The sequence below is a fragment of the Cetorhinus maximus genome, unplaced genomic scaffold, assembly GCF_964194155.1.
Source record: "Cetorhinus maximus unplaced genomic scaffold, sCetMax3.hap1.1 HAP1_SCAFFOLD_698, whole genome shotgun sequence".
NCBI classification, from domain to species: Eukaryota; Metazoa; Chordata; class Chondrichthyes; order Lamniformes; family Cetorhinidae; genus Cetorhinus; species Cetorhinus maximus.
This window is the reverse complement of record NW_027596640.1, coordinates 80,557-151,752: the sequence shown is the minus strand read 5'-3', so window position 1 is coordinate 151,752 and position 71,196 is coordinate 80,557. Positions and strand designations below refer to the sequence as shown.

At 51.0% G+C, this 71,196-nt stretch overlaps 1 non-coding gene and 8 pseudogenes across 1 annotated transcript; 1 reads left to right on the top strand and 8 right to left on the bottom strand.

Annotated features, from left to right (window-relative positions):
* Positions 1–14,875: 14,875 nt before the first annotated feature.
* On the bottom strand, positions 14,876–15,027 carry LOC144674550 (U1 spliceosomal RNA; annotated as a pseudogene).
* A 14,687-nt stretch (positions 15,028–29,714) lies between these two features.
* LOC144674560 (U2 spliceosomal RNA) lies at positions 29,715–29,894 on the bottom strand (annotated as a pseudogene).
* A 3,350-nt stretch (positions 29,895–33,244) lies between these two features.
* On the bottom strand, positions 33,245–33,421 carry LOC144674561 (U2 spliceosomal RNA; annotated as a pseudogene).
* A 3,324-nt stretch (positions 33,422–36,745) lies between these two features.
* Positions 36,746–36,926, bottom strand: LOC144674556 (U2 spliceosomal RNA; annotated as a pseudogene).
* Positions 36,927–40,278: 3,352 nt separating this feature from the next.
* Positions 40,279–40,460, bottom strand: LOC144674553 (U2 spliceosomal RNA). The gene has a single exon (XR_013574576.1). It is a non-coding gene; the product is annotated as a U2 spliceosomal RNA (small nuclear RNA).
* Positions 40,461–43,784: 3,324 nt separating this feature from the next.
* Positions 43,785–43,965, bottom strand: LOC144674555 (U2 spliceosomal RNA; annotated as a pseudogene).
* A 3,352-nt stretch (positions 43,966–47,317) lies between these two features.
* On the bottom strand, positions 47,318–47,498 carry LOC144674551 (U2 spliceosomal RNA; annotated as a pseudogene).
* An 8,168-nt stretch (positions 47,499–55,666) lies between these two features.
* Positions 55,667–55,810, bottom strand: LOC144674558 (U1 spliceosomal RNA; annotated as a pseudogene).
* Positions 55,811–62,396: 6,586 nt separating this feature from the next.
* LOC144674554 (U2 spliceosomal RNA) lies at positions 62,397–62,573 on the top strand (annotated as a pseudogene).
* The last annotated feature ends 8,623 nt before the right edge of the window (positions 62,574–71,196 follow it).

Here is a 71,196-nt window from a genome sequence, read left to right as displayed (position 1 = left end):
GACCAGAGTGATGCCCCTTGGGACCACCATCGTGCCCATTGCCTGTAGGAGCTGAGGTGCAGTATTGCACACTCCTGCAGAAACAACAGGTCAGCTTTGACCTTGGCAAGGTAATCCAAGGTTGCAACACATCGCGTAGCAGATTTAACGCTACACACGTTGATGGACTCAATCTTGATCCCCATTTTAATGCATTTTCTCACTTACCAGTCCTGTTGTTTTTGTCAGTTCCAGTCCTTTGGTTTGCTCCTACAAACCCATAGTGTTTGCAAATTGTCTCGCTTTTGACGGGCTGAGGAAACAGCCCAGAACCGCCCCGTTGGAAATGTTCCGCTCAGGTGACAACGGGGGGTTCGTGCAAGGAGCGAGGTTTGGATTGTTCTCTGCTGGAGAAATCTCTCTGATCCATTCCCCCTCAGGGGCGTTGCTGCTTCCCAGAGATGGGGTGCACTGACAGAACACTGACATCGGGAACACGGTAAATGATTTGCTGCAGGACCGATTAGTTTGTGGAGTTCAAGACGATGCCACAGAGCGCCTTTCACTCACCGAGGTAAACATCGTCTTTAAGCGTACCCAAGGAATCTCCCTCGCCATGGAAAGTGCAGTGAGAGACTGGCAGGCTTTGTACACATACAACATGGCGCTGTTCTTCATGTGGGGCAGGAACCTGCTGCTGAGTGTGGCGTGGAAACCAGACCCACAGCATCGAGGGGAGATGCAATGTCTGCTGTTAAAACCATGAAAAGTCCTTTATCAAAAGAAAGAATTCATCAGCGGCTCCAAGATTAAGTTGTTATAGATGTGGAGGTGACCATGTGCCAGACAGCTGTAAATTCAAGGAGGCAGAATGTCATTATTGCCATAAGAAGGGTCGAAACAGCCCACAAAGCATCAAACCAAGAAGATTGAATTAAAGAATACAGCAGAACCTGAAGCTGCTGACACCGACATCTATTCACTGTGTAATGTAACAGCTGTAAAAACCGAGCCTGTGTAATGTAACAGCTGTAAAAACCGAGCCTGTGTAATGTAACAGCTGTAAAAACCGAGCCTGTATAATGTAACAGCTGTAAAAACCGAGCCTGTGTAGTGTAACAGCTGTAAAAACCGAGCCTGTATAATGTAACAGCTGTAAAAACCGAGCCTGTGTAATGTAACAGCTGTAAAAACCAAGCCTGTGTAATGTAACAGCTGTAAAAACCGAGCCTGTGTAATGTAACAGCTGTAAAAACCAAGCCTGTATAATGTAACAGCTGTAAAAACCGAGCCTGTGTAATGTAACAGCTGTAAAAACCGAGCCTGTGTAATGTAACAGCTGTAAAAACCGAGCCTGTGTAATGTAACAGCTGTAAAAACCGAGCCTGTGTAATGTAACAGCTGTAAAAACCGAGCCTGTATAATGTAACAGCTGTAAAAACCAAGCCTGTGTAATGTAACAGCTGTAAAAACCGAGCCTGTATAATGTAACAGCTGTAAAAACCAAGCCTGTATAATGTAACAGCTGTAAAAACCAAGCCTGTGTAATGTAACAGCTGTAAAAACCGAGCCTGTGTAATGTAACAGCTGTAAAAACCGAGCCTGTGTAATGTAACAGCTGTAAAAACCGAGCCTGTATAATGTAACAGCTGTAAAAACCGAGCCTGTGTAATGTAACAGCTGTAAAAACCGAGCCTGTGTAATGTAACAGCTGTAAAAACCGAGCCTGTGTAATGTAACAGCTGTAAAAACCGAGCCTGTGTAATGTAACAGCTGTAAAAACCGAGCCTGTGTAATGTAACAGCTGTAAAAACCGAGCCTGTGTAATGTAACAGCTGTAAAAACCGAGCCTGTGTAATGTAACAGCTGTAAAAACCGAGCCTGTGTAATGTAACAGCTGTAAAAACCGAGCCTGTGTAATGTAACAGCTGTAAAAACCGAGCCTGTGTAATGTAACAGCTGTAAAAACCGAGCCTGTGTAATGTAACAGCTGTAAAAACCGAGCCTGTGTAATGTAACAGCTGTAAAAACCGAGCCTGTGTAATGTAACAGCTGTAAAAACCGAGCCTGTGTAATGTAACAGCTGTAAAAACCGAGCCTGTGTAATGTAACAGCTGTAAAAACCGAGCCTGTGTAATGTAACAGCTGTAAAAACCGAGCCTGTGTAATGTAACAGCTGTAAAAACCGAACCTGTGTAATGTAACAGCTGTAAAAACCAAGCCTGTGTAATTTAACAGCTGTAAAAACCGAGCCTGTGTAATGTAACAGCTGTAAAAACCGAACCTGTGTAATGTAACAGCTGTAAAAACCGAACCTGTGTAATGTAACAGCTGTAAAAACCGAGCCTGTGTAATGTAACAGCTGTAAAAACCGAGCCTGTGTAATGTAACAGCTGTAAAAACCGAGCCTGTGTAATGTAACAGCTGTAAAAACCGAGCCTGTGTAATGTAACAGCTGTAAAAACCGAGCCTGTGTAATGTAACAGCTGTAAAAACCGAACCTGTGTAATGTAACAGCTGTAAAAACCGAACCTGTGTAATGTAACAGCTGTAAAAACCGAGCCTGTGTAATGTAACAGCTGTAAAAACCGAGCCTGTGTAATGTAACAGCTGTAAAAACCGAGCCTGTGTAATGTAACAGCTGTAAAAACCGAGCCTGTGTAATGTAACAGCTGTAAAAACCGAGCCTGTGTAATGTAACAGCTGTAAAAACCGAGCCTGTGTAATGTAACAGCTGTAAAAACCGAGCCTGTGTAATGTAACAGCTGTAAAAACCGAATCCATCACTGTCACAATCCAAGTTAATGAGAAGCCATTAATAATGGAGGTGGATATGGAGGCCTCAACTACAGTGGTGGGAGAGCACACTTTCAGATCCCTGACTAAAGGTAGAAAGTTAGTAAACCTGGAGCAGAGAACCGCTAAATTAAAGATATTGCACTGGAGAATCTATTCAGGTAAAGGGGATCGCCACAGCACCAGTGTCTTACAGGCAACAGACAGCCCAGCTGCCTGTGATAATAGTGACTGGAGAAGGACCCAGTCTGTTAGGCCGAGACTGGTTACAGAAGATCAAGCTTGACTGGTCTGAGATATTTCACCTGAAAACAGGAGTTCCTGAACTGCTAAGGAAATACGCCATGGTATTTTGGGATTAATCAGGGAAGTTAAAAGCCCACGATATATGTGGATCCACAGGTGACACCACGTTTCTTTAAGACCGGACCTGTGCCTTATGCATTGAAGGAGAAGGCGGATGCAGAACTGTGCCAGTTAGAAAAACTGGGCATCGCCCAAGCTGTCCAATTCTCAGAGTGGGCAGCACTCATAGTTCCAGTGGTTAAGCCTGACCAAACCATAGGAATTGGTGGGAAGTATAAGTTGACAGTGAATAAGGCAGCAAAACCAGACAACTGCCCCATTCCAAGGATAGACCAATTGTATGCAAAGCTGGCTGGAGGCAAGTCCTATACAATAGTGGATATGAGCCAACCATCCAACAATTAGAACTGGATAAATCATCGAGAGAATACATGAGTATTAACACACACACAGGTCTTTATCAAAGAACAAAGAAAAGTACAGCACAGGAACAGGCCCTTCGGCCCTCCAAGCCTGTGCCAATCATATTGCCCGTCAGCTAAAACATTTTGCACTTCCGGGGTCCGTATCCCTCTATTCCCATCCTATTCATGTATTTGTCAAGCTGCCTCTTAAACACCACTATCGTACCTGCTTCCACCACCTCCTCTGGCAGCGAATTCCAGACACTCACTACCCTTTGCGTAGAAAACTTGCCCCACACATCTCCTCTATAGTTTCCTCCTCTCACCTTAAATCTATGTCCCCTAGTAATTGACTCTTTCACCCAGGGAAAAAGCTTCTGACTATCTCCTCTGTCCATGCCACTCATAATTTTGTAAACTTCGATCAAGTCGCCCCTCAATCTCCGTCGCTCTAGTGAGAACAATCCGAGTTTCTCCAACCTCTCCTCATAGCTAATAACCTCCAGACCAGGCAGCATCCTGGTAAACCTCCTCTGCACCCTCTCCAACGCCTCCATATCCTTCTGGTAATGTGGTGACCAGAATTGCACGCAATATTCCAAGTGTGGCCTAACCAAGGTTCTATACAGCTGCAGCATGACTTTCCAGCTTTTATACTCAATACCCCTGCCGATGAAGGCAAGCATGCCATATGCCTTCCTGACTACCTTATCCACCTGCGTTGCCACTTTCAGTGACCTGTACACCCAGATCCCTCTGCCCGTTGATGCACTAATGGTTCTGCCATTTACTGTGTAATTCCTGCCTGTATTAGACCTTCCAAAATGCATTACCTCGCATTTGTCCGGATTAAACTCCATCTGCCATTTCTCCGCCCAAGTCTCCAACCGATCTATGTCCCGTTGTATCCTTTGACAATCCTCTTCACTATCTGCAACTCCTCCAACCTTGGTCTCGTCTGCAAACTTACTAATTAGTCCAGTTACATTTTCCTCCAAATCATTTATGTATACTACAAACAGCAATGGTCCCAGCACTGATCCCTGTGGAACTCCACTAGTCACAGCTCTCCATTCAGAAAAGCACCCTTCCACTGCTACCCTCTGTCTTCTATGTATATCAGTACAGGTCTTTATCAGCCCTGACAATATTCCGGCAATGCTACTGAAGACTTGTGCTTTAGTAATTGCCACGCCCCTAGCCAAGCTGTTCCAGTACAGCTACAACACTGACATCTACCCGGCTATGTGGAAAATTGCCCGGATTTGTCCTGTACACAAAAAGCAGGAAAAATCCCATCTGGCCAATTACCGCCCCATCAGCCTACTCTTGGTCATCAGTAAAGTGATGGAAGGGGTCATCAACAGTGTTGCCAAGCAGCACTTGCTTAGCAATAACCTGCTCACTGATGCCCAGTTTGGACTCCGCCAGGGTCACTCAGCTCCTGACCTCATTACAGCCTTGGTTCAAACACGGATAAAAGAGCTGAACTCCAGAGGTGAGGTGAGATTGACTGCCCTTGACATCAAGGCTGTTTTTGACTGAGTGTGGCATCAAGGAGCCCTAGCAAAACTGGAGTTAATGGGAATCGGGAGAAAACCTTCCACTGGTTGGAGGCGTACCTAGCACAAAGGAAAATGGTTGTGGTTGTTGGAGGTCAGTCATCTTGGTTCAGGACATCAGTGCAGGAGTTCCTCAGCGTCGTGTCCTCGGCACAACCATCTTCAGCTGCTTCATCAATGACCTTCCTTCCATCATAAGGTCAGAAGTGGGGATGTTTGCTGATGGTTGAAGATACTGAAGCAGTCCATGTCCAAATGCAGCAAGACCTGGACAATATCCAGGCTTGGGCTGACAAGTGGCAAGTAACATTGGTGCCAGACAAGTGTCAGGCAATGACCATCTCCAACAAGAGAGAATCCAACCATCGCCCCTTGACATTCAATGGCATTGCCATCACTGAATCCCCCACTATTAACATCCTGAGGGTGCCATTGACCAGAAACTGAACTGGACTAGCTGTATAAATACTGTGGCTACAAGAGCTGACCACAGGCTAGGAATCCTGTGGAGAGTAACTCACCACCTGACTCCCCGAAGCCTGTCCACCACCTACAAGGCACAAGTCAGGAATGTGATGGAATACTCCCCACTTGCCTGGATGAGTGCAGCTGCCACAACACTCAAAAAGCTCAACACCATCCAGGACAGAGCAGCGCGCTGATTGGCACCCCATCCACAAACATTCGCTCCCTCCACCACCAACGCTCAGTAACAGCAGTGTGTATCATTTACAAGATACACTGCGGGAACTCACCAAGGCTCCTTAGACAGCACCTTCCAAACCCATGACCACTACCATCTAGAAGGACAAGGGCAGCAGATACATGGGAACACCAGCGCCTGGAAGTCCCCCTCCAAATCACGCACCATCCTGATTTGGAAACATATCACCTTTCCTTCGCTGTCGCTGGGTCAAAATCCTGAAACTCCCACTCTAAAAACACTGTGGGTGTACCTACACTACATGGACTGCAGTGGTTCAAGAAGACCAGAGGCTTGGCCGAGGGGCATGGAAGCTGAACCTGCAACTGCTGACCCCAGAGAACATTGAGGAGCTCAAGAGGGATTACAAAGGTTGGAGAACCGTGAAACCCCTCTTTGAGTCCCTGATACACTGGTGGGAAGCGATCAAGGGAAACATCAAGAGGTTTTTCATCCTCAAAGGCACCCAGAAAGCTAGAAAGGAACAGAGGGAAATGTCCCGACTCCAGAAAAACATGCAGGATCTGCTCCGGCTGCAGTCGATGGGGGTCGATGTCAAGGAGGAACTCCAAGAGGTGAAGAGCCAGCAAGCCTCGCCCTTTGCCTCGGAGGCCTCCAAGATCATCTTCCGGTCCAGAGTCCGTTACATGGAGCAGGATGAGACGTGCTCACGTTTCTTCTTCCAAAAGGTACACTCTGTGATCAGCAGCCCGAAGGAAGAAGACGGCTCAGTAAAGTCATCGCCCTCCGACATTTTGAGGATCAGCAAATCCTTTTATTCCGGATTGTATGACGTGAAGCCCACGGACAGCACGGCCTCCCAGTCCTTCCTGTCCTCTATCACGGAGGTCTTAGACCACAGTACACGGGAGAGCCTGGACAAACCGCTAATTCCTGATGAACTGACTAAGGCCCTTGAGTCCTTGGAGAAGAGTAAAACTCCCGGAAGCGACGGCTAGCCGGCGGAGTAGTATTCGGCTCTGTGGGACTTGATCGGCCCAGACCTGCTAGGAGTGTACGAGAGTATGCTCCTGGCCGGTAGTATGTCAGAATCCATGAGGAAAGGCATCATCACCCTCATCTACAAGCACAAGGGGGGAAGGGGAGGAAATTAGAAATTGGCGACCCATTTCACTGTTGAATGTGGACTATAAGATTCTGTCCAAGGTCATCGCCAATCGGGTCAAATCCGCTCTGGAATTGGTGATCCACCCTGACCAGACCTGCACTGTGCCGGGCAGGAAGATCTCTGACTGCCTCGCGCTGCTCAGGGATACGATTGCCTATGTGCAGGACAGGGGTGTGGACACCTGCCTCATCAGCTTGGATCAGGAGAAGGCCTTTGACAGATTATCGCACACCTACATGGTGGATGTGCTCTCCAAAATGGGGTTTGGGGAGGGAATTTGCAATTGGATCCAACTGCTCTACACTAACATTACTAGCGCACTCTCAATCAATGGGTGGGAATCTGATAGCTTTCCGATTAAATCTGGAGTCAGGCAGGGCTGTCCTCTCTCCCCTGTCCTGTTCGTGTGTTGCATAGTACCCTTTTCTGAGTCCATCAGGAAGGATCCGGGCATAAGAGGAGTGACGATCCCAGGCAGTGGAGGCACTCAGGTCAAAGCCTCCCTGTACATGGACGACGCCGCCGTCTTCTGCTCGGATCCGCTGTCGGTGCGCAGACTGATCCACATCTGCGACCAGTTCGAACTGGCCTCGGGTACCAAGGTAAATCGTGGCAAGAGTGAGGCCATGTTCTTTGGGAACTGGGCTGACCGATCCTTTGTCCCCTTCACTGTCAGGGCTGACGGCCTGAAGGTGCTGGGGATATGGTTTGGAGGGACCAGGGCATGCGTTAGAAACTGGAAGGAGCGAGTGTCTATGGTGAAAAGGAAACTGGGCATGTGGGAGCGAAGCTCCCTCTCCAGTGCGGGTAAGAACCTGGTCATCAGGTGTGAGGCACTCTCGCTGTTGCTGTACGTGGCGCAGGTCTAGCCCATTCCACTCTCCTGCGTGGTGGCGATCACTCGAGCCATCTTCCGCTTTATCTGGAGGTCAAAAATGGATCGTGTCCGCATGGACGCGATGTACAAGCCTCTAGATAAAGGGGGAAAAAACGTGCCCAACATCGCCCTCATACCGATGGCCACCTTTGTGTGGCTGCATCAAGCGGTGTGTAGTCCCTCAGTATACAAACACCAAGTGTCACTATGTGCTGAGGTTCTACCTGTCCCCGGTGTTGCGAAGGATGGGTCTGGCCACGCTGCCGCTGAACGCTCCAAGTAGTTGGACCGTGCCCTACCACCTGTCCCTGGTGGAAAAATTTATGCAGAAAAACACCTTTGACCACAAGTCCATCAGGCAGTGGTCAGCACGTAACGTCTTAGAGGCCCTGAGGGAAAAGGAGAGGGTGGATCCTGTGGGATGGTTCCCCGAGCAGACTGTCAAAGTCATTTGGCAGAATGCCTCATCGCCAGAACTTTCCAACAAGCACCAAGACGTAGCTTGGCTGGTGGTGAGAAAGGCCCTCCCCGTCAGATCCTTCCTACACGTCAGGAAGCTCACCCCCTCTGCACGTTGCCCTCGAGGTGGCTGTGGTGGGGAAGAGACCGTTGTTCACCTCCTTGTGGATTGTGCCTTTGCAAAGAAGGTCTAGAGAGAGATGCAGTGGTTTCTGTCGAGGTTCATCCCGAGCAGTTCTGTGACACAGGACTCTGTGCTCTACGGGCTGTTCCCAGGGACACACACCGAGACAAACATCAACTGCAGCTGGAGGATCATCAACTCGGTGAAAGACGCGCTTTGGTCTGCCCGAAACTTGTTGGTCTTCCAGCGCAAAGAGTTGTCCCCGACCGAGTGTTGCGGACTGGCACAATCCAAAGTCCAGGACTACGTGCTGAGGGACGCACTAAAGCTTGGGGCAGTTGCCGCAAAGGCGCAATGGGGAAGGGCCGCTGTCTAAGACCTTTCTACCACAGCGCACCGAGGGGCTGGGAACTGTTTAAATCCCCTCGGGCTGTACAGCTCAAAATGAAAGGCTGTAAATGATTGTAATATTGTTTGTACTGATGCACCTGGTGATACATTTTGTAAAAGTTGAACCGGATTGTACCCTTGTAATGGTGTTTTTGAAATGGTTTGGAATGTGGTTGAAGATATTTTATGAATAAAGTTTATTTTTGCAAAAAAAAAAGTGTAGTAAAGGAACCACTTGAATATTGTATCTGGACTCCGAGTGTTGAAATTTTGTCCCAGAGTATTCCTCGGACCTTTCAATTGGTGCTGCGAGCAGGGCCCGAAGGATGCAGGACACCGACGGGGAAATGGGATGAGTCACAGTGTGAATTCATTTTTATTCATACTAAATCTGACTCCGTCCCGATCCAGGAAGTGTCAGGCACCCCGCGTATCAGAAACCTGGGCTCCAGGCAATAGTTCAAGGGGTGGTAAGGGTGGGGTAGTTTGCTTGTCTTATAGATTGTTATAATTACATCCGGTATTAGCCGCAAGTAACGAGTTCGGTCAGAAAGGATCCAGGGTAAGAACCGTACCGCTGACAACAACTATACCCCGACCGTCTTACCCAGAGATGGCCAGTGGTGACAAACTCGAGTGGGGACCAGAGGGATCCTTGACACAGCATTGAGCTGACAAAAATAAGAAATCGATAGGCAAAATGAGAAAGAACAATTGGAACCCATTTGACTCACCCGCTGATCAGAGAAAATGGTGGGATAATCAGAAAAAAGACAAAGATGATGAAGCCTGGATCCTAATGTCAAGACAACACATAGAGTTAAGTAAGAAAGTAAATCGAATGTTGGCCAACAAATCCCAAAATGAAGAGCTGGTCCAGGCAAAAAATCTCATGTCAGTTTCGGCAGCTTTACCACAGCCACCAGTAGCTGCACAATACGCAGATAATATAGATTGGAACGGGCTGGTGGAACAGGCGGCAGGATATGAGGAACAACGGGAAGCGGGTTGGGAATCACCACCACCATAACCCGTGGCCCCAATTAAGATAGAGCTTGTGCCCCCGGTGCCCGGACAACCAGGCAGACCAGGCACAGCAGCAAGCTGATTTCCGAGCCTTTAGAGCAGAAATGGCACAAGACTTAGGGCAAGCCCCATAAAACAAGAAAAGGGCGAGAGTGCCCATGAATATGGCAATCGGAAGTTTGAGGCATATTGTAACTACGGGGGTGTAGGTGCTGCGCTGAACCGAGACGATGTACAGTTTATGCAATTGTACAAGGATGGCCTTAGCCTGGCCCACCAGGCAATCCTAGACACCGGGCCCGGGCCCACCAGGCAATCCTAGACACCGGGCCCGGGCCCACCAGGCGATCCTAGACACCGGGCCCGGGCCCACCAGGCCATCCTAGACACTGGGCCCACCAGGCCATCCTAGACACCGGGCCCGGGCCCACCAGGCCATCCTAGACACCAGGCCCGGGCCCACCAGGCCATCCTAGACACCGGGCCCGGGCCCACCAGTCAATCCTAGACACCGGGCTAGTAGACAAGAACACATATGATCGAGGAAGATGGGCCACCGGGGTAGATAACCACATAGGGAAAACTAAGATAAAGGTGTCGGCAGTGAGGTTACAGACCCCACTGAAATGGTGGCCACTGCAGCAGCCGTTCCTAAACCCGAGGTGTGCTTTAATTGTAAAAACCCGAACATAAAATATTTACAGTGTTAGATGTAGCCAATGGATTTTGGTCGATACCACTGGACCAGGAATCCCAAGATAAATTCGCTTTCACAGTGGGAGGGAGACGGTGAACATGGGCGAGGCTCCCACAGGGATTCCACAACAGCCCCAACATCCTCCATCGGGTCACGAGTGAGAAGCTGAGTCCGTGCGACGTAGAGTCTAACAACAGTACAATCTTATAATATGCAGATGATATCCTAATAGCGTCAGAATCGGAAAGGGGCCACATCGGAGCTCTCCTGATAGTCATAAGGACACTGAAAAATGCTGGATTTAAGATAAACCCCTTTATGAGTTGCTGACCGGGAGGGCGATGCGCTTGCCAGAGGGCAGAGCCACCGGAAGTGAGGATATGGGACCCATCAGAGATAAAATTAAAAATGATATTAAGCAATTGGATGGACAGCTAAAGGAATTACAACAGGAAGTGAAGGACCAACAGGCTATCAGGGATTTAGAAGAGAGGACAAAAGGGGGACCCCCGTCACCACCGGCTGAGGTCGGAGACATGGTGTTTGTTCAAATCACCCCTAGCCAACCAGGTTTTGCCCCAAAATGGACTGGACCGTACGGAATTATTCACGTGCCTGCGCCGATATGAAGGGAAAAGCTAGGTGGAAACACTGGTCACAACTGAAAAGGTATGATGTAAGTAAGAAAGACTAAATTACCAGGCAGTGGGAGGAAAACGGGCAACGAGCAGTCCGTACTGTGTAGGCCAAGTGGTTTAGGATTCATTCCCGATCTGGAGGACTGGCCATCTGAAAGAGAAAAGGGGGAATCCTCAACTACGGGGAGGGTCACCGTGGGCTGTGCACAAGGAGGGACGTAAAGGAGAAAGCTACAGTGTGTGAGAGATACAGTGTGTGAGAGATTTTTCGCAATTTACCTTCACACCCCAGGAGAACAACAACTGGGGTCACTGTCCCGGGGAGGAAGACTTGGGAATGACAGATACCTGGCATTGGATCTTGAGGGCCAAACACGGAGAGTTGACTGCAACGGCGGACCCCCGGACCGACACCACCCTGCTATCACAGGACACGACGACACCACAGAGACTATCTTGCCCAGACATGACCCCTGGGCCACAGAATGGACTGGTACTGTATACGGACGATGAACTCTTGTATGATAATGTTAAACATGAAATTGTACAGGTAATTGTGAACCTGGCAGGTATGCAACTGCCTGAGTATTGCAGTAACCAAGCGCCCCTACGAAAACTGTACAAATTACTGAGTAAGGCTGTGATTAATCAGCCGGCCGACGCCACGGGTGCCACTAGATTCAGGGGACATCCTGCTTTCCACCGCCAGAAGAGAGAGTTAGTTAACAATGTACTGACAGGGGTGAACACAGGGACTTCCCTGGTAAACTCTCTCGACATTCAAGGAATCAACTCCGAGGTCACGAATCTTAAAGGGATCATGAGGCAGCTTGCTCATAAGAGTAGCGAGGGGTGGTGAAACGGCAGCGGCCCTAGGGGGCAAGAGTGTGGCATCTGTATTGGAAAGCGTACACGTTATAGAGACCCATGCTAAAGCCACCAGCCAATTAATAGAAAGGGAGGAACGACAAGAGGGCAGCACCTAAAAAAGCCAGCTTACGGCCAGTGGCTGATCGGGCAATTAAGACAAAATCTGGGCCAGATCCAAAGTGGGGAGGTACCGGGCTGGATCAACAGTGCCCGGTTGTGGGGGATGGCCAAGAACCCAGGCGTCATCGACGCATGTACATTGAAAGGAGTGACCAGGGTGTATGCGGTGATTCAGAAGTGCACCTCAAACCAAATGAACGTGTTAGGTATGGGCAATCCCCTCAGTCACAGCAGACACGGGCCCACACCCTCAGTACCGAGTGGAGAACATTGGGTTAATCCGAGACAATGACTCCCTCCGGTACTACCCCATAGATATGCATGCCATACGCAAGAATGAGGGCATACACAGGGTATCACTGAGCGGCTGCAGATGGAAAGGTAGCCTCACAATTTGCTCCCATCCAGTTGGAACGGGGGGGGGGTGCTGGACAAATGCGGGTACAACCGAACGGAGGGTTGTATATTAGAAATTACCCACAGAGAAAACCATCACACCCGCTCAGGATACAAGGGAACCCCGGCTCCCAGTTACTATCAGACACAGCGTGAATAATGTACGTCCAACAAAGGGGTCAGGTCTCAGTCAACGCCTCCGACACACTCCACCATGCCCTGGAACACTATGAGGAACCTAAGCAGGCCCCAATTCCCCACCTTCCCGAAAGTCTGACAAAGTTTAAAGGTGACTTACGAAAGGTGAGGAATCAGCATTACGTGTTACAGGCGGTGTTTAAAAGGCTAATCAATGATACGGAAGAGCACTTGAGAGATCCGACGGTGGGAGCAAGTGTGGGAATGGGGGCTGAATGTGGACATACACCCCTGGATAAGAATAAGCTCTCATATACTCGTCGCAGTGCAGCTAGTGTTAGCATTGTTTAACTCTAATTCTTTCAATGTCTTCTCCAGACAATCCAAAAAGTACCAGGGGACCATGAGTGGCGTACTGAGAGGCTGCAAGGAGACATTTGCGTTACATTATGGGACCAGCAACACTCACACACACACAGATTACACAATCCACACTGACATCACTAAAAATCACAGACGGAATCTCAGTAACAATCCACATGCTTTGCACAGTCTTGTGTTGGGGGTTTAGTGTTTGATATTTCAAACTGCAGTGACATTCCCGACAAGATGAGTTAAAGTTTTAACATTAACCAGAAAATGGCTGAAACATTGTTTTCCTGGGGTGAACACATCAAAGGACAGGAAGAATCAGAAAGTTGTCCTGCCCTGGGATTAACATATCAATGGACAGGCCTCCTGGGGAGCAGATTGAGAGACATCCCAACATGCCAGGGGTGGAGTCTGCAAACTGCTCATTCAGGATATACCTGGCTAGGAACCCAATCCGAAAACCGCCTCCAGAGTGCGGAGCTAGTCCCCACTCTGGCTTAATGTGCGTGTGTGTTCCCTCTGTCTCAATCTGCTTTATAACTCTTTGACTTGTTTGTATTTGGATGTTGCTGAGTTGTAACTGAGAGTGATTCATTGGCTCTTGCGTTATTTTGTTTGAAAATGTTCTTTGCTCTCTGTTTTAATGGAATTAATTTTCTCCCCCACCCCTCAAAGAATTTTTATTTTGAAACCTGCAATCTGAAGATCCAGACTGGGACAAGGACTCTTCTTCTTCAGGAGTTTCCTGAGACCTTCTCCAAGGCCGTGCTCCATGGGCCCACGTGAGTTTGTGTCCGTTTCTTACCCCGAGATTTCAATTCCTCTCCGGGACCCTGGTTTTCGGTGGCTCCGGTTAACCAGTTCCTGTTGGACTGTGGGCCTGGAGTTTCAAAAAGAAAATCTTGGGGTTAAAGTAGCCTAGCCTTGCAATCTAAAACTTACATGTTAGCCTCCAGTGTGTGAGGAACAGGAGCCCCACAAGAGGAAATGAAAAGTCCTAAAGTGAAGCTGCCTAAAATCTTGTTATAATTCAGGGATAATGCGTGTAATTTGGGCTGCGCGATCATTCTGACGGTTAAACGGGATTCCCGGTGGTCATTTTACTGAGGGTTTAGGTTTCTATCTGCCTTTCTCCAGTTTTCTTTCTGTTTATTTCTTCGCTTTGCGCTATTTAAGCCTTCAAGGAATAATCACAGGTGAATTGATGGACCCACAGCAGGGGAAGTGAGCTGCAGAAGGGGCAGGGAAAGACTTTACACATGGGGAGAGGAGGCAGGAGTTTCAGAAGGTAGGAGTCACACCGGGGGCTGATTAAGGGGGAGATTATACAGAGGAGGTGGGAGGCTGCTGTTCGTTTAGGAGGGGGGTAATTTGAATGAACATGGGGACAGGGTGCTTGTTCATGTTTGAAATAGTGAGGGGTCGCTGCTACATGTTTAAAATGGTGAATGCATATGAGTTAATAGCTGACTGATATGAGTTTGTATTTATACAGACGTCCAGAGAGATAGGGGGTGGGGCGGTGCTGGGAGTGTGGGGACTGTTGTGATGGTGGGTTGGGTGTTAGATGGGGGTTGTTTGAGAGAGATTTTTGAGTGGGCAAACGCGGGGTTAAAAATGGCGCGAGTAATTTGGCGGCCACAAAACAAACGGTCTGGCGAAAATGATGCAGAGATGGAATAATTGCCGGCTGATAATGACAGGGAGGAAAAGAATGGGGGTTGGATAATATTTGCGAGGAGGAAAGAAAAAACTAAATAACCAGTCCAGTATAGATTTTGAAGAGCACACATTGGGGGTTATATATTTCTTTTTTCAGAAAAGGTTGCTGACAGGAAATAGAAGAGAAAATGAAAGATATGATGAAATCTATTTTTTGAATTGTGAATCAGGGGAGAGCGCGAACGCAGTCCCCCACTACCACAAATTTTGCAGTCGAGTATCCCGCATTTGGGGACATCGCAGGCGTTAGCACACCCGAAGTGCAATGGGCTAGCCTCGTCCTGGGAGAACCTTTTTTTTCTTTTTTTTGCAAAAATATACTTTATTCATAAAATATCTTCAATCACATTCCAAACCATTTCAATAACAACATTACAAGGGTACAATCCAGGTTAAACTTTTACAAAATGTATCACCAGGTGCATCAGTACAAACAATATTACAATCATTTACAGCCTTTCATTTTGAGCTGTACAGCCCGAGGGGATTTAAACAGTTCCCAGTCCCTCGGTGCGCTGTGGTAGAAAGGTCTTAGACAGCGACCCTTCCCCATTGCGCCTTTGCGGCAGCTGCTCCAAGATTTAGTGCATCCCACAACACGTAGTCCTGGACTTTGGATTGTGCCAGTCCGCAACAATCGGTTGGGGACAACTCTTTGTGCTGGAAGACCAACAAGTTTCGGGCAGACCAAAGCGCCTCTTTCACCGAGTTGATGATCCTCCAGCTGCAGTTGATGTTTGTCTCGGTGTGTGTCCCTGGGAACAGCCCGTAGAGCACAGAGTCCCGTGTCACAGAACTGCTCGGGATGAACCTCAACAGCAACCACTGCATCTCTCTCCAGACTTTCTTTGCAAAGGCACAATCCACAAGGAGGTGAACAACGGTCTCTTCCCCACCACAGCCACCTCGAGGGCAACGTGCAGAGGGGGTGAGACTCCTGACGTGTAGGAAGGATCTGACGGGGAGGGCCTTTCTCACCACCAGCCAAGCTACGTCTTGGTGCTTGTTGGAAAGTTCTGGCGATGAGGCATTCTGCCAAATGACTTTGACAGTCTGCTCGGGGAACCATCCCACAGGGTCCACCCTCTCCTTTTCCCTCAGGGCCTCTAGGACGTTACGTGCTGACCACTGCCTGATGGACTTGTGGTCAAAGGTGTTTCTCTGCATAAATTTTTCCACCAGGGACAGGTGGTACGGCACGGTCCAACTACTTGGAGCGTTCAGCGGCAGCGTGGCCAGACCCATCCTTCGCAACACCGGGGACAGGTAGAACCTCAGCACGTAGTGACACTTGGTGTTTGCGTACTGAGGGTCTATGCACCGCTTGATGCAGCCGCACACAAAGGTGGCCATCAGTATGAGGGCGATGTTGGGCACGGTTTTTCCCCCTTTATCTAGAGGCTTGTACATCGCGTCTCTGCGGACACGATCCATTTTTGACCTCCAGATAAAGCGGAAGATGGCTCGTGTGATCACCACCACGCAGGAGTGTGGAATGGGCCAGACCTGCGCCACGTACAGCAACAGCGAGAGTGCCTCACACCTGATGACCAGGTTCTTACCCGCAATGGAGAGGGAGCGTCGCTCCCACATGCCCAGTTTCCTTTTCACCATAGACACTCGCTCCTTCCAGTTTCTAACGCATGCCCCGGTCCCTCCGAACCATATCCCCAGCACCTTCAGGCCGTCAGCCCTGACAGTGAAGGGGACAAATGATCGGTCAGCCCACTTCCCAAAGAACATGGCCTCGCTCTTCCCACGATTTACCTTGGCTCCCGAGGCCAGTTCGAACTGGTCGCGGATGTGGATCAGTCTGCGCACCGACAGCGGATCCGAGCAGAAGACGGCGACATCATCCATGTGCAGGGAGGCTTTGAACTGAGTGCCTCCACTGCCTGGGATCGTCACTCCTCTTATGCCCGGATCCTTCCTGATGGACTCGGCAAAGGGTTCTATGCAACACACGAAAAGAACAGGCGAGAGAAGACAGCCCTGCCTGACTCCAGATTTAATCGGAAAGCTATCTGTTTCCCACCCATTGATCGAGACTGCGTTACTGATGTTAGTGTAGAGCAGTTGGATCCAATTTCGAATTCCCTCCCCAAACCCCAATTTGGAGAGCACATCCACCATGTAGGTGTGCGATATTCTGTCAAAGGCCTTCTCCTGATCCAAGCTGATGAGGCAGGTATCCACACACCTGTCCTGTACATAGGCAATCGTATCCCTGAGCAGCGCGAGGCTGTCCGAGATCTTCCTGCCCGGCACAGTGCAGGTCTGGTCATGGTGGATCACCAATTCCAGAGCGGATTTGACACGGTTGGCGATGACCTTGGACAGAATCTTATAGTCCACATTCAACAGCGAAATGGGTCGCCAATTTCTAATTTCCTCCCTTCCCCCCTTGTGCTTGTAGATGAGGGTGATGATGCCTTTCCTCATGGATTCTGACATGCTGCCGGCCAGGAGCATACTCTCGTACACTTCTAGCAGGTCCGGGCCCATCCAGTCCCACAGAGCCGAATACAACTCCGCTGGCAAGCCGTCGCTTCCGGGAGTTTTACTCTTCTCGAAGGACTCAAGGGCCTTAGTCTGTTCGTCAGGAGTTAGCGGTTTGTCCAGGCTCTCCCATGTACTGTCGTCTAAGACCTCCGTGATGGAGGACAGGAAGGACTGGGAGGCCGTGCTGTCTGTGGGCTTCACGTCATACAATCGGGCATAAAAGGATTTGCTGATCCTCAAAATGTCGGACTGCGATGACTTTAGTGAGCCGTCTTCTTCCTTCAGGCTGCTGATCACAGAGCTCTCTCTGTTACTTTTGGAAGAAGAAATGTGAGCACGTCTCATCCTGCTCCACGGAGCGGACTCTGGAACGGAAGATGATCTTGGAGGCCTCCGAGGCAAAGAGCGAGGCTTGCTGGCCCTTCACCTCTTGGAGTTCCTCCTTGACATCGACCCCCATCGACTGCAGCAGGAGCAGATTCTGCAGGTTTTTCTGGAGTCGGGACATTTCCCTCTGTTCCTTTCTAGCTTTCTGGGTGCCTTTGAGGATGAAAAACGTCTTGATGTTTCCCTTGATCGCTTCCCACAACTGTGTCAGGGACTCAAAGAGGGGTTTCACGGTTCTCCAGCCTTTGTAAGACCTCTTGAGCTCCTCGCTGTGCTCTGGGGTCAGCAGTTGCACGTTTAGCTTCCATGCCCCCCTGCCCACCCTCTGGTCTTCCTCCAAGTGACAGTCAACCAGTAGGAGGCAGTGGTCGGAGAACACCGGCTTGACGTCGGTGGATCTGACTGCGAACGCGCGGGACACAAACAGGAAGTCTATCCTGAAACGGATGGACCCGTCTGGCCGCGACCAGGTGTATCTACGCTGTGCTCAAGCGGCCGTACCGGCATAAAATGGGCAGCCGGCCCAGGCGCCAATACACGGACAGAGAGCTATAACGGGGGCTTCCCGGCGCAACTGAGAACCACGTATGTGTCCCTGTCACCTAGCGCAACCATGAAGCTATTGGAAACAAATTACCCCAACTAAAACCTAGACATGGAAATGAGTCGTTTTGGCAAAAATTGAGGGAAATACGGCAATGCCACGATCTCCATAACAGGGACGTTCGCGGGTTAGTCCGGATAAAACTACCTGAGGCGTTTTGGGGACGGCTGCAGCAAGCGTATCAGGACGGAACCTGGTGTAATGATATCGCTGCAGACCAGGGACAGCAGCAAGCTGATTTCCGAGCCTTTAGAGCAGAAATGGCACAAGTCTTAGGGCAAGCCCCAGTTAATTGGAATACAGTGACTGGAGTAAAACAAGAAAAGGGCGAGAGTGCCCATGAATATGGCAATTGGAAGTTTGAGGCATATTGTAACTATGGGGGTGTAGGTGCACTGGAGGTTCACTAGAGCTTTCCCCACCAGGGACTGCAACGCCACCACGGCCACAAAGATCCTCGCTTTTGAAGTAGTACCAAGGTGGGGAATCCCTTTACAGATAGATTCGGATCAAGGAGCGCATTTTACGGACAGTATTATGAAAAGGACGTGTGAGCTGCTCGGAGTAAAACAGAAATTTCACGTACCTGACCGTCCACAAAGCTCAGGAATGGAAGAATGTATGAACCGCACGTTAAAAAATGCTATTGCAATGGCAAACACAACAACTGGTGGGGGATGGGTGGATGTGCTCCCCTGCATATTGATGCGACTGAGGGCTACCCCCAACAGGACAACTGGTTTAACCCCTTATGAGTTGCTGACCGGGAGGGCTATGCGCTTGCCAGAGGGCAGAGCCACCGGAAGTGAGGATATGGGACCCATCAGAGATAAAATTAAAAACGATATTAAGCAATTGGATGGACAGCTAAAGGAATTACAACAGGAAGTGAAGGACCAACAGGCTATCAGGGATTTAGAAGAGAGGACAAAAGGGGGACTCCCGTCACCACCGGCTGAGGTCGGAGACATGGTGTTTGTTCATATCACCCCTAGCCAACCAGTTTTTGCCCCAAAATGGACTGGACCGTACGGAATTATTCACGTGCCTGCGTCGGTATGAAGGGAAAAGCTAGGTGGAAACACTGGTCGCAACTGAAAAGGTATGATGTAAGTAAGAGAGACTAAATTACCAGGCAGCGGGGGGAAAACGGGCAACGAGCAGTCCGTACTGTGTAGGCCAAGTGGTTTAGGATTCATTCCCGATCTGGAGGACTGGCCATCTGAAAGACAAAAGGGGGAATCCTCAACTACGGGGAGGGTCACCGTGGGCTGTGCACAAGGAGGGACGTAAAGGAGAAAGCTGCCTCTTATATCCAACCTAAACCCTGGTGATCACCAGCAGTGTGCTTCATTACAGAAATAACAATAACCGGGTAACCTCCACGCCAAGATGGAAAAAAGCTGGGTGTCCATGATCATTACCAGGGCCCTGGCTATCGCAGCCACCGGCATACAGAATGTAAACCGTGAAGCAGTGGCCGGTATGGGCTTATACTACAAGAATGTCAGCGACGGATATTGCGTGAAAGGAGGTGTGAATGTCACAACGGAAAGGTCAATGCTCTTCAAGTGTGGCACCGGGCTTACGCAACTATCCATTGGAATGAGCGATGGTGAGAGCCTAGGGCAGAGCTCGCATTCGGGAACGGAACTCCGATGGAAAAATGAGGGCCCACTATGCTTCCAGATCAGCGATGGTTCGGACGGACCCTGGACATGTGCGAAGGGGGCACAGGTCCAGATACAGTGTGTGAGAGATTTTTCGCAATTTACCTTCACACCCCAGGACAACAACAACTGGGGTCACTGTCCCGGGGAGGAGGACTTGGGAATGACAGATACCTGGCATTGGATCTTGAGGGCCAAACACGGAGAGTTGACTGCAACGGCGGACCCCCGGACCGACACCACCCCGCTATCACAGGACACGACAAGAGACGATCTTGCCCAGACATGACCCCTGGGCCACAGAATGAACTGGTACTGTATATGGACGGTGAACTCTTGTATGATAATGTTAAACATGAAATTGTACAGGTAATTGTGAACCTGGCAGGTATGCAACTGCCTGAGTATTGCAGTAACCAAGCGCCCCTACGAAAACTGTACAAATTACTGAGTAAGGCTGTGATTAATCAGCCGGCCGACGCCACGGGTGCCACTAGATTCAGGGGACATCCTGCTTTCCACCGCCAGGAGAGAGAGTTAGTTAACAATGTACTGACAGGGGTGAACACAGGGACTTCCCTGGTAAACTCTCTCGACATTCAAGGAATCAACTCCGAGGTCACGAATCTTAAAGGGATCATGAGGCAGCTTGCTCATGAGAGTAGCGAGGGGTGGTGAAACGGCAGCGGCCCTAGGGGGCAAGAGTGTGGCATCTGTATTGGAAAGCGTACACGTTATAGAGACCCATGCTAAAGCCACCAGCCAATTAACAGAAAGGGAGGAACGACAAGAGGGCAGCACCCAAAAAAGCCAGCTTACGGCCAGTGGATGATCGGGCAATTAAGACACAATCTGGGCCAGATCCAAAGGGGGGAGGTACCGGGCTGGATCAACAGTGCCCGGTAGTGGGGGATGGCCAAGAACCCAGGCGTCATCGACGCATGTACATTGAAAGGAGTGACCAGGGTGTATGCGGTGATTCAGAAGTGCACCTCAAACCAAATGAACGTGATAGGTATGGGCAATCCCCTCAGTCACAGCAGACACGGGCCCACACCCTCAGTATCAAGTGGAGAACATTGGGTTAATCCGAGACAATGACTCCCTCCGGTACTACCCCATAGATATGCATGCCATACGCAAGAATGAGGGCATACACGGGGTATCACTGAGTGGGTGCAGGAGGAAAGGTAGCCTCACAATTTGCTCCCAACCAGTTGGAACGGGGGTGGTGCTGGACAAATGTGGGTACAACCGAACGGAGGGTTGTATATTAGAAATTACCCACAGAGGAAACCATCACACCCGCTCAGGATACAAGGGAACCCCGGCTCCCAGTTAGTATCGGACACGCGTGAATAATGTACGTCCAACAAAGGGATCAGGTCTCAGTCAACCAGGGGGTCATTGTGCTGTGGCCTTTGTCTAATTAATACTATTAAGTTACTGATAATAAAAGATATATAAACTGTGCTCATTTGAACCTCGGTGGAGAAGTGCCTGGATTGCCCAGTGTTTGCTCCCCGCATGCGTAATAAAGGAACCACTTGAATATTGCATCTGGACTCCGAGTGTTGAACTTTTGTACCAGAGTATTCCTCGGTTCTTTCAACGTGTTGGTGGATTGAGCAGACAAGTGGCAGATGAAGTTCAATGTACAGAAGTGTGAGGTGATCCATTTTGGCAGGAAGAATATGGTGAGACAGCATAAAATAAAGGAAGAGCCTCTAAAAGAGGTGCACAAACAGAGGGAACTCAGACGTACATAGGCCATTGAAGATGGCAGGACGTGTTGAGAGCAGTTAATAAAGCAGATAGTATCTTAGGCTTTATTAATAGGGGCATTGAGTACAAGAGTAAGGAGGTCATGTTGAACTCGTATAAGACACTAATTAGGCCTCATCTGGAATACTGCGTCCAGTTCTGGGCGCCATACTTGAGGAAGGATGTGAAGACATTGGAGAGGGTACAGAGGAGATTCACAAGAATGATTCCCGGGATGAAGAACTGTAGCTATGAGGATAGATTGGAGAGGATGGGACTGTTTTCCTTGGAGAAAAGAAGGCTGTGAGGAGAGTTGGTGGAGGTATTCAAGATCCTGAGAGATATGGACAAGGTAAATCGTGAGAAACTGTTTCCACTCAAGTGAACATCAAGGACTAGAGGGCACAGATTCAAAATAATTGGCAAAAGGAGTAAATGTGATGTGAGGAAAGATTAATTCACCCAGAGGGTGGTTGGAGTCTGGAACAAAATTCCTGAGAGGGTGCTGGAGGCATATTCGATCGAGGTATTCAGAAGGGAATTGGATCGTTACCTGAAAAGACAGAATGTGCAAGGTTACGGGGATGAGGCAGGGGAGTAGGACTAGGTGGAAGGCTCTTTCAGAGACCCAGTGCAGACTTGATAGGCCGAATGGCCTCCTTCCACACTGTAAAAAATTCTGTGACATCACAAAGCAGTATCAAGATTTTGTGATTTAGAGATAGATCATGAAATCGGAAATGATCAAAACAAAGGGCGTACATTTATTGTGAGCTGTACAGCCCGAGGGGCTCTAAACAGTTCCCAGTCCCTCGGTACACTGTGGCAGAAGGGTCTTAGACAGCGACCCTTCCCCATTGCGCCTTTGCGGCAGCTGCCCCAAGCTTTAGTGCGTCCCTCAGCACGTAGTCCTCGGCCTTGGAATGTGCCAGTCCGCAACACTCGGTCGGGGACAACTCTTTGTGCTGGAAGACCAACAAGTTTCGGGCAGACCAAAGAGCGTCTTTCACCGAGTTGATGATCCTCCAGCTGCAGTCGATGTTTGTCTCGGTGTGTGTCCCTGGGAACAGCCCGTAGAGCATAGAGTCCTGTGTCACAGAACTGCTCGGGATGAACCTCGACAGAAACCACTGCATCTCTCTCCAGACTTTCTTTGCAAAGGCACAATCCACAAGGAGGTGGACAACGGTCTCTTCCCCACCACAGCCACCTCGAGGGCAACGTGCAGAGGGGGTGAGCTTCCTGGCGTGTAGGAAGGATCTGACGGGGAGGGCCTTTCTCACCACCAGCCAAGCTACGTCTTGGTGCTTGTTGGAAAGTTCTGGCGATGAGGCATTCTGCCAAATGACTTTGACAGTCTGCTCGGGGAACCATCCCACAGGGTCCACCCTCTCCTTATCCCTCAGGGCCTCTAGGACGTTACGTGCTGACCACTGCCTGATGGACTTGTGGTCAAAGGTGTTTTTCTGCATCAATTTTTCCACCAGGGACAGGTGGTACGGCACGGTCCAACTACTTGGAGCGTTCCGCGGCAGCGTGGCCAGACCCATCCTTCGCAACACCGGGGACAGGTAGAACCTCAGCACGTAGTGACACTTGGTGTTTGCGTACTGAGGGTCTACGCACCGCTTGATGCAGCCGCACACAAAGGTGGCCATCAGTATGAGGGCGATGTTGGGCACGTTTATTCCCCCTTTATCTAGAGGCTTATACAGCGCGTCCCTGCGGACACGATCCATTTTCGACCTCCAGATAAAGGGGAAGATGGCTCGGGTGATCGCCATCGCGCAGCAGTCTGGAATGGGCCAGACCTGCGCCATGTACAGCAACAGCGAGAGTGCCTCACACCTGATGACCAGGTTCTTACCCGCAACGGAGAGGAAGCGTCGCTCCCAGATTCCCAGTTTCCTTTTCACCATAGACACTGGATCCTTCCAGTTTCTAACGCATACCCCGGTCCCTCTGAACCATATCCCCAGCACCTTCAGGCCGTCAGCACTGACGGTGAAGGGGACAAAGGATCGGTCAGCCCAGTTCCCAAAGAACATGGCCTCGCTCTTCCCACGATTTACCTTGGCTCCCGAGTCCAGTTCGAACTGGTCGCAGATGTGGATCAGTCTGCACACCGACAGCGGATCAGAACAGAAGACGGCGACATCGTCCATGTACAGGGAGGCTTTGATCTGAGTGCCTCCACTGCCTGGGATCGTAACTCCTCTAATGCCCGGATCCTTCCTGATGGACTCGGCAAAGAACAGGCGAGAGAGGACAGCCCTGCCTGACTCCAGATATAATTGGAAAGCTATCTGATTCCCACCCATTGATTGAGACTGCGCTACTGATGTTAGTGTAGAGTAGGATCCAACTGGATCCAATTGCGAATTCCCTCCCCAAACCCCATTTTGAGAGCACATCCACCATGTAGGTGTGCGATATTCTGTCAAAGGCTTTCTCCTAATCCAGGCTGATGAGGCAGGTATCCACACCCCTGTCCTGTACATAGGCAATCGTATCACTGAGCAGCGCCAGGCTGTCAGAGATCTTCCTGCCCGGCACAGTGCAGGTCTGGTCAGGGTGTATCACCAATTCCAGAGCGGATTTGACCCGCTTGGCGATGACCTTGGACAGAATCTTATAGTCCACATTCAACAGTGAAATGGGTCGCCAATTTCTAATTTCCTCCCTTTCTTCCTTGTGCTTGTACATGAGGGTGATGATGCCTTTCCTCATGGATTCTGACATACTGCCGGCCAGGAGCATACTCTCGTACACTCCTAGCAGGTCTGGGCCGATCAAGTCCCACAGAGCCGAATATAACTCCACCGGCAAGCCGTCGCTTCTGGGGAGATTTACTCTTCTCGAAGGACTCGAGGGCCTTAGTCAGTTCGTCAGGAGTTAGCGGTTTGTCCAGGCTCTCCCGCGTACTGTGGTCTAAGACCTCCGTGATAGAGGACAGGAAGGACTGGGAAGCCGTGCTGTCCGTGGGCTTCACGTCATACAGTCCGGCATAAGAGGATTTGCTGATCCTCAGAATGTCGGACCGTGATGACTTTACTGAGCCGTCTTCTTCCTTCAGGCTGCTGATCACAGAGCGCTCTCTGTGTACCTTTTGGAAGAAGAAACGTGAGCACGTCTCATCCTGCTCCACGGAGCGGACTCTGGAACGGAAGATGATCTTGGAGGCCTCCGAGGCAAAGTGCGAGGCTTGCTGGCCCTTCACCTCTTGGAGCTCCTCCTTGACATCGACCCCCATCGACTGCAGCCGCAGCAGATTCTGCATCTTTTTCTGGAGTCGGGACATTTCCCTCTGTTCCTTTCTAGCTTTCTGGGTGCCTTTGAGGATGAAGAACCTCTTGATGCTTCCCTTGATCACTTCCCACCAGTGTGTCAGGGACTCAAAGAGGGGTTTCACGGTTCTCCAACCTTTGTAATCCCTCTTGAGCTCCTCAATGTTCTCTGGGGTCAGCAGTTGCACATTTAGCTTCCATGCCCCCCTGCCCACCCTCAGGTCTTCCTCCAAGTGGCAGTCCGCCAGTAGGAGGCAGTGGTCAGAGAAGAACACCGGCTTGACCTCGGTGGAGCTGACTGTGAATGCACGGGACACAAAGAGGAAGTCTATCCTGGAACGAATGGACCCGTCTGGCCGCGACCAGGTGTATCTACGCTGCGCTCCGTCTGCAGGGTTGCTGAAGACGTCGTGCAGCTTGGCATCCTTAACTGTTTCCATCAGGGATCTGGACGTAGCGTCCAATCTGCTTCCGGCCCTGCCGGATCGTCCAGCCGCATCGATGATGCAGTTGAAGTCCCCGCCCAGAATGACCGGCCTGGAGGTCGCCAGCAGCAGTGGGAGCTGCTGAAAAACCTCCAGCCGCTCAGCCCCTTGTGCCGGGCCATACACGTTAATTAACCGGAGTGGAGCGTTCTTGTACATTACGTCTGCTACCAGGAGTCGCCCGCCCACCACCTCCTTGACCTCGGAGACGGTGAAGTTGCCTCCCTGCAGCAGAATACCCAGGCCGGAGGAACGAGAGTCGTTTCCGCCCGACCAGATCGATGGCCCGTGGGACCACCATCGTGATCATTGCCTGTAGGAGCTGAGGTGCGGTATCGCACACTCCTGCAGAAACAACAGGTCAGCTTTGACCTTGGCTAGGTAGTCCAAGGTCGCAACACATCGCGTAGTAGATTTAATGCTACGCACATTTATGGATACAATCTTTAAACCCATTTTAAAGCATTTATTCTCCTACCAAACCCACTGTCTCTGAGAGTCCCAGACCTTTAGTCTGCTCCTTCATACCCGTAGTGAGCTCAAATTCCTTCACTTTGGATGGGCTGAGGTAGATCTCCTTGGCCGTGTTCTGCTCCGGTGGCATCTGGAGGTTCACGTAGAGAGCGGGTTTTGAGATGACCTTTGCTGGAGAAGCTTCTCCAAAACTCACCCCCTCTGGGGTGTTGCTGTTCCCGGCTTCCTGGAGCTGGGGTGCGATGATTGCCTCACTGCTCCCAGATTCCAGGGGCTGTGGTGCACTGGCCTCCTCAGGTTGCAGGCAAAGTTGGGGTGCGCTGGTCTCCTTGTTGTCTCCAATTTTCTGGAGCTCGGGTGTCTCGTCCTCCAACGCCCTGGAGCTTTGCCGCCTCTTCTGTCGGTGCCGCTCTGGCACTTCATCATCCGAAGAGCTGCTGCCCTTGTCATCCGTGTCGGATGGGAGACGCCTCTTGCCGCTTCTCTGGGAAACGCCTTTGCTTCTTCTTCGCTCCCTCTTACTTTCCTTCTTCTTCACCGTCCGCCACTCCCCCTGTTGCTTTTCCACTGCTGCCTCCTCCTCCATTGATTCGCTGTCCTGAGGACTGGGAGGTTCAGGGGGTAGTGCTGTTGATTGGCTCTCTGTTGCCTCAATCTCTTTCTCCACCTTGTCTCTCTCTGTGTCCTCCTTTGTCCCGTTGAGCTCCCTGGGGGCCTTGGTGGTTGGAGTGACACGGAACATTTCTTCTGCTTCCCCCTGGTCGGCTTTGGCTGCCTGTGCGTAAGTACGGCAGCGTTTGGGGCAGGTCCTGTAGAGGTGACTTGCCTCGCCACACAGGTTGCAGCACTTGGCCTGTTTGCAGTCTTTTGTCTGGTGCCCTTCCTGTTTGCAGATCTTGCAGAGGGAGGCGCTGCAGTTGGCCGCCACATGACCAGCCTTGCCGCATGAGCGACAATGCTTGGGTTGCCCAGCGTAGACCAGGTAGCCCCGGTTTCCCCCGATAGCGAAACTGGAAGGAGGGTGGAAAATGGCTCCCTTACCATCGGTCTTTAGCGTGACCTTAAACAGGCGTTTGCCTGTCCAGATCCCCAAGTCGTCTCGAATCTCGGTGCCGCTCCCCACCTTATCGAAGTACCTGGTGAGGAAGGTGACCACGTCGGCGACAGGGACGAAGGGGTTGTACACATGCACCATCACCTCACGTTCCCGTTGCAACGGCAGAGAGAAGTGCGGCTCCGCCGTCAGGATCTTCATCTCCGGCAGGTCTCTCTTCTCCTCGAACACCCTCAGGAGCCGGAAGCAGTCTGCCACCCGCTTGAACGTCACGTCAAAATAACCGCCTTTGCGGGAGTCGTGCAGGGTGAAGATCTCCGTAGCTTGGAAGCCGCACGCCTTCAACAGGATCCTCCTGGTGAAGAAGCCCCGATCCATAGGTGATCCTCCTTCGCTGTGGTTCACCGTGACTCGGACGGTGATAGGTAACCCACGGTATGGATTTCGATTGCGATTGGTTATAGCCCTTCCATCCCGACCTTGCCTTGGTAGGACCATGGTGTCGCCCCTGCAACACTTGATCTTAGCCAAAAGGCCGAGAAGCGATTCCATTCGCCTTCCTTGTTACCTGCTGTACCTGCATACTAGCTTTCAGCGATTCGTGCGCGAGGACACCCAGATCCCTCTGTGCTGAAGCATTTCTGAAGTTTCTCTCCATTTGAATAATAAGTCGCCTTTTTATTCTTCTGACCAAAATGGATAACCGCACACTTATTAAACTTATTTAACTTAGTTAAACTCCATCTGCCAAATTTTGGCCCATTCACCTAACCTGTCCATATCCATTTGTAAATTTCTTATTTCTTCATTGCAACTTACTTTCCCACCTATTTTGGTGTCATCTGCAAATTTAGCTATAGTACCTTCTACTCCTGAATCCAAGTAAATAGTTGGGGCCCGAGGACCGAACCCTGTGGCACCCCACTAGTTACAGCTTGGCATCCACAAAAGACCCATTTATCTTGACTCTCTGCTTTCTGTTGGTTAGCCAATCCTCTATCCAAGCTAATATATTACCCTTAGCTGCGTGTGATCTTATCTTGTGTATTAATCTTTTGTGCGGCACCTTATCAAATGCCTTCTGGAAGTCCAGACATACTACATCTACAGGATCCCCGTTATCCACTTTGCTTGTCACATCTTCAAAGAACTCTAGCAAATTAGTCAAACACGATTTACTCTTCGTAAAGCCATGCCGACTCTGACGGATTGCATTTTGACTTGCATTTTAGGAAGGTAGTGGAGGCATTGGAGAGAGTGCAGAAGAGGTTTACGAGTTTGGTTCCAGGGGCGAGGAAGTTGAGTTATGAAGTAAGATTGGAGAAGTTGGGACTGTATTCCTTGGGGAAAAGAAGTCTGAGAGGAGACTTGATAGAGGTATTGAAAATCATGAGGGGTCTGGAGAGAGTAGATAGGGAGAAACTGTTTGCACCGGGGCAAGGATCGAGAAGGAGAGGGCACAGGTTTAAAGTAACTGGCAAAAGAAGCAAAAGCGATAGGAGCAGCGAGCGGTCAGGGTCTGGAATGCACCACCTGATAGCGCGGCGGAGGCAGGTTCAATTGAAGAGGGAATGAGATGATTATTTGAAAAGAAAGCATGTGCCGGGTTACGTGGAGAAGGCAGGAGAAAGGCACGAGGTGAAATGTTCACCGGGAGAGCTGGTGCAGGCACGACGGGCGGAATGGGCTCCTTGTGCAATGTAAGGATTGTGTGAATGTGGATGTAGAGGTTTCGGAGTAGCTGTGTAAAGTGTGTGAGCTTTGAGGAGTGTGTGTTTTGATTGTTGCTGTGTCAGCAGCAGCAGCGGCAGCGGCAGCAGAGAGCTGGTTTAAAATGTTGTGAGGCGAAAGGTGCAGCTGAGAGAGTGTTTGAGAGGTGTATTTGCAAGTGAAAGCTGTTTTTGTATAAGTGAGGTAGAGTGTTTGTGAGATGAGAGTGCTGTCTGTGAGTGTTGGGTGAGCGTGCGTGTTTTTTGTGTGTAGCTGCTGCGGGTGAGTGAGTGAGAGAGAGAGAGAGAGAGAGAGAAAGAAAGAAAGTTGGATAAAAACAAAAAGCTAAAAGCTACTGCGGATGCTGGAAATCCAAAACAAAATAAAAACAGAATTACCTGGAAAAACTCAGCAAGTCTGGCAGCATCGGCGGAGAAGAAACCAGTCAACGTTTCGAGCCCTCATGGCCCTTCAGCAGAACTGAAGCATAGTTTCAACAAGGGAGAAATATAAATTGGTTTAAGGTGGGTGGGGGGGGAAGAGACACATTGAGGGTGTAGTGTGAGCAGATAATCAAAAGATGTCAGAGACAAAAGGGTCAAAGAGGTGTTGAAGGTGGTGGTCTTTGTCTGAGAAAAGTGCTAATTAAGAATGACTAAAGACCTTTAGTCTTTCCACCCCACCCCCACTAGAGCTGTACTTTGAATATCCTGTCTTGCATTCTTAATTAGCACTTTTCTCAGACAAAGACCACCACCTTCAACACCTCTTTGACCCTTTTGTCTCTGACATCTTTTGATTATCTGCTCACACCACACCCTCAATGTGTCTCTTCCCCCCCACCCACCTTAAACCAATTTATATTTCTCCCTTGTTGAAACTATGCTTCAGTTCTGCTGAAGGGCCATGAGGGCTCGAAACGTTGACTGATTTCTTCTCCGCCGATGCTGCCAGACTTGCTGAGTTTTTCCAAAGAAAGTTGGATTTTGGAACATGTACATGTTGAGAAGTAAAGAAAGCAGATGTTTGTAAGAAAACTATTTTTAGCATTGAAAATCCCCTGGAAAGGGGAGGGTGCACCGTTCCCAGAGATACTGCAATACCGGGTCGATGCGTGGAGTGGACGGAGCAAGCCCCTATTCCATCTCCCTGCTCCAAAAATCAATTTAATATATGGTCCCCAGATAAGGGACGTATCAGATATTAAACTGATAAGAACAGATTTTTTTTTTTTTTTTTGTAAAAATATACTTTATTCATAAAATATCTTCAATCACATTCCAAACCATTTCAAAAACAACATTACAAGGGTACAATCCAGGTTAAACTTTTACAAAATGTATCACCAGGTGCATCAGTACAAACAATATTACAATCATTTACAGCCTTTCATTTTGATCTGTACAGCCCGAGGGGCTCTAAACAGTTCCCAGTCTCTCGGTGCGCTGTGGTAGAAAGGTCTTAGACAGCGACCCTTCCCCATTGCGCCTTTGCGGCAGCTGCCCCAAGCTTTAGTGCGTCCCTCAGCACGTAGTCCTGGACTTTGGATTGTGCCAGTCCGCAACAATCGGTCGGGGACAACTCTTTGTGCTGGAAGACCAACAAGTTTCGGGCAGACCAAAGCGCCTCTTTCACCGAGTTGATGATCCTCCAGCTGCAGTCGATGTTTGTCTCGGTGTGTGTCCCTGGGAACAGCCCGTAGAGCACAGAGTCCTGTGTCACAGAACTGCTCGGGATGAACCTCGACAGCAACCACTGCATCTCTCTCCAGACTTTCTTTGCAAAGGCACAATCCACAAGGAGGTGGACAACGGTCTCTTCCCCACCACAGCCACCTCGAGGGCAACGTGCAGAGGGGGTGAGCTTCCTGGCGTGTAGGAAGGATCTGACGGGGAGGGCCTTTCTCACCACCAGCCAAGCTACGTCTTGGTGCTTGTTGGAAAGTTCTGGCGATGAGGCATTCTGCCAAATGACTTTGACAGTCTGCTCGGGGAACCATCCCACAGGGTCCACCCTCTCCTTATCCCTCAGGGCCTCTAGGACGTTACGTGCTGACCACTGCCTGATGGACTTGTGGTCAAAGGTGTTTTTCTGCATCAATTTTTCCACCAGGGACAGGTGGTACGGCACGGTCCAACTACTTGGAGCGTTCCGCGGCAGCGTGGCCAGACCCATCCTTCGCAACACCGGGGACAGGTAGAACCTCAGCACGTAGTGACGCTTGGTGTTTGCGTACTGAGGGTCTACGCACCGCTTGATGCAGCCGCACACAAAGGTGGCCATCAGTATGAGGGCGATGTTGGGCACGTTTTTTCCCCCTTTATCTAGAGGCTTGTAGATCGCGTCCCTGCGGACACGATCCATTTTCGACCTCCAGATAAAGCGGAAGATGGCTCGAGTGATCGCCGTCGCGCAGGAGTCTGGAATGGGCCAGACCTGCGCCACGTACAGCAACAGCGAGAGTACCTCACACCTGATGACCAGGTTCTTACCCGCAATGGAGAGGGAGCGTCGCTCCCACATGCCCAGTTTCCTCTTCACCATAGCCACTCGCTCCTTCCAGTTTCTAACGCATGCCCCGGTCCCTCCGAACCATATCCCCAGCACCTTCAGGCCGTCAGCCCTGACAGTGAAGGGGACAAAGGATCGGTCAGCCCAGTTCCCAAAGAACATGGCCTCGCTCTTCCCACGATTTACCTTGGCTCCCGAGGCCAGTTCGAACTGGTCGCAGATGTGCATCAGTCTGCGCACCGACAGCGGATCCGAGCAGAAGACGGCGACGTCGTCCATGTACAGGGAGGCTTTTACCTGAGTGCCTCCACTGCCTGGGATCGTCACTCCTCTTATGCCCGGATCCTTCCTGATGGACTCGGCAAAGGGTTCTATGCAACACACGAAAAGGACAGGCGAGAGAGGACAGCCCTGCCTGACTCCAGATTTAATCGGAAAGCTATCCGTTTCCCACCCATTGATTGAGACTGCGCTACTGATGTTAGTGTAGAGCAGTTGGATCCAATTTCGAATTCCCTCCCCAAACCCCATTTTGGAGAGCACATCCCCCATGTAGGTGTGCGATATTCTGTCAAAGGCCTTCTCCTGATCCAAGCTGATGAGGCAGGTATCCACACCCCTGTCCTGTACATAGGCAAACGTATCCCTGAGCAGTGCCAGGCTGTCAGAGATCTTCCTGCCTGGCACAGAGCAGGTCTGGTCAGGGTGAATCACCAATTCCACAGCGGATTTGACCCGGTTGGCGATGACCTTGGACAGAATCTTATAGTCCACATTCAACAGTGAAATGGGTCGCCAATTTCTAATTTCCTCCCTTTCCCCCTTGTGCTTGTAGATGAGGGTGATGATGCCTTTCCTCATGGATTCTGACATACTACCGGTCAGGAGCATACTCTCGTACACTCCTAGCAGGTCTGGGCCGATCAAGTCCCACAGAGCCGAATACAACTCCGCCGGCAAGCCGTCGCTTCCGGGGTTTTTATTCTTCTCGAAGGACTCGAGGGCCTTAGTCAGTTCGTCAGGAGTTAGCGGTTTGTCCAGGCTCTCCCGCGTACTGTGGTCTAAGACCTCCGTGATAGAGGACAGGAAGGACTGGGAGGCCGTGCTGTCCGTGGGCTTCACGTCATACAGTCCGGCATAAAAGGATTTGCTGATCCTCAGAATGTCGGACCGTGATGACTTTTCTGAGCCGTCTTCTTCCTTCAGGCTGCTGATCACAGAGCGCTCTCTGTGTACCTTTTGGAAGAAGAAACGTGAGCACGTCTCATCCTGCTCCACGGAGCGGACTCTGGAACGGAAGATGATCTTGGAGGCCTCCGAGGCAAAGTGCGAGGCTTGCTGGCCCTTCACCTCTTGGAGCTCCTCCTTGACATCGACACCCATCGACTGCAGCCGCAGCAGATTCTGCATCTTTTTCTGGAGTCGGGACATTTCCCTCTGTTCCTTTCTAGCTTTCTGGGTGCCTTTGCGGATGAAAAACCTCTTGATGCTTCCCTTGATCGCTTCCCACCAGTGTGTCAGGGACTCAAAGAGGGGTTTCACGGTTCTCCAACCTTTGTAATCCCTCTTGAGCTCCTCAATGTTCTCTGGGGTCAGCAGTTGCACATTTAGCTTCCATGCCCCCCTGCCCACCCTCAGGTCCTTCTCCAAGTGGCAGTCCGCCAGTAGGAGGCAGTGGTCAGAGAAGAACACCGGCTTGACCTCGGTGGATCTGACTGTGAATGCACGGGACACAAACAGGAAGTCTATCCTGGAACGAATGGACCCGTCTGGCCGCGACCAGGTGTATCTACGCTGCGCTCCGTCTGCAGGGTTGCTGAAGACGTCGTGCAGCTTGGCATCCTTTACTGTTTCCATCAGGGATCTGGACGTAGCGTCCAATCTGCTGCCGGCCCTGCCGGCGAGTGTTGGGTGAGAGTGCGTGTTTTTTGTGTGTAGCTGCTGCGGGTGAGTGAGTGAGTAAGAGAGAGAGAGAGAGAGAGAGAGAAAGAAAGAAAGTTGGATTTTGGAACATGTACATGTTGAGAAGTAAAGAAAGCAGATGTTTGTAAGAAAACTATTTTTAGCATTGAAAATCCCCTGGAAAGGGGAGGGTGCACCGTTCCCAGAGATACTGCAATACCGGGTCGATGCGTGGAGTGGACGGAGCAAGCCCCTATTCCATCTCCCTGCTCCAAAAATCAATTTAATATATGGTCCCCAGATAAGGGACGTATCAGATATTAAACTGATAAGAACAGATTTTTTTTTTTTTTGTAAAAATATACTTTATTCATAAAATATCTTCAATCACATTCCAAACCATTTCAAAAACAACATTACAAGGGTACAATCCAGGTTAAACTTTTACAAAATGTATCACCAGGTGCATCAGTACAAACAATATTACAATCATTTACAGCCTTTCATTTTGATCTGTACAGCCCGAGGGGCTCTAAACAGTTCCCAGTCTCTCGGTGCGCTGTGGTAGAAAGGTCTTAGACAGCGACCCTTCCCCATTGCGCCTTTGCGGCAGCTGCCCCAAGCTTTAGTGCGTCCCTCAGCACGTAGTCCTGGACTTTGGATTGTGCCAGTCCGCAACAATCGGTCGGGGACAACTCTTTGTGCTGGAAGACCAACAAGTTTCGGGCAGACCAAAGCGCCTCTTTCACCGAGTTGATGATCCTCCAGCTGCAGTCGATGTTTGTCTCGGTGTGTGTCCCTGGGAACAGCCCGTAGAGCACAGAGTCCTGTGTCACAGAACTGCTCGGGATGAACCTCGACAGCAACCACTGCATCTCTCTCCAGACTTTCTTTGCAAAGGCACAATCCACAAGGAGGTGGACAACGGTCTCTTCCCCACCACAGCCACCTCGAGGGCAACGTGCAGAGGGGGTGAGCTTCCTGGCGTGTAGGAAGGATCTGACGGGGAGGGCCTTTCTCACCACCAGCCAAGCTACGTCTTGGTGCTTGTTGGAAAGTTCTGGCGATGAGGCATTCTGCCAAATGACTTTGACAGTCTGCTCGGGGAACCATCCCACAGGGTCCACCCTCTCCTTATCCCTCAGGGCCTCTAGGACGTTACGTGCTGACCACTGCCTGATGGACTTGTGGTCAAAGGTGTTTTTCTGCATCAATTTTTCCACCAGGGACAGGTGGTACGGCACGGTCCAACTACTTGGAGCGTTCCGCGGCAGCGTGGCCAGACCCATCCTTCGCAACACCGGGGACAGGTAGAACCTCAGCACGTAGTGACACTTGGTGTTTGCGTACTGAGGGTCTACGCACCGCTTGATGCAGCCGCACACAAAGGTGGCCATCAGTATGAGGGCGATGTTGGGCACCTTTTTTCCCCCTTTATCTAGAGGCTTGTACATCGCGTCCCTGCGGACACGATCCATTTTCGACCTCCAGATAAAGCGGAAGATGGCTCGAGTTATCGCCGTCGCGCAGGAGTCTGGAATGGGCCAGACCTGCGCCACGTACAGCAACAGCGAGAGTACCTCACACCTGATGACCAGGTTCTTACCCGCAATGGAGAGGGAGCGTCGATCCCACATGCCCAGTTTCCTCTTCACCATAGCCACTCGCTCCTTCCAGTTTCTAACGCATGCCCCGGTCCCTCCGAACCATATCCCCAGCACCTTCAGGCCGTCAGCCCTGACAGTGAAGGGGACAAAGGATCGGTCAGCCCAGTTCCCAAAGAACATGGCCTCGCTCTTCCCACGATTTACCTTGGCTCCCGAGGCCAGTTCGAACTGGTCGCAGATGTGCATCAGTCTGCGCACCGACAGCGGATCCGAGCAGAAGACGGCGACGTCGTCCATGTACAGGGAGGCTTTTACCTGAGTGCCTCCACTGCCTGGGATCGTCACTCCTCTTATGCCCGGATCCTTCCTGATGGACTCGGCAAAGGGTTCTATGCAACACACGAAAAGGACAGGCGAGAGAGGACAGCCCTGCCTGACTCCAGATTTAATCGGAAAGCTATCTGTTTCCCACCCATTGATTGAGACTGCGCTACTGATGTTAGTGTAGAGCAGTTGGATCCAATTTCGAATTCCCTCCCAAAAGCCCATTTTGGAGAGCACATCCCCCATGTAGGTGTGCGATATTCTGTCAAAGGCCTTCTCCTGATCCAAGCTGATGAGGCAGGTATCCACACCCCTGTCCTGTACATAGGCAATCGTATCCCTGAGCAGCGCCAGGCTGTCAGAGATCTTCCTGCCTGGCACAGAGCAGGTCTGGTCAGGGTGAATCACCAATTCCACAGCGGATTTGACCCGGTTGGCGATGACCTTGGACAGAATCTTATAGTCCGCATTCAACAGTGAAATGGGTCGCCAATTTCTAATTTCCTCCCTTTCCCCCTTGTGCTTGTAGATGAGGGTGATGATGCCTTTCCTCATGGATTCTGACATACTACCGGCCAGGAGCATACTCTCGTACACTCCTAGCAGGTCTGGCCCGATCAAGTCCCACAGAGCCCAATACAACTCCGCCGGCAAGCCGTCGCTTCCGGGGGTTTTACTCTTCTCGAAGGACTCGAGGGCCTTAGTCAGTTCGTCAGGAGTTAGCGGTTTGTCCAGGCTCTCCCGCGTACTGTGGTCTAAGACCTCCGTGATAGAGGACAGGAAGGACTGGGAGGCCGTGCTGTCCGTGGGCTTCACGTCATACAGTCCGGCATAAAAGGATTTGCTGATCCTCAGAATGTCGGACCGTGATGACTTTACTGAGCCGTCTTCTTCCTTCAGGCTGCTGATCACAGAGCGCTCTCTGTGTACCTTTTGGAAGAAGAAACGTGAGCACGTCTCATCCTGCTCCACGGAGTGGACTCTGGAACGGAAGATGATCTTGGAGGCCTCCGAGGCAAAGTGCGAGGCTTGCTGGCCCTTCACCTCTTGGAGCTCCTCCTTGACATCGACCCCCATCGACTGCAGCCGCAGCAGATTCTGCATCTTTTTCTGGAGTCGGGACATTTCCCTCTGTTCCTTTCTAGCTTTCTGGGTGCCTTTGAGGATGAAAAACCTCTTGATGCTTCCCTTGATCGCTTCCCACCAGTGTGTCAGGGACTCAAAGAGAGGTTTCACAGTTCTCCAACCTTTGTAATCCCTCTTGAGCTCCTCAATGTTCTCTGGGGTCAGCAGTTGCACATTTAGCTTCCATGCCCCCCTGCCCACCCTCAGGTCTTCCTCCAAGTGGCAGTCCGCCAGTAGGAGGCAGTGGTCAGAGAAGAACACCGGCTTGACCTCGGTGGATTTGACTGTGAATGCACGGGACACAAACAGGAAGTCTATCCTGGAACGAATGGACCCGTCTGGCCGCGACCAGGTGTATCTACGCTGCGCTCCGTCTGCAGGGTTGCTGAAGACGTCGTGCAGCTTGGCATCCTTTACTGTTTCCATCAGGGATCTGCTGCCGGCCCTGCCGGCGAGTGTTGGGTGAGAGTGCGTGTTTTTTGTGTGTAGCTGCTGCGGGTGAGTGAGTGAGAGAGAGAGAGAGAGAGAGAGAGAAAGAAAGTTGGATTTTGGAACATGTACATGTTGAGAAGTAAAGAAAGCAGATGTTTGTAAGAAAACTATTTTTAGCATTGAAAATCCCCTGGAAAGGGGAGGGTGCACCGTTCCCAGAGATACTGCAATACCGGGTCGATGCGTGGAGTGGACGGAGCAAGCCCCTATTCCATCTCCCTGCTCCAAAAATCAATTTAATATATGGTCCCCAGATAAGGGACGTATCAGATATTAAACTGATAAGAACAGATTTTTTTTTTTTTTTTGTTAAAATAGACTTTATTCATAAAATATCTTCAATCACATTCCACACCATTTCAAAAACAACATTACAAGGGTACAATCCAGGTTAAACTTTTACAAAATGTATCAGCAGGTGCATCAGTACAAACAATATTACAATCATTTACAGCCTTTCATTTTGATCTGTACAGCCCGAGGGGCTCTAAACAGTTCCCAGTCTCTCGGTGCACTGTGGTAGAAAGGTCTTAGACAGCGACCCTTCCCCATTGCGCCTTTGCGGCAGCTGCCCCAAGCTTTAGTGCGTCCCTCAGCACGTAGTCCTGGACTTTGGATTGTGCCAGTCCGCAACAATCGGTCGGGGACAACTCTTTGTGCTGGAAGACCAACAAGTTTCGGGCAGACCAAAGCGCCTCTTTCACCGAGTTGATGATCCTCCAGCTGCAGTCGATGTTTGTCTCGGTGTGTGTCCCTGGGAACAGCCCGTAGAGCACAGAGTCCTGTGTCACAGAACTGCTCGGGATGAACCTCGACAGCAACCACTGCATCTCTCTCCAGACTTTCTTTGCAAAGGCACAATCCACAAGGAGGTGGACAACGGTCTCTTCCCCACCACAGCCACCTCGAGGGCAACGTGCAGAGGGGGTGAGCTTCCTGGCGTGTAGGAAGGATCTGACGGGGAGGGCCTTTCTCACCACCAGCCAAGCTACGTCTTGGTGCTTGTTGGAAAGTTCTGGTGATGAGGCATTCTGCCAAATGACTTTGACAGTCTGCTCGGGGAACCATCCCACAGGGTCCACCCTCTCCTTATCCCTCAGGGCCTCTAGGACGTTACGTGCTGACCACTGCCTGATGGACTTGTGGTCAAAGGTGTTTTTCTGCATCAATTTTTCCACCAGGGACAGGTGGTACGGCACGGTCCAACTACTTGGAGCGTTCCGCGGCAGCGTGGCCAGACCCATCCTTCGCAACACCGGGGACAGGTAGAACCTCAGCACGTAGTGACACTTGGTGTTTGCGTACTGAGGGTCTACGCACCGCTTGATGCAGCCGCACACAAAGGTGGCCATCAGTATGAGGGCGATGTTGGGCACCTTTTTTCCCCCTTTATCTAGAGGCTTGTACATCGCGTCCCTGCGGACACGATCCATTTTCGACCTCCAGATAAAGCGGAAGATGGCTCGAGTGATCGCCGTCGCGCAGGAGTTTGGAATGGGCCAGACCTGCGCCACGTACAGCAACAGCGAGAGTACCTCACACCTGATGACCAGGTTCTTACCCGCAATGGAGAGGGAGCGTCGCTCCCACATGCCCAGTTTCCTTTTCACCATAGCCACTCGCTCCTTCCAGTTTCTAACGCATGCCCCGGTCCCTCCGAACCATATCCCCAGCACCTTCAGGCCGTCAGCCCTGACAGTGAAGGGGACAAAGGATCGGTCAGCCCAGTTCCCAAAGAACATGGCCTCGCTCTTCCCACGATTTACCTTGGCTCCCGAGGCCAGTTCGAACTGGTCGCAGATGTGCATCAGTCTGCGCACCGACAGCGGATCCGAGCAGAAGACGGCGACGTCGTCCATGTACAGGGAGGCTTTTACCTGAGTGCCTCCACTGCCTGGGATCGTCACTCCTCTTATGCCCGGATCCTTCCTGATGGACTCGGCAAAGGGTTCTATGCAACACACGAAAAGGACAGGCGAGAGAGGACAGCCCTGCCTGACTCCAGATTTAATCGGAAAGCTATCTGTTTCCCACCCGTTGATTGAGACTGCGCTACTGCTGTTAGTGTAGAGCAGTTGGATCCAATTTCGAATTCCCTCCCCAAAGCCCATTTTGGAGAGCACATCCCTCATGTAGGTGTGCGATATTCTGTCAAAGGCCTTCTCCTGATCCAAGCTGATGAGGCAGGTATCCACCCCCCTGTCCTGTACATAGGCAATCGTATCCCTGAGCAGCGCCAGGCTGTCAGAGATCTTCCTGCCTGGCACAGAGCAGGTCTGGTCAGGGTGAATCACCAATTCCACAGCGGATTTGACCCGGTTGGCGATGACCTTGGACAGAATCTTATAGTCCACATTCAACAGTGAAATGGGTCGCCAATTTCTAATTTCCTCCCTTTCCCCCTTGTGCTTGTAGATGAGGGTGATGATGCCTTTCCTCATGGATTCTGACATACTACCGGCCAGGAGCATACTCTCGTACACTCCTAGCAGGTCTGGCCCGATCAAGTCCCACAGAGCCGAATACAACTCCGTCGGCAAGCCGTCGCTTCCGGGGGTTTTACTCTTCTCGAAGGACTCGAGGGCCTTAGTCAGTTCGTCAGGAGTTAGCGGTTTGTCCAGGCTCTCCCGCGTACTGTGGTCTAAGACCTCCGTGATAGAGGACAGGAAGGACTGGGAGGCCGTGCTGTCCGTGGGCTTGACGTCATACAATCCGGCATAAAGGGATTTGCTGATCCTCACAATGTCGGACCGTGATGACTTTACTGAGCCGTCTTCTTCCTTCAGGCTGCTGATCACAGAGCGCTCTCTGTGTACCTTTTGGAAGAAGAAACGTGAGCACGTCTCATCCTGCTCCACGGAGCGGACTCTGGAACGGAAGATGATCTTGGAGGCCTCCGAGGCAAAGTGCGAGGCTTGCTGGCCCTTCACCTCTTGGAGCTCCTCCTTGACATCGACCCCCATCGACTGCAGCCGCAGCAGATTCTGCATCTTTTTCTGGAGTCGGGACATTTCCCTCTGTTCCTTTCTAGCTTTCTGGGTGCCTTTGCGGATGAAAAACCTCTTGATGCTTCCCTTGATCACTTCCCACCAGTGTGTCAGGGACTCAAAGAGGGGTTTCACGGTTCTCCAACCTTTGTAATCCCTCTTGAGCTCCTCAATGTTCTCTGGGGTCAGCAGTTGCACATTTAGCTTCCATGCCCCCCTGCCCACCCTCAGGTCCTTCTCCAAGTGGCAGTCCGCCAGTAGGAGGCAGTGGTCAGAGAAGAACACCGGCTTGACCTCGGTGGATCTGACTGTGAATGCACGGGACACAAACAGGAAGTCTATCCTGGAACGAATGGACCCGTCTGGCCGCGACCAGGTGTATCTACGCTGCGCTCGGTCTGCAGGGTTGCTGAAGACGTCGTGCAGCTTGGCATCCTTAACTGTTTCCATCAGGGATCTGGACGTAGCGTCCAATCTGCTGCCGGCCCTGCCGGCGAGTGTTGGGTGAGAGTGCGTGTTTTTTGTGTGTAGCTGCTGCGGGTGAGTGAGTGAGTGAGAGAGAGAGAGAGAGAGAGAGAGAGAGAAAGAAAGAAAGTTGGATTTTGGAACATGTACATGTTGAGAAGTAAAGAAAGCAGATGTTTGTAAGAAAACTATTTTTAGCATTGAAAATCCCCTGGAAAGGGGAGGGTGCACCGTTCCCAGAGATACTGCAATACCGGGTCGATGCGTGGAGTGGACGGAGCAAGCCCCTATTCCATCTCCCTGCTCCAAAAATCAATTTAATATATGGTCCCCAGATAAGGGACGTATCAGATATTAAACTGATAAGAACAGATTTTTTTTTTTTTTTTTTTGTAAAAATATACTTTATTCATAATAAATCTTCAATCACATTCCAAACCATTTCAAAAACAACATTACAAGGGTACAATCCAGGTTAAACTTTTACAAAATGTATCACCAGGTGCATCAGTACAAACAATATTACAATCATTTACAGCCTTTCCTTTTGATCTGTACAGCCCGAGGGGCTCTAAACAGTTCCCAGTCTCTCGGTGCGCTGTGGTAGAAAGGTCTTAGACAGCGACCCTTCCCCATTGCGCCTTTGCGGCAGCTGCCCCAAGCTTTAGTGCGTCCCTCAGCACGTAGTCCTGGACTTTGGATTGTGCCAGTCCGCAACAATCGGTCGGGGACAACTCTTTGTGCTGGAAGACCAACAAGTTTCGGGCAGACCAAAGCGCCTCTTTCACCGAGTTGATGATCCTCCAGCTGCAGTTGATGTTTGTCTCGGTGTGTGTCCCTGGGAACAGCCCGTAGAGCACAGAGTCCTGTGTCACAGAACTGCTCGGGATGAACCTCGACAGCAACCACTGCATCTCTCTCCAGACTTTCTTTGCAAAGGCACAATCCACAAGGAGGTGGACAACGGTCTCTTCCCCACCACAGCCACCTCGAGGGCAACGTGCAGAGGGGGTGAGCTTCCTGGCGTGTAGGAAGGATCTGACGGGGAGGGCCTTTCTCACCACCAGCCAAGCTACGTCTTGGTGCTTGTTGGAAAGTTCTGGCGATGAGGCATTCTGCCAAATGACTTTGACAGTCTGCTCGGGGAACCATCCCACAGGGTCCACCCTCTCCTTATCCCTCAGGGCCTCTAGGACGTTACGTGCTGACCACTGCCTGATGGACTTGTGGTCAAAGGTGTTTTTCTGCATCAATTTTTCCACCAGGGACAGGTGGTACAGCACGGTCCAACTACTTGGAGCGTTCCGCGGCAGCGTGGCCAGACCCATCCTTCGCAACACCGGGGACAGGTAGAACCTCAGCACGTAGTGACACTTGGTGTTTGCGTACTGAGGGTCTACGCACCGCTTGATGCAGCCACACACAAAGGTGGCCATCAGTATGAGGGCGATGTTGGGCACGTTTTTTCCCCCTTTATCTAGAGGCTTGTACATCGCGTCCCTGCGGACACGATCCATTTTCGACCTCCAGATAAAGCGGAAGATGGCTCGAGTGATCGCCGTCGCGCAGGAGTCTGGAATGGGCCAGAGCTGCGCCACGTACAGCAACAGCGAGAGAACCTCACACCTGATGACCAGGTTCTTACCCGCAATGGAGAGGGAGCGTCGCTCCCACATGCCCAGTTTCCTCTTCACCATAGCCACTCGCTCCTTCCAGTTTCTAACGCATGCCCCGGTCCCTCCAAACCATATCCCCAGCACCCTCAGGCCGTCAGCCCTGACAGTGAAGGGGACAAAGGATCGGTCAGCCCAGTTCCCAAAGAACATGGCCTCGCTCTTCCCACGATTTACCTGGGCTCCCGAGGCCAGTTCGAACTGGTCGCAGATGTGCATCAGTCTGCGCACCGACAGCGGATCCGAGCAGAAGACGGCGACGTCGTCCATGTACAGGGAGGCTTTTACCTGAGTGCCTCCACTGCCTGGGATCGTCACTCCTCTTATGCCCGGATCCTTCCTGATGGACTCGGCAAAGGGTTCTATGCAACACACGAAAAGGACAGGCGAGAGAGGACAGCCCTGCCTGACTCCAGATTTAATCGGAAAGCTATCTGTTTCCCACCCAATGATTGACACTGCGCTACTGATGTTAGTGTAGAGCAGTTGGATCCAATTTCGAATTCCCTCCCCAAACCCCATTTTGGAGAGCACATCCCCCATGTAGGTGTGCGATATTCTGTCAAAGGCCTTCTCCTGATCCAAGCTGATGAGGCAGGTATCCACACCCCTGTCCTGTACATAGGCAATCGTATCCCTGAGCAGCGCCAGGCTGTCAGAGATCTTCCTGCCTGGCACAGAGCAGGTCTGGTCAGGGTGAATCACCAATTCCACAGCGGATTTGACCCGGTTGGCGATGACCTTGGACAGAATCTTATAGTCCGCATTCAACAGTGAAATGGGTCGCCAATTTCTAATTTCCTCCCTTTCCCCCTTGTGCTTGTAGATGAGGGTGATGATGCCTTTCCTCATGGATTCTGACATACTACCGGCCAGGAGCATACTCTCGTACACTCCTAGCAGGTCTGGCCCGATCAAGTCCCACAGAGCCCAATACAACTCCGCCGGCAAGCCATCGCTTCCGGAGGTTTTACTCTTCTCCAAGGACTCGAGGGCCTTAGTCAGTTCGTCAGGAGTTAGCGGTTTGTCCAGGCTCTCCCGCGTACTGTGGTCTAAGACCTCCGTGATAGAGGACAGGAAGGACTGGGAGGCCGTGCTGTCCGTGGGCTTCACGTCATACAGTCCGGCATAAAAGGATTTGCTGATCCTCAGAATGTCGGACCGTGATGACTTTACTGAGCCGTCTTCTTCCTTCAGGCTGCTGATCACAGAGCGCTCTCTGTGTACCTTTTGGAAGAAGAAACGTGAGCACGTCTCATCCTGCTCCACGGAGCGGACTCTGGAACGGAAGATGATCTTGGAGGCCTCCGAGGCAAAGTGCGAGGCTTGCTGGCCCTTCACCTCTTGGAGCTCCTCCTTGACATCGACCCCCATCGACTGCAGCCGCAGCAGATTCTGCATCTTTTTCTGGAGTCGGGACATTTCCCTCTGTTCCTTTCTAGCTTTCTGGGTGCCTTTGAGGATGAAAAACCTCTTGATGCTTCCCTTGATCGCTTCCCACCAGTGTGTCAGGGACTCAAAGAGGGGTTTCACGGTTCTCCAACCTTTGTAATCCCTCTTGAGCTCCTCAATGTTCTCTGGGGTCAGCAGTTGCACATTTAGCTTCCATGCCCCCCTGCCCACCCTCAGGTCTTCCTCCAAGTGGCAGTCCGCCAGTAGGAGGCAGTGGTCAGAGAAGAACACCGGCTTGACCTCGGTGGATCTGACTGTGAATGCACGGGACACAAACAGGAAGTCTATCCTGGAACGAATGGACCCGTCTGGCCGCGACCAGGTGTATCTACGCTGCGCTCCGTCTGCAGGGTTGCTGAAGACGTCGTGCAGCTTGGCATCCTTTACTGTTTCCATCAGGGATCTGCTGCCGGCCCTGCCGGCGAGTGTTGGGTGAGAGTGCGTGTTTTTTGTGTGTAGCTGCTGCGGGTGAGTGAGTGAGAGAGAGAGAGAGAGAGAGAGAGAAAGAAAGTTGGATTTTGGAACATGTACATGTTGAGAAGTAAAGAAAGCAGATGTTTGTAAGAAAACTATTTTTAGCATTGAAAATCCCCTGGAAAGGGGAGGGTGCACCGTTCCCAGAGATACTGCAATACCGGGTCGATGCGTGGAGTGGACGGAGCAAGCCCCTATTCCATCTCCCTGCTCCAAAAATCAATTTAATATATGGTCCCCAGATAAGGGACGTATCAGATATTAAACTGATAAGAACAGATTTTTTTTTTTTTTTTGTTAAAATAGACTTTATTCATAAAATATCTTCAATCACATTCCACACCATTTCAAAAACAACATTACAAGGGTACAATCCAGGTTAAACTTTTACAAAATGTATCAGCAGGTGCATCAGTACAAACAATATTACAATCATTTACAGCCTTTCATTTTGATCTGTACAGCCCGAGGGGCTCTAAACAGTTCCCAGTCTCTCGGTGCACTGTGGTAGAAAGGTCTTAGACAGCGACCCTTCCCCATTGCGCCTTTGCGGCAGCTGCCCCAAGCTTTAGTGCGTCCCTCAGCACGTAGTCCTGGACTTTGGATTGTGCCAGTCCGCAACAATCGGTCGGGGACAACTCTTTGTGCTGGAAGACCAACAAGTTTCGGGCAGACCAAAGCGCCTCTTTCACCGAGTTGATGATCCTCCAGCTGCAGTCGATGTTTGTCTCGGTGTGTGTCCCTGGGAACAGCCCGTAGAGCACAGAGTCCTGTGTCACAGAACTGCTCGGGATGAACCTCGACAGCAACCACTGCATCTCTCTCCAGACTTTCTTTGCAAAGGCACAATCCACAAGGAGGTGGACAACGGTCTCTTCCCCACCACAGCCACCTCGAGGGCAACGTGCAGAGGGGGTGAGCTTCCTGGCGTGTAGGAAGGATCTGACGGGGAGGGCCTTTCTCACCACCAGCCAAGCTACGTCTTGGTGCTTGTTGGAAAGTTCTGGCGATGAGGCATTCTGCCAAATGACTTTGACAGTCTGCTCGGGGAACCATCCCACAGGGTCCACCCTCTCCTTATCCCTCAGGGCCTCTAGGACGTTACGTGCTGACCACTGCCTGATGGACTTGTGGTCAAAGGTGTTTTTCTGCATCAATTTTTCCACCAGGGACAGGTGGTACGGCACGGTCCAACTACTTGGAGCGTTCCGCGGCAGCGTGGCCAGACCCATCCTTCGCAACACCGGGGACAGGTAGAACCTCAGCACGTAGTGACACTTGGTGTTTGCGTACTGAGGGTCTACGCACCGCTTGATGCAGCCGCACACAAAGGTGGCCATCAGTATGAGGGCGATGTTGGGCACCTTTTTTCCCCCTTTATCTAGAGGCTTGTACATCGCGTCCCTGCGGACACGATCCATTTTCGACCTCCAGATAAAGCGGAAGATGGCTCGAGTGATCGCCGTCGCGCAGGAGTTTGGAATGGGCCAGACCTGCGCCACGTACAGCAACAGCGAGAGTACCTCACACCTGATGACCAGGTTCTTACCCGCAATGGAGAGGGAGCGTCGCTCCCACATGCCCAGTTTCCTTTTCACCATAGCCACTCGCTCCTTCCAGTTTCTAACGCATGCCCCGGTCCCTCCGAACCATATCCCCAGCACCTTCAGGCCGTCAGCCCTGACAGTGAAGGGGACAAAGGATCGGTCAGCCCAGTTCCCAAAGAACATGGCCTCGCTCTTCCCACGATTTACCTTGGCTCCCGAGGCCAGTTCGAACTGGTCGCAGATGTGCATCAGTCTGCGCACCGACAGCGGATCCGAGCAGAAGACGGCGACGTCGTCCATGTACAGGGAGGCTTTTACCTGAGTGCCTCCACTGCCTGGGATCGTCACTCCTCTTATGCCCGGATCCTTCCTGATGGACTCGGCAAAGGGTTCTATGCAACACACGAAAAGGACAGGCGAGAGAGGACAGCCCTGCCTGACTCCAGATTTAATCGGAAAGCTATCTGTTTCCCACCCGTTGATTGAGACTGCGCTACTGCTGTTAGTGTAGAGCAGTTGGATCCAATTTCGAATTCCCTCCCCAAAGCCCATTTTGGAGAGCACATCCCTCATGTAGGTGTGCGATATTCTGTCAAAGGCCTTCTCCTGATCCAAGCTGATGAGGCAGGTATCCACCCCCCTGTCCTGTACATAGGCAATCGTATCCCTGAGCAGCGCCAGGCTGTCAGAGATCTTCCTGCCTGGCACAGAGCAGGTCTGGTCAGGGTGAATCACCAATTCCAGAGCGGATTTGACCCGGTTGGCGATGACCTTGGACAGAATCTTATAGTCCACATTCAACAGTGAAATGGGTCGCCAATTTCTAATTTCCTCCCTTTCCCCCTTGTGCTTGTAGATGAGGGTGATGATGCCTTTCCTCATGGATTCTGACATACTACCGGCCAGGAGCGTACTCTCGTACACTCCTAGCAGGTCTGGGCCGATCAAGTCCCACAGAGCCGAATACAACTCCGTCGGCAAGCCGTCGCTTCCGGGGGTTTTACTCTTCTCGAAGGACTCGAGGGCCTTAGTCAGTTCGTCAGGAGTTAGCGGTTTGTCCAGGCTCTCCCGCGTACTGTGGTCTAAGACCTCCGTGATAGAGGACAGGAAGGACTGGGAGGCCGTGCTGTCCGTGGGCTTCACGTCATACAATCCGGCATAAAGGGATTTGCTGATCCTCACAATGTCGGACTGTGATGACTTTACTGAGCCGTCTTCTTCCTTCAGGCTGCTGATCACAGAGCGCTCTCTGTGTACCTTTTGGAAGAAGAAACGTGAGCACGTCTCATCCTGCTCCACGGAGCGGACTCTGGAACGGAAGATGATCTTGGAGGCCTCCGAGGCAAAGTGCGAGGCTTGCTGGCCCTTCACCTCTTGGAGCTCCTCCTTGACATCGACCCCCATCGACTGCAGCCGCAGCAGATTCTGCATCTTTTTCTGGAGTCGGGACATTTCCCTCTGTTCCTTTCTAGCTTTCTGGGTGCCTTTGCGGATGAAAAACCTCTTGATGCTTCCCTTGATCACTTCCCACCAGTGTGTCAGGGACTCAAAGAGGGGTTTCACGGTTCTCCAACCTTTGTAATCCCTCTTGAGCTCCTCAATGTTCTCTGGGGTCAGCAGTTGCACATTTAGCTTCCATGCCCCCCTGCCCACCCTCAGGTCCTTCTCCAAGTGGCAGTCCGCCAGTAGGAGGCAGTGGTCAGAGAAGAACACCGGCTTGACCTCGGTGGATCTGACTGTGAATGCACGGGACACAAACAGGAAGTCTATCCTGGAACGAATGGACCCGTCTGGCCGCGACCAGGTGTATCTACGCTGCGCTCGGTCTGCAGGGTTGCTGAAGACGTCGTGCAGCTTGGCATCCTTAACTGTTTCCATCAGGGATCTGGACGTAGCGTCCAATCTGCTGCCGGCCCTGCCGGCGAGTGTTGGGTGAGAGTGCGTGTTTTTTGTGTGTAGCTGCTGCGGGTGAGTGAGTGAGTGAGAGAGAGAGAGAGAGAGAGAGAGAGAGAAAGAAAGAAAGTTGGATTTTGGAACATGTACATGTTGAGAAGTAAAGAAAGCAGATGTTTGTAAGAAAACTATTTTTAGCATTGAAAATCCCCTGGAAAGGGGAGGGTGCACCGTTCCCAGAGATACTGCAATACCGGGTCGATGCGTGGAGTGGACGGAGCAAGCCCCTATTCCATCTCCCTGCTCCAAAAATCAATTTAATATATGGTCCCCAGATAAGGGACGTATCAGATATTAAACTGATAAGAACAGATTTTTTTTTTTTTTTTTTGTAAAAATATACTTTATTCATAATAAATCTTCAATCACATTCAAAACCATTTCAAAAATAACATTACAAGGGTACAATCCAGGTTAAACTTTTACAAAATGTATCACCAGGTGCATCAGTACAAACAATATTACAATCATTTACAGCCTTTCATTTTGATCTGTACAGCCCGAGGGGCTCTAAACAGTTCCCAGTCTCTCGGTGCGCTGTGGTAGAAAGGTCTTAGACAGCGACCCTTCCCCATTGCGCCTTTGCGGCAGCTGCCCCAAGCTTTAGTGCGTCCCTCAGCACGTAGTCCTGGACTTTGGATTGTGCCAGTCCGCAACAATCGGTCGGGGACAACTCTTTGTGCTGGAAGACCAACAAGTTTCGGGCAGACCAAAGCGCCTCTTTCACCGAGTTGATGATCCTCCAGCTGCAGTCGATGTTTGTCTCGGTGTGTGTCCCTGGGAACAGCCCATAGAGCACAGAGTCCTGTGTCACAGAACTGCTCGGGATGAACCTCGACAGCAACCACTGCATTTCTCTCCAGACTTTCTTTGCAAAGGCACAATCCACAAGGAGGTGGACAACGGTCTCTTCCCCACCACAGCCACCTCGAGGGCAACGTGCAGAGGGGGTGAGCTTCCTGGCGTGTAGGAAGGATCTGACGGGGAGGGCCTTTCTCACCACCAGCCAAGCTACGTCTTGGTGCTTGTTGGAAAGTTCTGGCGATGAGGCATTCTGCCAAATGACTTTGACAGTCTGCTCGGGGAACCATCCCACAGGGTCCACCCTCTCCTTATCCCTCAGGGCCTCTAGGACGTTACGTGCTGACCACTGCCTGATGGACTTGTGGTCAAAGGTGTTTTTCTGCATAAATTTTTCCACCAGGGACAGGTGGTACGGCACGGTCCAACTACTTGGGGCGTTCCGCGGCAGCGTGGCCAGACCAATCCTTCGCAACACCGGGGACAGGTAGAACCTCAGCACGTAGTGACACTTGGTGTTTGCGTACTGAGGGTCTACGCACCGCTTGATGCAGCCGCACACAAAGGTGGCCATCAGTATGAGGGCGATGTTGGGCACCTTTTTTCCCCCTTTATCTAGAGGCTTGTACATCGCGTCCCTGCGGACACGATCCATTTTCGACCTCCAGATAAAGCGGAAGATGGCTCGAGTTATCGCCGTCGCGCAGGAGTCTGGAATGGGCCAGACCTGCGCCACGTACAGCAACAGCGAGAGTACCTCACACCTGATGACCAGGTTCTTACCCGCAATGGAGAGGGAGCGTCGATCCCACATGCCCAGTTTCCTCTTCACCATAGCCACTCGCTCCTTCCAGTTTCTAACGCATGCCCCGGTCCCTCCGAACCATATCCCCAGCACCTTCAGGCCGTCAGCCCTGACAGTGAAGGGGACAAAGGATCGGTCAGCCCAGTTCCCAAAGAACATGGCCTCTCTCTTCCCACGATTTACCTTGGCTCCCGAGGCCAGTTCGAACTGGTCGCAGATGTGCATCAGTCTGCGCACCGACAGCGGATCCGAGCAGAAGACGGCGACGTCGTCCATGTACAGGGAGGCTTTTACCTGAGTGCCTCCACTGCCTGGGATCGTCACTCCTCTTATGCCCGGATCCTTCCTGATGGACTCGGCAAAGGGTTCTATGCAACACACGAAAAGGACAGGCGAGAGAGGACAGCCCTGCCTGACTCCAGATTTAATCGGAAAGCTATCTGTTTCCCACCCGTTGATTGAGACTGCGCTACTGATGTTAGTGTAGAGCAGTTGGATCCAATTTCGAATTCCCTCCCCAAACCCCATTTTGGAGAGCACATCCACCATGTAGGTGTGCGATATTCTGTCAAAGGCCTTCTCCTGATCCCAGCTGATGAGGCAGGTATCCACACCCCTGTCCTGTACATAGGCAATCGTATCCCTGAGCAGCGCCAGGCTGTCAGAGATCTTCCTGCCTGGCACAGAGCAGGTCTGGTCAGGGTGAATCACCAATTCCACAGCGGATTTGACCCGGTTGGCGATGACCTTGGACAGAATCTTATAGTCCACATTCAACAGTGAAATGGGTCGCCAATTTCTAATTTCCTCCCTTCCCCCCTTGTGCTTGTAGATGAGGGTGATGATGCCTTTCCTCATGGATTCTGACATACTACCGGCCAGGAGCATACTCTCGTACACTCCTAGCAGGTCTGGGCCGATCAAGTCCCACAGAGCCGAATACAACTCCGCCGGCAAGCCGTCGCTTCCGGGAGTTTTACTCTTCTCCAAGGACTCGAGGGCCTTAGTCAGTTCATCAGGAGTTAGCGGTTTGTCCAGGCTCTCCCGCGTACTGTCGTCTAAGACCTCCGTGGTAGAGGACAGGAAGGACTGGGAGGCCGTGCTGTCCGTGGGCTTCACGTCATACAGTCCGGCATAAAAGGATTTGCTGATCCTCAGAATGTCGGACCGTGATGACTTTACTGAGCCGTCTTCTTCCTTCAGGCTGCTGATCACAGAGCGCTCTCTGTGTACCTTTTGGAAGAAGAAACGTGAGCACGTCTCATCCTGCTCCACGGAGCGGACTCTGGAACGGAAGATGATCTTGGAGGCCTCCGAGGCAAAGAGCGAGGCTTGCTGGCCCTTCACCTCTTGGAGCTCCTCCTTGACATCGACCCCCATCGACTGCAGCCGCAGCAGATTCTGCATCTTTTTCTGGAGTCGGGACATTTCCCTCTGTTCCTTTCTAGCTTTCTGGGTGTCTTTGAGGATGAAAAACCTCTTGATGCTTCCCTTGATCACTTCCCACCAGTGTGTCAGGGACTCAAAGAGGGGTTTCACGGTTCTCCAACCTTTGTAATCCCTCTTGAGTTCCTTAATGTTCTCTGGGGTCAGCAGTTGCACGTGTAGCTTCCATGCCCCACTGCCCACCCTCAGGTCTTCCTCTAAGTGGCACTCAGCCAGTAGGAGGCAGTGGTCAGAGAAGAACACTGGCTTAACGTTGGTGGATCTGACTGCGAGTGCTCGGGACACAAACAGGAAGTCTATCCTGGAACGGATGGACCCCTCTGGCCGCGACCAGGTGTATCTACGCTGCGCTCCGTCTGCAGGGTTGCTGAAGATGTCGTGCAGCTTGGCATCCTTTACTGTTTCCATCAGGGATCTGGACGTAGCGTCCAATGTGCTGTTGGCCCTGCCGGACGTCCAGCCGCATCGATGATGCAGTTGAAGTCACCGCCCAGAATGACCGGCCTGGAGGTCGCCAGCAGCAATGGGAGCTGCTGAAAAACCGCCAGCCGCTTGCCCTTTTGTGCCGGGGGGTACATGTTAATTAACCGGAGTGGAGCATTCTTGTACATTGCGTCTGCTACCAGGAGGCGCCCGCCCACCACCTCCTTAACCTCGGAGACGGCGAAGTTGCCTCCCTGCAGCAGAATACCCAGGCCGGAGGAACGAGAGTCGTTTCCTCCCGACCAGATCGATGGCCCGTGGGACCACCATCGTGACCGTTGCCTGTAGGAGCTGAGGTGCGGTATCGCACACTCCTGCAGAAACAACAGGTCAGCTTTGACCTTGGCAAGGTAGTCCAAGGTCGCAGCACATCGTGTAGTAGATTTAATGCTACGCACATTTATGGATACAATCTTTACACCCATTTTAAAGCATTTAGTCTCTTACCAAACCTGTTGTCTCTGAGAGTCCGAGACCTTTGGTCTGCTCCTGCATACCCATGGTGTTCACAAATTGCCTCACTTTGGATGGGCTGAGGAAACTGTCCTGAACCTCCCCATTGGAGATGTTCTGCTCAGGTGGCATCTGGGGATTCGTGTAGAGGACGGGATTTGAAATGTCCTCTGTTGGAGAAGCTTCTCCAATCCTCTCCCCCTCTTTGGCGTCGCTGCTCCCGGCTTCCCGGAGCTGGGGTGCGCTGAGCGCTTCACTGCTCCCAGATTGCTGGGGCTGGGGTGAGCTGGCCTCTTCGGGTTGTAGGCAAAGTCGGGGTGCGCTGGTCTCCTCATTGTCTCCAATGTTCTGGAGCTCGGGTGTCTCGTCTTCCAAATCCCTAGAGCTTTTGCGCTTCTTCTGTAGGTGCCGCCCCGGCACATCTTCGTCCGAAGAGCAGCTGCCCTTTTCATCCGTGTCGGATGGGAGACGCCTCTTGCCTCTTGTCTGGGAAGTGGCTTGGTCCCTTCTTAGCCCCTTCTTCCTTTTGGCTCTCTTCACCAGCTGCCACTCCCCCTACTGATTTTCCGCTGCTGCCTCCTCCTCCATTGATTCGCTCTCCTGAGGAGTGGGAGGTTCAGGGGCAGTGCTGTTGATTGGCTATCTGCTGCCTCAATCTTTTCCTCCACCTTGTCTCTCTCTGTGTCCTCCTTTGTCCCGTTGTTCTCACTGGGGGCCATGTTGCTTGGAGTGTTGCAAGTGTCTTTGGTAGTAGTGACACGAAGCATTTCTTCTGCTTCCCCCTCATTGGCTTTGGCTGCCCGTGCATAAGTGAGACAGCGTTTGGGGCAGGTCCTGTAGAGTTGACCTGCCTCGCCACACAGGTTACAGTACTTAGTCTGTTTGCAGTCCTTTGTCCGGTGCCCTTCCTGTTTGCAGTTCTTGCAGAGGGCGGCGCTGCAGTTGGCCGCCACGTGACCAGACTTGCCGCATGAGCGACAAAGTTTGGGTTGCCCAGCGTAGACAAGGAAGCCACGGCTTGGAAGATGGCTCCCTTACCGTCGGTCTTGACCGTGACCTTAACCTGGCGTTTGCATGTCCAAATCCCGAAGGCGTCTCTAACCTCGGTGCAGCTCCCAACCTTGTCGACGTACCTGGCGAGGAAGGTGAGCACGTCGGCGACAGGGACGTAGGGGTTGTAGAGATGCACCGTCACCACACGGTCCCGTTGCAACGGCAGAGCAAAAAGCGGCTCCACCGTCAGGATCTTCATCTCCGGCTGGTCTCTCTTCTCCTCGAACACCTTCAGGAACTTGACGCAAGCTGCCCCTCGCTTGAAAGTCACGTCGAAATATCCAGCGCTGGGGAAGTCTCGCAGGGAGTAGATCTCCTCCGCTTCAAATCCACACGCCTTCAACAGGATCCGCTTGATGATGAAGGCCCGATCCATGGGTGCTCCTCCTTCGCTGTCCTTCACCGTCACCCGAACGGTGTTACGTACCGCATCATATGGGGCTCGGCTGGTTATAACCATCGCTTAACGACCTTGTCCTGGGAGAACGGCTTTTTTTGGAAAAATTTACTTTATTCGTAAAATATCTGGAAGAACATTCCAAACCATTTCAAAATCACCATCAGAAAAGTACAATCAGATTCAACTTTTACACATGGATCACAAGGTGCATCGATACAATCAATGAATATTACAATCATTTGCAGACATACATTTTGCGCTGTACAGCCCGAGGGGCTCTAAACAGTTCCCAGTCTCTCGCTGCACTGTGGCAGAAAGGTCTTAGACAGCGACCCTTCTCCATTGCGCCTTTGCGGCGGCTGCCCCAAGCTTTAGTGCGTCTCTCATCACGTAGTCCTGGACTTTGGAATGTGCCAGTCTGCAACACTCGGTCGGGGACAACTCTTTGCACTGGAAGACCAACCAGTTTCGGGCAGGCCAAAGAGCGTCTTTCACCGAGTTGATGATCCTCCAGCTGCAATTGATGTTTGTCTCGGTGTGTGTCCCTGGGAACAGCCCGTAGAGCACAGAGTCCTGTGTCACAGAACTGCTCGGGATGAACCTCGACAGCAACCACTGCATCTCTCTCCAGACTTTCTTTGCAAAGGCACAATCTACAAGGAGGTGAACAACGGTCTCGTCCCTACCACAGCCACCTCGAGGGCAACGTGCCGAGGGGGTGAGACTCCTGGCGTGTAGGAAGGATCTGACGGGGAGGGCCTTTCTCACCACCAGCCAAGCTACGTTTTGGTGCTTGTTGGAAAGTTCTGGCGATGAGGCATTCTGCCAAATGGCTTTGACAGTCTGCTGGGGGAACCATCCCACAGGATCCACCCTCTCCTTTTCCCGCAGGGCCTCTAAGACGTTACGTGCCGACCACTGCCTGGTGGACTTGTGGTCAGAGGTGTTTCTCTGCATAAATTTTTCCACCAGGGACAGGTGGTACGGCACGGTCCAACTACTTGGAGCGTTCCGCGGCAGCGTGGCCAGACCCATCCTTCGCAACACCGGGGACAGGTAGAACCTCAGCACGTAGTGACACTTGGTGTTTGCGTACTGAGGGTCTACGCACCGCTTGATGCAGCCGCACACAAAGGTGGCCATCAGTGTGAGGGCGATGTTGGGCATGTTTTTCCCCCCTTTATCTAGAGGCTTGTACATCGCGTCCCTGCGGACACGATCCACTTTCGACCTCCAGATAAAGCGGAAGATGGCTCGAGTGATCGCCATCGCGCAGGAGTCTGGAATGGGCCAGACGTGCGCCACGTACAGCAACAGCGAGAGTGCCTCACACCTGATGACCAGGTTCTTACCCGCAATGGAGAGGGAGCATCGCTCCCACATGCCCACTTTTCTTTCCACCATAGACACTCGCTCCTTCCAGTTTCTAACACATGTCCCGGTCCCTCCGAACCCTATCCCCAGCACCTTCAGGCCATCAGCCCTGACGGTGAAGGGGACAAAGGATCGGTCAGCCCAGTTCCCGAAGAACATGGCCTTGTCTGAACATATCAACGGACAGGCCTCCTGGGGAGCAGATTGAAAGACCTCCCAACATGCCAGGGGTGGAGTCTGCAAACTGCTCGTTCAGGGTATACCTGTCTAGGAACCCAATCCGAAGACCGCCTCCAGAGTGCGGAGCTAGTCCCCACTCTGGCTTAATGTGTGTGTGTTCCCTCTGTCTCAATCTGCTTTATAACTTTTTGACTTGTTTGTATTTGAATGTTGCTGAGTTGCAACTGAGAGTGAATCATTGGCTCTTGTGCTATTTTGTTTGAAAATGATCTTTGCTTTCTGTTTTAATGAAATTAATTTTCTCCCCCACCCCTCAAGGAATTTTTATTTTGAAACTTGCAATCTGAAGATCCAGATCGGGACAAGGACTCTTCCTCTTCAGGAGCTTCCTCCAGAGGGGACGGACTGAGACCTTCTCCAAGGCTGCGCCCCATGGGCCCACGTGAGTTTGTGTCGGTTTCTTACCCTGAGATTTCATTTCCTCTCCGGGACCCTGGTTTTCGGTGGCTCCGGTTAACCAGTTCCTGTTGGACTGCAGGCCTGGAGTTTCAAAAAGATAATCCTGGGGTTAAAGTAGCCCGGCCTTGCAATCTAAAACTTACATGTTAGCCTCTGGTGCGTGAGGAACAGGAGCCCCACAAGAGGAAATGAAAAGTCCTAATGTGAAGCTGCCTAAAATCTTGTTATAATTCAGGGATAATGCGTGTATTTTGGGCTGTGCGATCATTCTGACGGTTAAACGGGATTGCCGGTGGTCATTTTACTGAGGGTTTAGATTTCTATCTGCCTTTCTCCAGTTTTCTTTCTGTTTATTTCTTCGCTTTGCGCTATTTAAGTCTTCAAGGAATAATCACAGGTGAATTGATGGACCCACAGCAGGGGAAGTGAGCTGCAGAAGGGGCAGGGAAAGACTTTACACATGGGGAGAGGGGGCAGGAGTTTCAGAAGGTAGGAGTGACAGAGGGGGCTGATCAAGGGGGAGGGAGGCTGCTGTTCGTTTCGGAGGGGGGTAATTAGAATGAACATGGGGACAGGGTGCTTGTTCATGTTTGAAGTAGTGAGGGGTCGCTGCTACATGTTTTAAATGGTGAATGCATATGAGTTAATAGCTGACTGATATGAGTTTGTATTTACACAAAAGTCCAGAGAGGTAGGGGGTGGAGGGCGGTGCTGGGAGTCGGGGGACTGTTGTGATGGTGGGTTGGGTGTTACATGGGGGTTTGAGAGAGATTTTTGAGTGGGCAAATGCGGGGTTAAAAATGGCGCGAGTAATTTGGTGGCGACAAAACAAATGGTCGGGCGAAAATGACGTGGAGATGGAATAATTGCCGGCTGATAATGACAGGGAGGAAAAGGAAGGGGGTTGGATAATATTTGCGAGGCGGAAAGAAAAAATGAATAACCAACCTGTATGGTATAGATTTTGAAGAGCACACACCGGGGGTTTTTATATGAAAGGAAGTAGAAGACAAAATGAAAGATATGATGTGAAGTCTATTTTTTGAATCGTGAATCAGGGGAGAGCGCGAACGCAGTCCCCCACTACCACAAATTTTGCAGTCGAGTATCCCGCATTTGGGGACATCGCAGGCGTCAGCACACCCGAAGTGCAATGGGCTAGCCTCGTCCTGGGAGAACCTTTTTTTTTGCAAAAATATACTTTATTCATAAAATTTCTTCAATCACATTCCAAACCATTTCAAAAACACCATTACAAGGGTACAATCCAGGTTAAACTTTTACAAAATGTATCACCAGGTGCATCAGTACAAACAATATTACAATCATTTACAGCCTTTCATTTTGAGCTGTACAGCCCGAGGGGCTCTAAACAGTTCCCAGTCTCTCGGTGCGCTGTGGCAGAAAGGTCTTAGACAGCGACCCTTCCCCATTGCGCCTTTGCGGCAGCTGCCTCAAGCTTTAGTGCGTCCCTCAGCACGTAGTCCTGGACTTTGGATTGTGCCAGTCCGCAACAATCGGTCGGGGACAACTCTTTGTGCTGGAAGACCAACAAGTTTCAGGCAGGCCAAAGCGCGTCTTTCACCGAGTTGATGATCCTCCAGCTGCAGTTGATGTTTGTCTCGGTGTGTGTCCCTGGGAACAGCCCGTAGAGCACAGAGTCCTGTGTCACAGAACTGCTCGGGATGAACCTCGACAGAAACCACTGCATCTCTCTCCGGACATTCTTTGCAAAGGCACAATCCACAAGGAGGTGAACAACGGTCTCTTCCCCACCACAGCCACCTCGAGGGCAACGTGCAGAGGGGGTGAGCCTCCTGGTGTGTAGGAAGGATCTGACGGGGAGGGCCTTTCTCACCACCAGCCAAGCCACGTCTTGGTGCTTGTTGGAAAGTTCTGGCGATGAGGCATTCTGCCAAATGACTTTGACAGTCTGCTGGGGGAACCATCCCACAGGGTCCACCCTCTCCTTTTTCCTCAGGGCCTCTAGGACGTTACGTGCTGACCACTGCCTGATGGACTTGTGGTCAAAGGTGTTTTTCTGCATAAATTTTTCCACCAGGGACAGGTGGTACGGCACGGTCCAACTACTTGGAGCGTTCCGCGGCAGCGTGGCCAGACCCATCCTTCGCAACACCGGGGACAGGTAGAACCTCAGCACGTAGTGACACTTGGTGTTTGCGTACTGAGGGTCTACGCACCGCTTGATGCAGCCACACACAAAGGTGGCCATCAGTATGAGGGCGACGTTGGGCACGTTTTTTCCCCCTTTATCTAGAGGCTTGTACATCGCGTCCCTGCGGACACGATCCATTTTCGACCTCCAGATAAAGCGGAAGATGGCTCGAGTGATCGCCGTCGCGCAGGAGTCTGGAATGGGCCAGACCTGCGCCACGTACAACAACAGCGAGAGTACCTCACACCTGATGACCAGGTTCTTACCCGCAATGGAGAGGGAGCGTCGCTCCCACATGCCCAGTTTCCTCTTCACCATAGCCACTCGCTCCTTCCAGTTTCTAACGCATGCCCCGGTCCCTCCGAACCATATCCCAGCACCTTCAGGCCGTCAGCCCTGACAGTGAAGGGGACAAAGGATCGGTCAGCCCAGTTCCCAAAGAACATGGCCTCGCTCTTCCCACGATTTACCTTGGCTCCCGAGGCCAGTTCGAACTGGTCGCAGATGTGCATCAGTCTGCGCACCGACAGCGGATCCGAGCAGAAGACGGCGACGTCGTCCATGTACAGGGAGGCTTTTACCTGAGTGCCTCCACTGCCTGGGATCGTCACTCTTCTTATGCCCGGATCCTTCCTGATGGACTCGGCAAAGGGTTCTATGCAACACACGAAAAGGACAGGCGAGAGAGGACAGCCCTGCCTGACTCCAGATTTAATCGGAAAGCTATCTGTTTCCCACCCATTGATTGAGACTGCGCTACTGATGTTAGTGTAGAGCAGTTGGATCCAATTTCGAATTCCCTCCCCAAAGCCCATTTTGGAGAGCACATCCCCCATGTAGGTGTGCGATATTCTGTCAAAGGCCTTCTCCTGATCCCAGCTGATGAGGCAGGTATCCACACCCCTGTCCTGTACATAGGCAATCGTATCCCTGAGTAGCGCCAGGCTGTCAGAGATCTTCCTGCCTGGCACAGTGCAGGTCTGGTCAGGGTGAATCACCAATTCCACAGCGGATTTGACCCGACTGGCGATGACCTTGGACAGAATCTTATAGTCCACATTCAACAGTGAAATGGGTCGCCAATTTCTAATTTCCTCCCTTCCCCCCTTGTGCTTGTAGATGAGGGTGATGATGCCTTTCCTCATGGATTCTGACATACTACCGGCCAGGAGCATACTCTCGTACACTCCTAGCAGGTCTGGGCCGATCAAGTCCCACAGAGCCGAATACAACTCCGCCGGCAAGCCGTCGTTTCGGGGAGTTTTACTCTTCTCGAAGGACTCAAGGGCCTTAGTCAGTTCATCAGGAGTTAGCGGTTTGTCCAGGCTCTCCCGCGTACTGTGGTCCAAGACCTCCGTGATAGAGGACAGGAAGGACTGGGAGGCCGTGCTGTCCGTGGGCTTCACGTCATACAATCCGGCATAAAAGGATTTGCTGATCCTCAAAATGTCCGACCGTGATGACTTTACTGAGCCGTCTTCTTCCTTCAGGCTGCTGATCACAGAGCGCTCTCTGTGTACCTTTTGGAAGAAGAAACGTGAGCACGTCTCATCCTGCTCCACGGAGCGGACTCTGGAACGGAAGATGATCTTGGAGGCCTCCGAGGCAAAATGCGAGGCTTGCTGGCCCTTCACCTCTTGGAGCTCCTCCTTGACATCGACCCCCATCGACCGCAGCCGGAGCAGATTCTGCATCTTTTTCTGGAGTCGGGACATTTCCCTCTGTTCCTTTCTAGCTTTCTGGGTTCCTTTGAGGATGAAAAACCTCTTGATGTTTCCCTTGATCGCTTCCCACCAGTGTGTCAGGGACTCAAAGAGGGGTTTCACGGTTCTCCAACCTTTGTAATCCCTCTTGAGCTCCTCAATGTTCTCTGGGGTCAGCAGTTGCACATTTAGCTTCCATTTGTGAACACCATGGGTATGCAGGAGCAGACCAAAGTTCTGGGACTCTCGGAGACAACAGGTTTGGTAAGAGACTAAATGCTTTCAAATGGGTGTAAAGATTGTATCCATAAATGTGCGTAGCATTAAATCTACTACATGATGTGCTGCGACCTTGGACTACCTTGCCAAGGTCAAAGCTGACCTGTTGTTTCTGCAGGAGTGTGCGATACCGCACCTCAGCTCCTACAGGCAACGGTCACGATGGTGGTCCCATGGGCCATCGATCTGGTCGGGAGGAAACGACTCTCGTTCCTCCGGCCTGGGTATTCTGCTGCAGGGAGGCAACTTCGCCTTCTCCGAGGTTAAGGAGGTGGTGGGCGGGCGCCTCCTGGTAGCAGACGCAATGTACAAGAATGCTCCACTCCGGTTAATTAACATGTACCCCCCGGCACAAGGGGCTGAGCGGCTGGAGGTTTTTCAGCAGCTCCCACTGCTGCTGGCGACCTCCAGGCCGGTCATTCTGGGCGGTGACTTCAACTGCATCATCGATGCGGCTGGACGATCCGGCAGGGCCGGCAGCAGATTGGACGCTACGTCCAGATCCCTGATGGAAACAGTTAAGGATGCCAAGCTGCACGACGTCTTCAGCAACCCTGCAGACGGAGCGCAGCGTAGATACACCTGGTCGCGGCCAGACGGGTCCATTCGTTCCAGGATAGACTTCCTGTTTGTGTCCCGTGCATTCACAGTCAGATCCACCGAGGTCAAGCCGGTGTTCTTCTCTGACCACTGCCTCCTACTGGCGGACTGCCACTTGGAGAAGGACCTGAGGGTGGGCAGGGGGGCATGGAAGCTAAATGTGCAACTGCTGACCCCAGAGAACATTGAGGAGCTCAAGAGGGATTACAAAGGTTGGAGAACCGTGAAACCCCTCTTTGAGTCCCTGACACACTGGTGGGAAGTGATCAAGGGAAGCATCAAGAGGTTTTTCATCCTCAAAGGCACCCAGAAAGCTAGAAAGGAACAGAGGGAAATGTCCCGACTCCAGAAAAAGATGCAGAATCTGCTCCGGCTGCAGTCGATGGGGGTCGATGTCAAGGAGGAGCTCCAAGAGGTGAAGGGCCAGCAGGCCTCGCACTTTGCCTCGGAGGCCTCCAAGATCATCTTCCGTTCCAGAGTCCGCTCCGTGGAGCAGGATGAGACGTGCTCACGTTTCTTCTTCCAAAAGGTACACAGAGAGCGCTCTGTGATCAGCAGCCTGAAGGAAGAAGACGGCTCAGTAAAGTCATCACGGTCCGACATTCTGAGGATCAGCAAATCCTTTTATGCCGGACTGTATGACGTGAAGCCCACGGACAGCACGGCCTCCCAGTCCCTCCTGTCCTCTATCACGGAGGTCTTAGACGACAGTACGCGGGAGAGCCTGGACAAACCGCTAACTCCTGACGAACTGACTAAGGCCCTTGAGTCCTTCGAGAAGAGTAAAACTCCCGGAAGCGACGGCTTGCCGGCGGAGTTGTATTCGGCTCTGTGGGACTTGATCGGCCCAGACCTGCTAGGAGTGTACGAGAGTATGCTCCTGGCCGGTAGTATGTCAGAATCCATGAGGAAAGGCATCATCACCCTCATCTACAAGCACAAGGGGGGAAGGGAGGAAATTAGAAATTGGCGACCCATTTCACTGTTGAATGTGGACTATAAGATCCTGTCCAAGGTCATCGCCAATCGGGTCAAATCCGCTCTGGAATTGGTGATTCACCCTGACCAGACCTGCTCTGTGCCAGGCAGGAAGATCTCTGACAGCCTGGCGCTGCTCAGGGATACGATTGCCTATGTACAGGACAGGGGTGTGGATACCTGCCTCATCAGCTTGGATCAGGAGAAGGCCTTTGACAGAATATCGCACACCAACATGGGGGATGTGCTCTCCAAAATGGGCTTTGGGGAGGGAATTCGAAATTGGATCCAACTGCTCTATACTAACATCAGTAGCGCAGTCTCAATCAATGGGTGGGAAACAGATAGCTTTCCGATTAAATCTGGAGTCAGGCAGGGCTGTCCTCTCTCGCCTGTCCTTTTCGTGTGCTGCATAGAACCCTTTGCCGAGTCCATCAGGAAGGATCCGGGCATAAGAGGAGTGACGATCCCAGGCAGTGGAGGCACTCAGGTAAAAGCCTCCCTGTACATGGACGACGTCGCCGTCTTCTGCTCGGATCCGCTGCCGGTGCGCAGACTGATGCACATCTGCGACCAGTTCGAACTGGCCTCGGGAGCCAAGGTAAATCGTGGGAAGAGCGAGGCCATGTTCTTTGGGAACTGGGCTGACCGATCCTTTGTCCCCTTCACTGTCAGGGCTGACGGCCTGAAGGTGCTGGGGATATGGTTCGGAGGGACCGGGGCATGCGTTAGAAACTGGAAGGAGCGAGTGGCTATGGTGAAAAGGAAACTGGGCATGTGGGAGCAACGCTCCCTCTCCATTGCGGGTAAGAACCTGGTCATCAGGTGTGAGGTACTCTCGCTGTTGCTGTACGTGGCGCAGGTCTGGCCCATTCCAGACTCCTGCGCGACGGCGATCACTCGAGCCATCTTCCGCTTTATCTGGAGGTCGAAAATGGATCGTGTCCGCAGGGACGCGATGTACAAGCCTCTAGATAAAGGGGGAAAAAACGTGCCCAACATCGCCCTCATACTGATGGCCACCTTTGTGTGTGGCTGAGTCAAGCGGTGCGTAGACCCTCAGTACGCAAACACCAAGTGTCACTACGTGCTGAGGTTCTACCTGTCCCCGGTGTTGCGAAGGATGGGTCTGGCCACGCTGCCGCGGAACGCTCCAAGTAGTTGGACCGTGCCGTACCACCTGTCCCTGGTGGAAAAATTGATGCAGAAAAACACCTTTGACCACAAGTCCATCAGGCAGTGGTCAGCACGTAACGTCCTAGAGGCCCTGAGGGATAAGGAGAGGGTGGACCCTGTGGGATGGTTCCCCGAGCAGACTGTCAAAGTCATTTGGCAGAATGCCTCATCGCCAGAACTTTCCAACAAGCACCAAGACGTAGCTTGGCTGGTGGTGAGAAAGGCCCTCCCCGTCAGATCCTTCCTACACGCCAGGAAGCTCACCCCCTCTGCACGTTGCCCTCGAGGTGGCTGTGGTGGGGAAGAGACCGTTGTCCACCTCCTTGTGGATTGTGCCTTTGCAAAGAAAGTCTGGAGAGAGATGCAGTGGTTGCTGTCGAGGTTCATCCCGAGCAGCTCTGTGACACAGGACTCTGTGCTCTACGGGCTGTTCCCAGGGACACACACCGAGACAAACATCAACTGCAGCTGGAGGATCATCAGCTCGGTGAAAGAGGCTCTTTGGTCTGCCCGAAACTTGTTGGTCTTCCAGCACAAAGAGTTGTCCCCGACCGATTGTTGCGGACTGGCACAATCCAAAGTCCAGGACTACGTGCTGAGGGACGCACTAAAGCTTGGGGCAGTTGCCGCAAAGGCGCAATGGGGAAGGGTCGCTGTCTAAGACCTTTCTACCACAGCGCACCGAGAGACTGGGATCTGTTTAGAGCCCCTCGGTCTGTACAGATCAAAATGAAAGGCTGTAAATGATTGTAATATTGTTTGTACTGATGCACCTGCTGATACATTTTGTAAAAGTTTAACCTGCATTGTACCCTTGTAATGTTGTTTTTGAAATGGTTTGGAATGTGATTGAAGATATTTTATGAATAAAGTATATTTTTACAAAAGAAAAAAAAATCTGTTCTTATCAGTTTAATATCTGATACGTCCCTTATCTGGGGACCATATATTAAATTGATTTTTGGAGCAGGGAGATGGAATAGGGGCTTGCTCCGTCCACTCCACGCATCGACCCGGTATTGCAGTATCTCTGGGAACGGTGCACCCTCCCCTTTCCAGGGGATTTTCAATGCTAAAAATAGTTTTCTTACAAACATCTGCTTTCTTTACTTCTCAACATGTACATGTTCCAAAATCCAACTTTCTTTCTTTCTCTCTCTCTCTCTCTCTCTCTCTTTCTCACTCACTCACCCGCAGCAGCTACACACAAAAAACATGCACGCTCACCCAACACTCACAGACAGCACTCTCATCTCACAAACACTCTACCTCACTCATATAAAAACATCTTTCACTTGCAAATACACCTCTCAAACACTCTCTCAGCTGCACCTTTCGCCTCACAACATTTTAAACCAGCTCTCTGCTGCCGCTGCCGCTGCTGCTGATTCAGCAACAATCAAAACTCACACCTCAAACCTCACACACTTTACACAGCTACTCCGAAACCTCTACATCCACATTCACACAATCCTTACATTGCACAAGGAGCCCATTCCCCCCGTCGTGCCTGCACCAGTTCTCCCAATGAACATTTCACCTCGTGCCTTTCTCCTGCCTTCTCCACGTAACCCGGCACATGCTTTCTTTTCAAATAATCATCTCATTCCCTCTTCAATTGAACCTGCCTCCGCCGCGCTATCAGGCGGTGCATTCCAGACCCTGGCCACTCGCTGCTCCTATCACTTTTGCTTCTTTTGCCAGTTACTTTAAACCTGTGCCCTCTCCTTCTCGATCCTTGCCCCGGTGCAAACAGTTTCTCCCTATCTACTCTCTCCAGACCCCTCATGATTTTCAATACCTCTATCAAGTCTCCTCTCGGACTTCTATTCCCCAAGGAATACATTCCCAGCTTCCCCAATCTTACTTCATAACTCAACTTCCTCGCCCCTGGAACCAAACTCGTAAACCTCTTCTGCACTCTCTCCAATGCCTTCACTACCTTCCTACAATGCAAGTCAAATTGCAATCCGTCAGAGTCGGCATGGCTTTATGAAGAGTAAATCGTGTTTGACTAATTTGCTGGAGTTCTTTGAAGATGTGACAAGCAAAGTGGATAATGGGGATCCTGTAGATGTAGCATGTCTGGACTTCCAGAAGGCATTTGATAAGGTGCCGCACAAAAGATTAATACACAAGATAAGATCACACGCAGCTAAGGGTAATATATTAGCTTGGCTAGAGGATTGGCTAACCAACAGAAAGCAGAGAGTCAGGATTAATGGGTCTTTTGTGGATGGCAAGCTGTAACTAGTGGGGTGCCACAGGGTTCGGTCCTTTGGCCCCAACTATTTACTTGGATTCAGGGGTAGAAGGTACTATAGCTAACTTTGCAGATGACACCAAAATAGGTGGGAAAGTAAGTTGCAATGAAGAAATAAGAAATTTACAAATGGATTTGGACAGGTTAGGTGAATGGGGCAAAATTTGGCAGATGGAGTTTAACGTGGATAAGTGTGAGGTTATCCATTTTGGTCAGAAGAATAAAAAGGTGACTTATTATTTAAATGGAGAGAAACTTCAGAAATGCTTCAGCACAGAGGGATCTGGGTGTCCTCGCGCATGAATCGCTGTAAGCTAGTATGCAGGTACAGCAGGTAACAAGGAAGGCAAATGGAATCGCTTCTCGGCCTTTTGGCAAAGATCAAGTGTAGTCGTGAAGCAATGGCTATAACCAGTCGAGCCCCATATCATGGGGTACGTAACACCGTTCGGGTGACGGTGAAGGACAGCGAAGCTTTCTTTACTTTCCAACATGTACATGTTTCAAAACCCAATTGGATCCAACTGCTGTACACTAACAGCGCAGTCTCATTCAATGGCTGGGAATCAGATAGCTTTCCGATTAAATCTGGAGTCAGGCAGGGCTTCCCTCTCTCCCCTGTCCTGTTTGTGAGTTGCATAGAACCCTTTGCTGTGTCCATCAGGAAGGATCCGGGCATATGAGGAGTGACAATCCCAGGCAGTGGAGGCACTCAGGTCAACGCCTCCCTGTACATGGACGATGTCGCTGTCTTCTGCTCGGATCCGCTGTCGGTGCGCAGACTGATCCAGGTCTGCGACCTGTTCGATCTGGCCTCGGGAGCCAAAGTAAATCGTGGGAAGAGCGAGGCCATGTTCTTTGGGAACTGGGCTGACCGATCCTTTGTCCCCTTCACCGTCAGGGCTGTCGGCCTGAAGGTGCTGGGGATATGGTTCAGAGGGACCGAGGCATGTGTTAGAAACTTGAAAGAGCGAGTATCAATAGTGGAAAGAAAAGTGGGCATGTGGGAGCGACGCTCCCTCTCATTTGCGGGTAAGAACCTGGTCATCAGGTGTGAGGCACTCTCGCTGTTTCTGTACGTGGCGCACGTCTGGCCCATTCCAGACTCTTGCGCGATGGCGATCACCCGAGCCATCTTTAGCTTTATCTGGAGGTCGAAAATGGATCGTGTCCGCAGGAACGCGATGTACAAGCCTCTGGATAAAGGGGGAGAATACGTTCCCAACATGCCCTCAAACTGTGTGCGGCTGCATCACGCTGTGCGTAGACCCTTGGTACGCAAACACCAAGTGTAACTATGTGTTGAGGTTCTACTTGTCCTCAGTGTTGCGAAGGATGGGTCTGGCCACGCTGCCGCGGAACGCTCCAAGTAGTTGGACCGTGCCGTACCACCCGTCCCTGGTGGAAAAATGTATGCAGAGAAACACCTTTGACCACAAGTCCATCAGGCAGTGGTCGGCACATATCGTCTTAGAGGTCCTGCGGGAAAAAGGGAGAATCCTGTCGGATGGTTCCCCAGCAGACTGTGAAAGTCATTTGGCAAAATGCCTCATCGCCAGAACTTTCCAACAAGCACCAAGACGTAGCTTGGCTGGTGGTGAGAAACGCCCTCCCCGTCAGATCCTTCCTACACGCCAGGAGTCTCACCCCCTCTGCATGTTGCCCTCGAGGTGGCTGTGTTGGGCACGAGACCGTTGTTCACCTCCTTATGGATTGTGCCTTTGCAAAGAAGGTCTGGAGAGAGATGCAGTGGTTTCTGTCGAGGTTCATCCCGATCAGTTCTGTGACACAGGACTCTGTGCTCTACTGGCTGTTCCCAGGGACACACACCGAGAGAAACATCAACTGCAGCTGGAGGATCATCAACTCGGTGAAAGACGCGCTTTGGTCTGCCCGAAACTTGTTGGTCTTCCAGCGCAAAGAGTTGTCCCCGACTGAGTGTTGCAGACTGGCACATTCCAAAGTCCAGGACTACGTGCTGAGGGACGCACTAAAGCTTGGGGCAGCCGCCGCAAAGGCACAATGGGGAAGGGTCGCTGTCTAAGACCTTTTGTGCTACAGCGCACCGAGAGACTGGGAACTGTTTAGAGCCCCTCGGGCTGTACAGCTCAAAATGAAAGGCTGTAAATGATTGTAATATTGTTTGTACTGATGCACCTGGTGATACATTTTGTAAAAGTTTAACCTGGATTGTACCCTTGTAATGTTGTTTTTGAAATGGTTTGGAATGTGATTGAAGATATTTTATGAATAAAGTATATTTTTGCAAAAAAAAATCTCTCTCCAGACCTTCTTTGCAAAGGCACAATCCACAAGGGTGTGAACAACGATCTTGTCCCCACCACAGCCACCTCGAGGGCAACATGCAGAGGGGGTGAGACTCCAGGCGTGTTGCGGATTCCCTCCCCAAATCCCATTTTGGAGAGCACATCCACCATGTTTGTCCAGACTCTCCCATGTACTGTTATCAAAGCCCTTTGTAATGGTGGACAGGAAGGACTGGGACTCCGTACTGTCTGTGGGCATCACATCATACAATCCGACATAAAAGGATTTGCTGATCCTCAAAATGTCGGACTGCGATGACTTTACTGAGCTGTCTTCTCCCTTCAGGCTGCTGATCACAGAGCTCTCTCTGTGTACCTTTTGGAAGAAGAAACGTGAGCACGTCTCATCCTGCTCCACGGAGCGGACTCTGGACCGGAAGATCATCTTGAAAGGCCTCCGAGGCAAAGAGCGAGGCTTGCTGGCTCTTCACCTCTTGGAGTTCCTCCTTGATATCTACCCCCATCGACTGCAGCCGGAGCAGGTTTTTCTGGATAAAAGCAAAAAACTGCGGACGCTGGATATCCAAAACTAAAACAAAAAGACCGGAAAAACTCAGCAGTTCTGGCAGCATCTGCGGAGAGGGACACAGTTAACGTTTCAAGTCCGAATGACCCTTCAACAGAGAAGTTCTGTTGACGGGTCATTCGGACTCGAAACATTAACTGTGTCCCTCTCCGCAGATGCTGTCAGACCTGCTGTGTTTTTCCAGGTATTTTTGTTTTTGTTCAGGTTTTTCTGGAGACGGGAAACGTTCCCCCAGCCTCTCCCTCTCTCTCTTGCCTTCTGAATACCTTTGAGGGTGAAAACCTCTTCATGTTACTAACAAAAACACATGAACATATGAATTAGCAACAGGAGTCGGCCTCTCAGCCTTTCAAGCCCACTTCGCCACTCAATAAGCTCCCGGCTGATCTGATCGTAACCTCATTTCCACATTACCCCCTACCCTCGATAACCTTTCACCCACTTACTTCTCAATAATTAAAAATATTCAACGATTCTGCTTCCATCGCCTGTTGAGGAAGAGAATTCCAAAGTTTCACGACTCTCTGAGAGAAAAGAATTTCCCCTCACCTCTGTCTTAAACAGTGGCCCCAAATACAAGATTCTCCCACAAGAGGAAACATCCTCTCCACATCCACCCTCTCAAGGCCCCTCAGCTTCTTGTATGTTTTAATCAAGTCGCCCCTTACTCTTCTGAACTACAGCGGATACAGGCCTAGCCTGTCCAATCCTTCCTCATAAGGCAATCCGCCCAATCCAGGTACTAGCTGGGTAAACCGTATCTGAATGGCTTCCAACACATTGACATTCTTCCTCAAATAAGGAGACCAATAGTGTACACAGTGCTCCAGATGGGGTCACACCAATGCCCTGAATAACTGAAGCATCAGCTCTCTACTTTTCTATTCAACAGTGAGGCCCGAGTGCGCAGGCGCAACTGTTGCTGACGCCTTTCCAGTCAGCGGAAGGAGTTACAGTATTTTCAGTGGTAGCAATAGAATCAACATCAGTGCTGCCTCTATTAAATAGCTCAAGGAACGCTGCTTATGGAAAACAAAGAAAAGATTGCTTTCTATTATTCTGCCTGATTGCGTTGGTTTATTTTAGATTTTACTTTTCTGATTGTGCAATTTAATTAACGGTAATTAATGTTCAGTTCAGGGATCTGTCACCTGCAACATTAAATGACATTTGATTTTGTGTTATTGGCCTGAGTTTGCTTCATTTGTTCTGCAGGTGCAGCGTAGGCCAATGTTTAATGATGCACCGAAATATCGCGAGAGTGCGCGTTGACGTTGGGACGCTCGGCTGATGTCAACATGTGTCATTTCAGGCTCGAGTGAATGGGACACGCGTCCGCCCGCCAAGCGAAAAATTCTGCCCATTGAGTTCAGTCTTTAGCCTGATTTGGGCAGTGAAAGAAGTTGTTTTGGACAATGGAGCCCCAAATACTGGAAAACCGTTCAAACAAAAGCACCATTCACTTGCAAATACACCTCTCCACCACACTCTCTCTCTCTCTCTCTCTCTCTCCCTCACTCCACTGCAGCTTTTACCTCACAACATTTTAAACCAGTTCTCTGCTGCCGCTGCTGATACCGCTCTTAAAAGTACAGCAAGCTCCCAGCTCAAAGCTCATAGACTTTACACAGCTGCTGACAAGCGTCTAAATTCACGATCACACAATTGTTACGGTGCATAAGCAGGCCAATCGGCCCATCGTGTCTGTACTGGCTCTCTGAATGAGCATCTCAATACCGTGTGTCATTCTCCTACCTTCTCCCAGTAACCCTACAGATTGTTTCTTTTCAACTAATTATCTAATTCCCTCTTGAATGCTTTGATTGAACCACACTCTCAGTCAGTGCGTTCTGGACCCTAGCCACTCTGTGTGAAAAAGCTTTCTCTCAAATCGTTTTTGCTTCTTCTGCCAGTTGCTTTAAATCAGAGCCCCTCGGGCTGTCCAGCTCACAATGCATTGAATGCATTGAATGCTAATTGTATTATAATTGTATTGAAGCACCTCAGAGAGCAACTTGATGGATGTTGATAACTCCAACCCCATTGTCTGATTGTCTGTAATGACCAGATTGAAATGATTGTAATATTCATTGATCGTATTGATGCACCTGGTGATCCATGTGTAAAAGTTGAATCTGACTGTACTTTTTGTGATGGTGAATTTGAAATATTTTGGAATGTTCTTCCAGATATTTTATGAATAAAGTATATTTTTCACAAAAAACGTTTCGGTTCTTCAAAAGAATCCCACCTCAGCAGCACCCCTCCCCTAGCCATGAGGTGGAACCTGGTGGGGGATGGGGGCAACAGCTAAAGCGAGACAAGACCTGTTGGAGTGGATGGCTCCCTTACATGTGCAAATCAGGACCCAGACGCTTCATGTGGGGCCGACAGTAAACTATTAAAAAAAGCTTTACTGCCGGACATTCGGAAAACAATCTCAAAATTACAGAAGCTGCAACATGACACAGCTCAGCCCAATTGAGGCCGTGCAATACAATGAGACAAATTATCAACTTTTGCCGTCACACCATTATTTCCTTCACAATCACTTGAGATTCCATTTTTACAATGTTTATCCGTCCTTCTCCAAGGTTATTTTCTACAACATTTTAGGAATTTTTCAACCTCAACCTGCATTTGAATGCAAGGCAAACTTGGGAACAAAATCACTTGTGAGCACAGAACAATATCTGCCAGGTTGCACCAATTTCCTCTCACTTTACTTTTAATCATCTCCCCATCATTTCATGAAGCCCCTGTGCGACAGGCAAGGTGAGTGGGAAGGGGCAGCAGAAAAGAACAACCGTGCAGATTGAGCAACTTGCAGAAAGGAAAAGGCTTGTTCTAGGAAAGTGAAAATTATCTGCGCTGTAAATACATCTTGCACAACATTTTGAACTTGATCTTCAAACTAGCATGCTTACCTGAGTGTTTTTGCTGCTCAATTCTCCCAGATCTCAGCTTTCCTCTTTTCAATTGAATTTGTCTTGGTCTCTTGTGCTTAGCACAGTTTTCAGGTTCCTCCTGGCAATGCACTGGGCTGGTCAATTCTTGTGAGTGCTCCGTGATAGATCAACACTCGGTATTTCTGTCCTCAGCAGTGGCTGCTAACCTTTGATTGTTTCAATCAAGGCTTGTATCAGTAACATCCATGCGGAAATTAAAATGCCGCTACTCTCTTCGCTCACTGCTCCTAGTCTGGTCTTTTCCTCACACTGAATTTGAATAAACATTCCAGGCTGCTGAATCGATCAGATATCAGGGACAGAGAGAAGCCCAACACCTTGACTCCTCCCCTCAGCCCAGTAAACAACAGTCACTGTACTTGATTTGCTGTTGATCTCTAAGCTTGTGAAAAAGTACATTTTGTTTCATAAAATGTGTAAAGCTACATTCCAGAACAGTTCAAATTTAACACATCAGTTTCATTCCATACAGGGTGCCTCACTACACTTAGAGTTACAGGTTACATTACAGCATTCATTTCATGTTAAACATACAGCCCGAGGGGTTTTACACAGCTTCCAGCAAGACTTGGCTTGGCCGGTGGTGAGAAAGGCTCTTCCAGTCTTTTTTCATTCATTTACACAGGACGTGGGTATCACTGGCTAGACCAGCATTTATTGCCCATTCCTAATTGCCCTTGAGAAGGTGGTGCTGAGCTGCCTTCTTGAACCGCTGCAGTCCATGTGCTGTGGATACACCCACATTGTGTTAGGGAGCGCTTCCAGGATTTGGATCCAGCGACAGTGAAGGAACGGTGACATATTTCCAAGCCAGGATGGTGAGTGGATTGGAGGGGAATCTGTAGGTGGGGGTGTTCCCATGTGTCCGTTGTCCTTGTCCTTCAGATGGTAGTGGTCGTGGGTTTGCAAGGTGCTGCCTAAGAAACTTTGGGGAGTTCCTGCTGTGCATCTAGCAGAAGGTACACACTGGTGCCGCTGTGCGTTGGTGGTGTTGGGAGTGAATGTTTGTGGATGGGGTGCCAATTAAGCGGTCTGCTTTGTCCTGGATGGTGTCAAACTTCTGGAGTGTTGTTGGAGCGGCACTCACCCAGGCAATTGGAGAGTATTCCATCACACTCCTGACTTATGCCTTGTAGGTAGTGGACAGACTTTGGGGAGTCAGAAGGTGAGTTACTCGGCGCAGGATTTCTGGCCTCTGACCTGCTCTTGCAGCCACAGTATTGAGATGGTAGTCCAGTTCATTTTCTGGTCAATGGTAACCCCCAGCACATTGATAGTGGGTGATTCAGCGATGGCAATGCCATTGAATGTCAAGGGGTGATGGTTAGATTCTCTCTTGTTGGAGGTGGTAATTTCTTGGCACTTATGTGGCGTAAATGTTACTAGCCACTTGTCAGCCCAAGCCTGGATATTGTCCAGGTCTTGCTGCATTTGGACATGGGCTGCTTCAGTAACTGAGGAGACACGAACGGTCCTGAACATTGTGAAATCATCAGCGAACGTCCCCGCTTCTGACCTTTTGATGGACGGAAGGTCATTGATGAAGCAGCTGAAGATGGTTGAGCTGAGGATACTACCCTGAGGAACT